The sequence below is a fragment of the Lemur catta genome, chromosome 2 (assembly GCF_020740605.2).
Source record: "Lemur catta isolate mLemCat1 chromosome 2, mLemCat1.pri, whole genome shotgun sequence".
Lineage (NCBI taxonomy): Eukaryota > Metazoa > Chordata > Mammalia > Primates > Lemuridae > Lemur > Lemur catta.
This window is the reverse complement of record NC_059129.1, coordinates 124453264-124525352: the sequence shown is the minus strand read 5'-3', so window position 1 is coordinate 124525352 and position 72089 is coordinate 124453264. Positions and strand designations below refer to the sequence as shown.

Genomic DNA, 72089 nt, shown 5'->3' with positions numbered 1-72089 from the left:
ACCCCACAGCAAGACTTCACGGGAAAGGGGTTCCTATTGGCCAGCGGCCAGCCACCTGCCGCCAGCCACCAGCCACCACCTACCAGAGGGAGCTGGGCAACTCTTCGCTCTGGACCTGTAGATACTTTGGGCAGCGCCTTTCTCAGGCGCATGCATGTAGCAAGGACGTGTGCCAAGCATGGACTCTCTAAATTGGCAGTGGTGTAATCCTACACTTCCCTCCCAATTCCTTCTCTCATGACCTCTCCCCTCTTTGACCCTTACACCTCATCTTCTCATCTCTCTGGTCACAGACTCCGTGCCTCCAACTTCTGTCTGGATCCCCATGGGTGGTCTGGGGCTGCCCCAGCAGATTCCTAGTTCTTGTCCTCCAGCGACTCCTTATTAAAGGCCATTTGTTCCTGCTTCCCCAAATGCAGACTGTCATTGTTTATGAGGTTCCTCGAACTCTAAGCTCCCTTTCTCTGCTGCTCTGTATTAGGCAGTGAGAGCTTTGGAATCAAGCTGTGTAGGAGAAGGCTCAGACAGCAGTTTATGTTCAACACCCTTGGGAGGTGAGGAAGGAGAGCAGGGTGTGCTGTGGCTGGGTCCCGTGTACAGCCTGACCCCAGTCGACCCAGCCCAGCAGGAGAACCAACGGCCTCACTGGGGCTGCGCAAGAAGGTGGTGCTGTGAACAATGGAAGGAAGATAACTTAGTTACAGTCAGGAAACAAGACCGTCAAAGGCCTCAGATCCGGTTTGTACTAACCTTTGCCCTTCTGAGTAAGTTAAGCACTGGAGCTAATGGGAACCAGTTCCTGCTCTCTGAGGGAGTGGGGAGAAAATGAATCCTGAGAACTGAGGCCCCTCGTCTGTGAAATAACCTTGAGAAGAGAGACCCATTAGAAGCTGGGCCTAGTAATGCCTGTTTTACACAGTCCTTGTGAAGATTAAATGAAGTAGTATATGGGAAATACTTAGTAGAGTTAAAAGCTTAATAAATGTTAGTTCCATTCTATTTTTCCTCTCAAATTCCAAAAACATATATGACCTTCAGATGGCCATGCTGACATCTCTTGCTAGAAGTGCTGTAGGTCCTGAGGACAAGCTTCATCCCCTCAGGAGGATTCTTTCTCTTCCCACAAGAATCACGTGAGGTTCTTGGTAAAATAAACACCCAGACCTACTGATAATGACCGCAAAGCCTCGTCTGCCCAGGACATTTCCTGTTGTCCCAGCATATCATCTGGAAGGTAAATTTTATATGCCCCTCCCTTTACTACAGACACTTGTTCTGCACACACAGAGTCTAGAAAGCTGTAATTTTAATAAGCACTTAGGTGATTTTTGTCTTATTAGCAAAGTATAGGGTTAGCACAGAATCTGCTACATCAGTATTTGACTTACCAGGACAGAGCAATGATTTGTTTCCAAGGGGACATTCATTTGCTTAAACAGGAATAGCATGAATATGATGAGACTGTGGCTTTAGTCAGGGCTTAAATTCATTGTCCACAGTAGGATTTATTCTATTACAGCAGGATTTATTATTACTCAGATTATGCAAATCTGCAGAATTTATATATAGCCTCAACACCTCATTCTCTTTCTTTCTGACAATCCCTTTTATCTCAAAACACAGATTCCCACAAAGTGAATGCAGTTGAAACTATTTGCCTCTGTCATCAACCCTGCCATAAGCATCATCCCTTAGATAATTCACTTTCTATTGTGCCTTAATGCTGAAGATGCTGCACACTTTTCAGTGGAGTCATACCCCAGTGTCATATTAGCTTTCAGAGATCTTTAGCCCAGGAAACAAATTATTCTATTGTGCATGACCAGTTCACTTTATAATTTGTGCCTGAATCATAAATAATAATGTCTTCTTAGCAGCATTTTTTAAATAAAAGAAGCATATACAGGGATTTTAAATCATTTTTATCTCTTATATGTTTGTGAGCTATTCACCCTTCATTTATAATTATTGGCCAGAGCAGATGGCAAAAAGCTAAGCATTAGGTAATAGAATCATAAAATACCCCCTCCTCCCCAAAAAGCAGAAATGTTTTAAATGGGAGACTTATTTCATTTATTGAAGGATTTTTTACTCCACTGGAATATGTTGCAAGAAATTATGACATTAGATAAAAAAAAATTTCCACATCAAGAAGTTCAAAAGATTAAGATGCTACTGAAATGTAAGTTAAAGGAATTCATAAATGTTTCAGGAAGCATTATGGTAGAATTATTACTATAATTTGAGAAAGGCAGATTCTGCAATAAAGTGAGATTCATTACAATGCCAACATTATTTTTCAAACTTCTGACATGTTTAGATAGAATTTTCATGCCAAGTCAAATAATTATGAAATTTACAAATTACTTGAAGAAATGCTTGGAATTTTATGCTAATAAGGACTTAACTTTAAAGGACTATTTTTCTCTATTAAAATGTTATGCTTTTTACCTTCCTTCTAAGCTTTCAAGGTGTGTAAGTATGATAAAATTTCTATAAGCAGCTGAGGTAAGAGGAACTTCTTGTAAGTACTTATTCAAAGTTCCATTTACTCATTCATTTGTTAACAAATATCTATTGAGCATCTATCTGTGCCAGGCACTGGGCTAATTTCTGGGTGTGCAGTACTTGGGACACAAGTTCTTTCTGCCTTCATGGAACCATCTTCTAAGGAAGGAGACAGTCAACAAGCAGTGAATAAACTGCACAGAAAAGGGTTAACTTAGCAGGCTCAAGTTGTTCAAGCCCTGTCTTCCAAAGAAAGGCCTGCCTTCAGGAGGACTGGCTTTTCTTGGCCAGCTTGCAGGGGCTAAGCTGGGAGCCCTTGGAATACCCTACCTGGTAAGAGTGTTTTTATGTGCGTGAGGCCGTGCTGTATCAGTTAGACCTCTAGGGGGCGCTGGATACTGAGTAGCTAAAGTCAGCCACGTGAGCATTGCAAGTCTATGTCACGACCTTCAATAAAAACCCTCTGCACACCACGGTTTGAGTAAGTTTCCGTGCTTGGCAATATTTGGCATATGTTGTCACACATTGCTACCAGGAGAATTAAATGCTACTCCACCAGGATGGCACCTGAAAGCATGCACCTTTCCCCTTTGCTGATTTGATCCGCATCCCTTCACTGCAGTAAACCACAACCATGAGTGTAACAGCTTGTCTCAGTCCTGTGATTCTGTCTAGCGAATCCCTGAGTCTGAGTGTGGTCTTGGGGCCCCTTGACTTACAGACTGGGTTCAATGAAAGAAACAGGATGATGTGTTAGGGTAACTGAGTTGTGGGGGGCGGTGCTGGCTAAAATGGGGAATGGATTGAAGCTTGAGGAATGAGAGGAACTTCGGGAACCTTAGCTCAGGCCAAATGACCTGGCTTGGAGGCTTCCAAAAGGAGTTTGTATTTTGCTATAACCAGTTGAGTTTTGCCTGTGTGAAGTTACACCTAGTTTTGTTTCTGTTGTTTTTTGGCTACATTCATAAACTTGAGGCTTGTGAAGTCATTTGTATGAAGGGGCCAACATTCCTATAGATGAGTGTAAATGTTACACAAAACAGTCAGCAAATAACATTGCAAGGATGGTTGGTCCCCAGGCACTGCATATAAATGCAGCGAAGGGAGAAGTTACTCCTCTGTATTTTCTGCTCTGGGTAGCAGCAGCCATAAGTTCAGTGCTGTGCAGAGTCTTAACTTTAAATTAGTGAGAAATACAAATTTAGGCCTAACACACCTATGTTTCACCTCGCTCAAAATGAGTGGAAAATCAAATCAAGGAGATACTGTATTTTTCACCTATCATACAGATAAAATTAAAACACTTATGAAACACAGCACTGATAAATATTTGTTATAACTCCCATTCAATTTTAATGGAAATGAAAATGGGTGCCACCTTTTGGAGGTCAGTTTGTCGGTAACAATCAGTCACCCTTGAGCCAAGATTTCCACTGCTGGAGATTCATCCCAAGGAAATACTTGCCAAAGTACACAGCAGATGTTTGTTGTGGCATTGCCTATGATAGCAAAAAGCCGGTAACAACTTAAATATCCCTCAGTAGGGGAGTGGTTGAGTTAACTATGGTTGTCTTACATCATGGAATTCTGGTGCATAATAAAAAGAGAATAAGGTAGGATAGTGTCTACCAATATTGAAAAAAATTATTAAGGCAGCAAAGCAGAACTTTATGTGCCATATCACAGCATTTGTGTGTTGTGTGCTTGTGTGTGCCTAAATATCTCCAGAAGGAATCATATAACATATGATTATGTTTCTTTATTGTTAAAAATTAATGCATTCATTAATGTGAGAAAATATACCTGAGTTAAAAAGTGGAAATAAAACCTGTAATTTACTACTCAGAAATAATCATTGTTAACATACTTGTATATCCTATATCTTTCTAGTCCTTTCTCAGACATAAAAAAATACGTGCTTTGCTTTTTTTAAGCTTTAAATGTTATTTTAATTAAATTAATTAATTAATTGTTAGAGACAAGGTCTTGCTCTGTTGCTCAGGCTGGAGTGCAGTGGTGTCATCATAGCTCACTACAGCCTCAAACTCCTGGGCTCAAGTGATCCTCCCACTTCATCCTCCCGAATATCTATGACAAGAGGTGTGAGCCACCACACCCAACTAATGATATATACTTTGCTTTGAATTAAAAAGAAATAAATAAAAACTTCCCCAGACAAAATTGAATGATGCAATTAAGCAATACCAGCAGAACAGATTTCCTGAAACAAGGGAAGGGGCAGGTGGGTTAATGTCGCCCCTCAGAGAGTTGAGCAGAGGAGAAGATGGGGAGGGTGTGTAGGGCACAAGCAAGTGGTGGGGGGTTGTCAAGAGGCTCTTGTAAGATGTTTCTCTTGAATGCAGTGGGGCTTCAAAGGCCATGGCTAGGGGTTCCCATTGTGCCCACAAGAGAAACTGGTGCTTGGATGTCAGTCCTCTGGGGTAGGGCTGTCAGGTATCTGTCTCAAAGCTTTGCAGACCCAGGGCACAGGAGGTCCGTGTCCTGGCCTGGCTTTAGAGGGACCTACTATGGTTGAGCCTCTTGAGGTTTTAATATCTCAGCATTTTTTTAATGACTTAAATATAATATAAAATTTGACTAGGCCTTTGTTTATGCATGTTAACCACTTATTTCTTGTCCAACACCCCTTGTTTTTATAGCAATTATTAACTGCTGATGTACTGGGTTTTTGTCAAGTGGGAAGAGATAACTCTAGGGTCACAAGGAAAATCTATGAGTTTGTTTTGCAGAAAAAATGAATACCCCTTAGAAAGCTACGACTAGCTGCTGACGCCAAGAAGTCTGGTTACTCAGGTGTTATCTGAGACTAAAAACAACACAGACTTCCCCCTTCGGTTCCCTGAAACTCGCCCTCCCTCCCTAGCCACAGGAGAGCTCCATACTTCATCCTTTTGTTAAGATGGATCTAAGAAATTTTGCTCTCCCGTCTTCTTGCTTTGGCCAAAGAGAATAAACCTTTCTCTATCTCCAAGCACTGGTGTCACAGAGTTTGGTTTTGGCTGTGCATTGGGTACATGAGCCTAAATTTGGGGGGTTTACACCACTACCCCAGTCCTCTTCTGACTGTGCCCTCCCCATAGGGTAAGAAGTCTATAGGCCAAGGGGACATGACCACCCAGGGCCCGCATCTGCCCTCTCAAGACCATGCTCTGGGAACCCATGTCCCACAGATTCCCTGCCTGATCAGCCCCAGCCTGGGTCCGTCCCCCTCTGTCCAAATGCCCTGCTGGTGTGTGCACCCCAAGTCCTGCGTGGCAGCCAAGGGGGATTTGGACAGAGCTTGGTATGTGGGTTGGGGTGTGCACACTGGTGTGCACGAGATCCTGCCGGTGCAGAAAGGAGTCAGAGGGGAACCTTGGCTCCAAAAGTGGAAGCCAACTTTCCATGTCTTCTCAGTTTGAACCTGACCTTCCACATTGTTAGGAAGGTATATGTGTCCAGACCAAAGGATAGAACATATTTTACATATGAGGTTGTTGTCTTGGCTTATAACTTTTAAATGTTTAGACGTGGTATTTGGCCTTCATTCCTATTCTCAGCCCAGGCTCTACAGATATTCAGGGAGGTCTGTTGGTTGTCATATTTATTTTTTTGCATCAACAAATATTTTTACTATATATTGTCTGTATATAAACATGTAAGATAAAGAGGTAAATGTATGCGGTTATCTAGAAAAGCCTTAGGAATTGTCTCCAACGTTTGCCCTGATTTTCTTGGTATCTCAGGGGAAAAAGTGTTTTCCAGGGTAAGATTATCTGGATAATTGATTTCGCTTTACACTCCATTTTTCATTTTTATAGCTCTCTGTTAGCTAGTTCAACTCCTGCATTTTACAGATGAGGAAAATTAATTCCAGAGAGAGTTAGTGTCATTTCCAAAGTCATATAATTAGTTGCAAAGTCCAGACCAAAACTCTAGTTTTTCCCAGTTTGATTCCCTTTCCGTAACGTTGGCTCAGAGATAAATTAAGAAGGGCGAAAACTGGAATATTGTTCTGAGACTCTGGGACAGGGCTAAATATGGTGCACAGCCTGCATTTAAGGGGCCGGTTCATCTAGACTCTCAGACGGGCACTTAAATCCATTCTACCGTCGTTTACCTGGCACCCTGAGAGAGCATTCCCTTCCCCCTTCTCTCCTCGGGCTTGTCTCTGCTGTCTAGTTTCACCCCCTTTCTTCTCCCTCTCACCCCTTGGTTTCCAGTTCTCTCCTATCCAGAAAGATGCTCTGAAGTATCAGTGTTGATTACAGCAAGCTGAGTGCTGGGCCGTTTTCTCAGAAGACGTCAAGCATGGACCCACTGTAGTCCTCATGCACCCTGGTTAGCTGTTGTTGAGGTCCCAGACCTTCCCAAATATGCAGGCTGGGAATGTTCAATGACAAGCATGCTGGAAACCCATCTGGGCCATCTCCCAGATGACACAAGTGGTCCAATGCTTTCTTTGGTCCTGGTGTTTGCAAGATACAACATAATCTTAAGCCTCAGATTTCTTCAGTGCCATTCTCTCTGACATTCTTTCCACTTGAAATTGTCCTTTTCACCCAAAGTTATTTATATTATGCTCTGATTAGTAAATTAATCTCAAAGAATGCCATCATGGCAACTAACATAGGTCATGTGCTATTTTATAAGTTTTTAGACATTCTGAAAAATTAGAATAAAAAGCACATCTCATCCTTTTTAAAGCATGATCTCAAGAGGCAGTGGTGTTCAATTTAGAGAGCACAGGCTTTGCTGGACAGACCCAGCAGAGAGTCCTGGCTACCAGTTCCTTGGACAAGGGATACCAAGCTTTGGTCCAAGGCTGCCAAGACCTTGGACAAGTTGTTTAACCTCTAAGAGCCTCAGTTTCCTCATCTGCAATGTGGGAGTTGTGGTATGTGTCTCTTACAGTTTTTGGAAGGACTGCAGAGAATATAGGGGAATCGCTTGCCATAACTCTTGACCTAATGTAGACAATAAATGGTAGCCGCCATTGTGTTATCACCACATTTCTTTTATGTGTATGTGTGTGTGTTTTCTTTTTTTTTCTTTTTGAGACAGAGTCTCACTCTGTCACCCCAGCTTGAGTGCAGTGGTGTCATCATAGTTTACAGCAAACTCAAACTCCTGGACTCAAGCAATCCTCCTGCCTCAGCCTCCCAAGTAACTGGGACTACAGGTGTATGCCACCACGCCTGGTTAATTTTTCTATTTTTTATAGAGATGGGGTCTCACTTTTGCTCAAGCTAGTCTTAAACTCGTGGGCTCAAACAATCATCCCGCCTCAGCCTCCCAGAGTGCTAGGATTACAGGCATGAGCCACCATGCCTGCACCATTCCTTATATTTTATAGTGTCCCAGGGAAATTATGAAACAAATGCTAGTATATTTGCATAAAACTCTTATTCTTTTGAAGTTGGAGGAGAGTCATTATCTGCTAGAACAAGTTGCTGGATCTTCACAGTCTAAAAAAATTCTCCGCTTACAGCTACTACAACTAGGATAGAACCTCCTACTCAAGACCATCTCTGTGTCCTCTTGCAGTTCTCTGTCCTTGCTACAGAGGTGGTGTGTTGGTGTGCTGAGGACAGTTTCTCCCTCAATACTAGGCTTAGTCAAATATGCTCCACACCAAATCTAGCCTAGGCTCCCAGACTCCAGCTTGTATCTCCTTGCCCCAGGGTGCCAGCTTTCCAAGCAGGAGGCTGGGTGACATGTGTTCCAGACTCCACCATCACATGTGCCCAGAGCCACTGTTCTACTACTACCACACCCAGCTAAAATTTTTTTCCAGAGATGGGATCTTGCTATACTGCCCAGGCTGGTCTCGAACTACTGGCCTCAAGCAGTGCTCTTGCCTCAGCCTCCCAAAACACTGGGATTACAGGCATGAGTCACCTCACCCAGTCCACTGTTCCCTTTTGACCATACAGTTCAGTGTGGGACCAGCCCATGGGAGCCATCTCCCTTTCCTTTATCTTCCCAGCATTTTAAAATTTGGGAGCTTTGTGGATCTTCCCTGTTGGTGGACTAAGATAGCAGCATCCCAGTTCACCTGGACAGGTTTTAACAACTTTAGGTCTCTGTAAATAAGGTTAGGGGTCTCTACTTCTTCCATCCAGAGGCTACTGAGTTGCTTATGCAAACTTGCCTGCCTCTTCCTAAAAACCTTCGAGCTTCACATAGCTACACTTAGTCTTAGCAACACTCCCACATTACTCCACACTTGATCATGTATTACCTCTTTAGAGGAATTGTCCCCCTCAAACTGTGGACTTATCACTGTCCCCTGAACACAAACTCACACGGTCCTGCCTGGGGCCATGCTCTTCTGTAAGCTTCGTGAGGCCACGAATCATGTCTCCTTCACTCATGATTTTAATCCCAATGTTCAGATAGCAATATATCCACATAAATTATCTATCAAATTCATAAACTATTCCTTTCTCTGGAACCAACTTTTTAGTACATTCATTGATCTTTACCCTGTCCTTGCTTTAAGATGCACTCGGGTCCTCCTTCCCTGTGAAGCGTTCCCTGCTCTATGGTGACAGGATTCTAAGAATGGCCCCTGAAATACAATCCTCCCCTCTGAGTGGGGAGGGAGCCTCTGAACAGACGAGATATCACTCCCGTGGTCCTGTTACCTTACACTGCAGAAGGGAGATACCCAGGTGCCTATTAAAAGAAGACTTTTCTCCAGCTGGCAGCAGATGAGGATGCTGGAGAGATTCAAAGGATGACAAGGACTCAGTAGGTGTTGCTGGCTTTGAACACGAAGGAGGCGAGGGGGCAGAGAGGGCCCCGCTGACAGCCAGCAAGAAAACAGGAACCTCAGACATACAGTCACAAAAGAACTCAATTTTGCCAACAACGTGGAAGCAGATTCTTACCCTGGGCCTCTGGATAAGAACCTAGTCTGGCTGACACCTGATTTCAGCCTTGTGAGACCCTAAGTAGAGAGTAGTCTGGGCCTGCCTGGACCTCAGGGCTACAGATCTGTGAGCTGATAACTGGCTGCTATTGTAAGTCACCGGGCTTGTGGTAACAGCCATAGAAAACGAATACTCCTGATGTCTTAGTCAGCCTGGGCTGCTCTAACAAAAATACCGTAGACTGGAGGGCTTAATCACAACAAGTATTTGTTTCTCACAGTTCTGGAGGCTGGGAAGTCCAAGATCAAGGTGCCAGAAGATATGATGGAGACCCTCTTCTTGGTGTATCCTCACATAGGAGGGAGAGACAGAGACAGAGAGAGAGGAAGGGAGAGAAGGAGGGAGGGGAGAGAGAGAAACTCTTTCTCATGTCTCTTCTTATAAGTGCACTAATCCCATTCATGAGGGCTCCACCTTCATGACCTAATTACCTCCCAACGCCCACACCTCCTAATACCATCACACTGGGGACTAGGCTTTAACACATTAATTTTTTTGGTGGGGGACACAAATATCCAGTTCTCAGCACCTGCCTACCACATAATTCTTTTTCTAACTCTCCTCTGAATGGCTACCCAGTGTATCTCCACTGGGCACGTAATCAGAAATATTGTGTGATGCTGTTGGCTTTTGTGTATATTCCACTATGAATTATCCCCCAAATTAGACTGTAAATGCAAAAGAAATGAGGGAAGGTCTATATCTCTTTCTAGTTGCCACAAATCCAACTGATAACTCATAGAATTTTAAGAGAAACATTGCTTTAAATCTTTCAAAATGTAAAAAACTGGTTCTCTTAGAATAACCACACTCCATTTGTGTGTTTTGCCATTTGAGATTTCAGTTTTTAAAAATGTCTCTTAGGCCACTGATACTCTCTAACTACATGCTAAGATTATATGTAGTAAATGAATGTTTCTATAAATGTAATAAATGATGTATCCATATACTCATTAAATTGCTCAAATCAGAAATTTATCACTGCATTTTTATTTCACATACTGGGTGTACATATTAGTATGTGCCTACGCATGCGTACAGGACATGAGGATGAGAAAAAGGTACAGAGCTTTTACTTCACTTAGAGAAATCTTCATCTGCGTCCAATTAATGAAAACAGTGACAGCAATACAATAACAGACAAGAAATGTCACACTCTGCTAAGTTCATCTCTAGAGAAATGAAGCTGGATATTTGTCAAAAAGACTTGAGGATATCCTTGTATTCCACTTAATATTCTGTGTGAGTTATAAGAGTCAACAACGCTCTTTCGACACTCTCTAATTGAACATTAATAAATTAATAAGCCCTCGACTGCCACTCCACTTTGCGCCTCTCTGCACAGCGATGTCAGCTGACTCCAGATTGTGATGAAGGTATGGATTTCACCAGCAAGTGCAATTTCCTGAATGAGTTTAGGAACCACTGTTGACATAATATTCGTATATTTTAGAATATTTTCCTCTTTCTCATCTCTATTCACATGGGGAACCAATTTTATTATTTGGCAGTTCTATTTCCTGAAATCAAGAGATACTGAGCCTGGCAGATGAAGTGGATACTATGGGATACATAGAAGTGCAAATCTTCACCTCCAAGTGTTTAAGGTCCATTTGGGAGATGAGACGGAGACCTGTGCAGCAGGGCAGGTGATGAGACCGAGCACTCTCTGAGAGGTCAGTATGAGCTTGGCTCAGGTGGCCTTACCTGGGGGTCACAGGTCAGCAGGAAAGGACTCACCAAGAGGTGCTGTCATGTTTTTAAAGTTCCAAATAGAACAAAATGTCAATATCAGAAACAGACTGAAATGTGTGAATTTTAAAGTCCCCCAAACATTGATGGCTCTTTTAAGTCGCTCAAGAGACAAGGGTGTGTCATTTTTAATCCAGCTCAGCTCAACCTGGGCTGGTGTTTCTTCATTCCTTTCCCTGTCTTGTGAGAATATTTATATTAAAAAAAAGTCTATTTTAAGAGCATGAATTTCACATTTAAGTCTTAGCTGAATATTTATTGGAAATTTTCCAGGCTGAAGTAATCCTGGGATATACAACCAGCATTTTTGTGATAGACCCAGGGGCACAATAATAATTTTTATGCTGTGATGAGAGAAAGAGAGAGTGGCAGAGAGAACACATGCATAAGAGCAAGCACTCTGGAATTGGTTCGGAGAGATAAGCAGAGTCTTAAAATATATACTGACAACTGGGAATGCGCTACACATTTCAAATGTGCTCCACTAAATTTAAGAATGTGCACATTAAAATAGAAAGTTTCAGGAGTTAATTGTGCAGACTGTAAATGTCTGGGCTCCAGGCCCAGTTCTGCCACTTACTAGCTGTATTATCTAAGAAAAGTCATTTAGCTTTCCTGTGCCTCAGTTTCCTCATCTGTAGCACAGAAGCAATAATTGTATAAACCTCATAGAAATGTTGTGAGGATAAGAAAAATTGATGTGAGATTAAAACAGAGACTGGCACTTAGTAAGCACTATATAAGGGTTACTTGCTATTAGTATTATTATTACTATTAGTAATTGCATAGTCATTAGGTGCCAAGGCTTTAGAAGGTTGGTCTGGGACTAATCTTGTCACAGAGTAGTCACCCCTCCTCCCATAGATATGGAAGGGTAATATTAATGGGGGGGAATATCGCCTGAAAAAAATGGCAAAAAATGTTTTATGTCTCTTTAAAACATCCTCTACTCTTTTTGGAGAACTAGGACCTGCATCCTTCCTCAGGCCAGTGGTCGGGAGGGGCAGGGGAATGTCTTTTTTCCTTTGTGCCCCTGGAGATGGCTCAGCAGAACTGAGCCATCAGTTGATGGAGGTCCTGGGCGGAGGTAATGGGATTATTTTAGGTGGAGATGGGACAGCGGAAATGGGATGGAGATGGGATGATCAGAATCATCAACTGTAGTTGAACAGCAATTGCCTGAAGCTGAGAACCCACCCTTTAAAAGCTCTGCATTTCTGCTTATTATTAGGACAATGGCATTTTTAGACAGGAGTCTCCATGCTCCTCATTTGCCAGCAAATTAATAAACTCCTTCCTTTTCCTCAAACCACTTGTCCTCATTATTCTGATGCAACCTCAAAGACAAGTGCCAAGGTTTCAGTAACAATCTTAACTCTAACACTGACCTTTCGAGTGACCTTAAACAAGTCATTTAAATTATCTGTCTCTCTGGATCCTCATCTGCAAAGTTGATACAATCATTGTACCTACCTCACCGAGCTGATCTGAGATTAAAGAAGTTAATACACATTATGTACTTAGAATAGTGCCATGTACCTGAAGCACTCAATTGATATTAGTGTTTATTATTTTTAATTAAATTTTTGGGTTACAGATGATATTATTTGAGCTCAATGTTTCATTCTCTACTTACTAGTGACTTTCAAAGCTTGGCACTGATGTTAATATTTAACCATTATCTATAGGGAGTACATGTCTATACCAACTCTTCATTAACTCTATTTACTTGTTTGTTCCAAGTGCTGTGCTTATCTAAGTCACAACTCTTAGCTCAACTAGGGGAATATGACACCAGTGTGATGGAGTGGACACAACATGAACATTATAGCAAGTGGATTGGGGGTTTAGTCGCCTTATTTACTAAGCTAATTTACTTAATCATTCAGTGTCAATTTTTTCATCCATGAAATGGGCTTAACAGCATCTAACTCATAGTTGTAAGAATTTAAGAAGAAATTGCTGAACTATTATGTGGTTGGTTAAAAACAAGAAGATATTATTTGGAAAATAGCTTAGGGAGTCCTTGGAACATAGTTGCTTTAAACAAATGTTAGTTGCTCCCACCCACTGAATAGCTGTCAACAGTGGCTTTTGGAATGCTGCCACACTGGTCCCAGGGAGGAGAGTAGGATTGGAATTTAGTTAGAATTAGGTCACAAAGAACAAATGCGCTGAAGTCAGTCCTGTCCTTGACTATTAATGGCTATGCAGACAGCTCCCGGCCACAAGTGGTGGCCTCTGTCTCTGCCCCTGTGCCCCAAAGCACAGCCCAACATTGGGACGGCAGAATGCGCCGCCAAATGCTAGGCTGAAAAACGATGTGCTACTGCCATCTACTGTTCCAAATAAATACAGGTTTTTCAATTTTGATTCTAAGATTTTTTTTTTCATTTATCTCTACTTTCATAGCATTTTAGAGCTTATTAATTTCCTTGTGATTCATTTTTTTAACCACCTCAACAAATAGATGAAAACAATGACGTTCAGAGAGGCCAAGTCTCATGGGTGGCGCTGACAAGGTCAATCACTCATTCATATATTCATCAAACAATTGTGTAACACCTGCGTTAGAATAGGTGCTGGGGATACAAAGACAGATAAGACACAGTCACTTTCTTCAAGGATCTCACAGTCTAATAGAGACATAAAAGCGATTATTATAAAACAATGCAATTAGTACGTATGCTTGCAGTGTTTGGGGGCACCAGGGAATAACACACAGTTACCTTAGACTGGGGGAGGAACATACAGAATATGCCAGGAGTCAGGAAAGCTTTCTTCGGGGACATGTGGTCTGGCACTGACCTTAAATGATCAGTAGGAAGGCAGAGGCAGGGGACCGGGAAGAAAGGTATTCCAGAAATAACATCAAGGACAAAGCAAGAATAGTACTGTGTGAGAAATAAAAACCACTGGTGAACAGGGGCCAGGCAGGGGGCATTTATCCACCACTTTTAGGGAGCTCAGACTTAACCATAGAGGGAATAGAGAACCAGTGAGCAGCGCGTGGAGTGTCGGTCAGATTCATGGTTAGCGCATCCTTGCCTTATGGAAGAAGAACCCAGAATGGGAGAGTGCTCCATTAGTGCAGCTCTGGCAGTGGAGGCAATGAACCTGGGTAGGGGTGGTGGGGGCAGAGCAGACAGAGTGTGGATGGCAGAAATATTCGGGAGGTAACGTAGGTGGCAACACTTTAAATTACTGGATATAGAGCGTGAGATAAAGAAAGAGTCAAGGATGACCTTGGGGCTTTAATGTTGGTGACCAAGATGATAGAGTTGCTTACAGAGATGCTGCAGAAAGAAGATACTGGTTTAGCAGAAGGGAGGGCAATTTGAACACTGTGTTGGTTGAGGTTAAAGTGTTTGAGGGAGAGCTCAGGTGGTGCCATCCTGCCGGAAGTTGGATATAAAATTTATTGAAGCATAAAGGAAGGGTGTGCGCTAAAGATATATATTTGCAAGTCATGAATCGTAGATTGGAGTTGAAATCACGAAAGTGATGTAACACACACACAAAATGTATAGAAATACAAGAAGAGTGGTTCAAGGAAAGAGCCTCAGAGAATACAATACTTGGCAGGGGTTGGAGGGGGCAGAGGAAGACTAGCATGTTAAGGAGAAAGGGAAAACATGGATGGAGAATCAGTGAGAAAGAAAAGAAAAACCCAATCCCTGACAGCTGGTTGTTGGCCTGGCAACCAATAACTAGGCCCTGATGACCCTACGCTGAGCATAAATAATTTCACGTAATATCAACATCAGACAGGTCACTCTATAATTGTGATGGAACAAGACAAAAACAAGACCACTCCATAATCATATCTGAACACAGAAAAAACAAAACCACCATGCAAGCACAAAGTAAGATACCCGTTTCTTGACATAACAGAATACAATATCCATCTTCTTGAACCCTCACCAAAACCACGTAACATAAATCTAAATCTTATTACTAGTCCCTCTTGTGTTAGGAGACATTGCCAGCATTCACCATGGTTTGCAGTCTCCCTTGCTACAGCAAGTTAATAAACTTCATTTTATTTGACTATAGGAATGTTCCTGGTAGTCTTTGAGCACTGGGCCCTAACACCTTTACAGAAGCCAAGAGAGGAGAGTTTCACGGAGGGAGAAGTCAAAGTATCTACTGAGACAAAGAGGAAAATGATATCTACTGAATTCCACAAAGGTGAACTCACCTGTGACCTTGGTGAGGAGTTTCAATAGCATATTGGGGATGGAAGCAGTGGTATGAGCTTATTACTACCTTGAGGATCTGATTATGCATATTTCTTCCTAACCCTGTGTTCAGTGACATCAGGTTGGTATCTCGAAATCAACCACTGGGGCAGTATTTATATCATGGAAATTGGTAAATGCTACAAATTAAGGATTTTTTTTTTTTTTACTTTGGAAAGGTGGTTGTTAAACTTTTACCATCACACCACTTGGTAGAAGAGAGATTATAGTAGGCTGAGAAAGGAGTAGGAGGTGAGAGGGTGGAAATAACTAAAAGTTTGCATGAGTAGGGGAGAAGAGAGATCAAATAAGGACAAAGGGGAAACAGAGTCAGGGAGTAGAACTCAGGCTGCCTGGTTTCCTGCTCAGTGCTGCTTCTGCACCCTGCATGCTAGGAGGGGTCCACCATGGACACCAAATAAAGTCGATTCTTCTGTGTGTGTGTGTGCACTGCACATTGGAGCACATGTGTGCACACACATGTGCACATGCACACCTGTGTGTAGGGGAGGTTGGGAGAGAGAGTGTGGAGTGGCTATAAGTAGGACCTAGTCCATATTAATGAACCACCTCTCACGGCTGTAGATGCAGGAATGAGTCTCTTGGAATAATACTACAACCACTTATTTTGACGTGGGCTGTTTAAATCCCTGACCCTTTAAATTATCAACTTGTAAGTGCACTGTTTTCTTGAAGCATGTCTTTAACTGTTTTAGAAACAAAATTAAACAAAAATGCCTGCAAGTTCTATGTTAGAGTAGTCTTGTTAGGAAAGAGTGCTATTGCTTTGTTTACTAGTGCGAGCATGGGAACTTGTATGGACTAGGAGGTGGGGGCTGGCAAGATGCATGGTCTGAGCTATTCAAAAGGGTCTTATAAAGAAGTAGCCATAAAAAACCTTTCATTGCACAAAGAATTCTATAATGTAAAATCGACCTACACCTGTTCTGCATAGAAATCAGTTAACAACCTCCTAGAATAAACAACAGGGCTCAGCCACACCCCCGCCCCAGGCAGATGCTCTTTGGTTCTAAGTATCAGCCATATGGTATCTTGGCCTTTCTCAACGACTAACTTTCATTTTTTTGCTTTTTTAAGAAAAAATCTTGTGTAAGTCATTTACTGTTTTGGAATGTCCAATTCTCTATCTCTAAAATGGAAAAAATAATACCTAGTCACAATATTGTTATGCGGTACAGATCGCATGCTGAGCATTTACAAGCTGTTAGGGTGCCTTGTGTTCAAGCGAGCGCAGATTTGGGGTCAGACAGCCTATGCTTAAATCCTGTCTTTTCTACTTGTGACAAAAGTGGTCAGCTTGTGACATTGGGAAACTTATATAACCTCTATGAGCCTCACCTTCCTTATCTGTAAGATGGAGATAATAGCAATGTCTGCGTCATAGGGTTGTAATGTGAGGTGAAATGAGATAATATTTGTCAAATCCATAGTATAGAGTTTGGTATACAGTAAGTACTCAATAAATGCTTGCTTTTATTATTGGAATCAAGTACAAGTGCTCTTGAGAAAGGCTTGTCGTAAAAACATAAAGCAGGCATAGCTGATTAGAGGAGGGGCTGGGGGCAGATAATGCCTCTTATCCCTCAGTATCTAAAGGACATTAAGCAGGTGTCAGACACCACGAAATCCCAGACTTCAGAGCAAGAATTTTGGCCACCCACTGGAAATGCAGAAATACCCAAATCCTCAAACCCAAGTGTATTAGAAACGATGTATTGAACATACATTTAGATCCCACTGGAAGATTACGCAGGCACAGGCTTCTCCACCCAGAGTGGGGAAGTCCTTCCACTGTAAAATCACTTCCTGGTGAAATAAGAACCAAATGTAAATCAGCTACAAGGCAAACATAGCTGATCCTGTCCGACAACAATGGAATGTAAATCTACTAATGTCTCATTTACAAATATGGGCCCAAGAGATGAGAGACATCTCTGCAAACCATGTCCTCAAACTCTTGTCCTCAAAAAACTATCTCGACTTAAGAAACCATAATCAAATGAAAGGAGTCAGCTTCTGTAATTTACCTAAGAAGACTAATGGCAAGGACCACATCTTCAGTAGCTAATAAAGACAGAGAAGGAATGGAATGAATAATACACAAATTCAATGCTGACACAGAAGGTCTGAGGGCTTCAGCAAAGAGAGGAATGCTGGTAACCACGTTTGCAGAGAAATGACAGTGAAGTTTGGTATTAAACAGATCCCCTGGTCTCTCCAAGATGGCAAATATTTATTTGTATTTTTTATCTTAAAGGTATACTATGTATTAGGTAGATTTTTAAAATAAGGAGTGGATATTAATATAGATGTTCAAATATCAAAGATCAACTGAAATTAGTATTGGTTACATTGACAGTTCCATTACTTACGGGAAGACTTAGAGTATTTGAAAATTTATTTTAACCTGAAACTGGTATTATCATGTTGAATCTCCTTAAGGCAGAATTTTAAGTCTTTTTATCCATAGGATTTTATCTGGTTTTAGATGAAGGCCAGAATAGCGCCACCTTTTATATACACACACAACTGACCTGAAACAGTAACTCCGGCAGCTTGTAGGAACCAACTCACTCTAAAAGAAGGAAACTGTATAATTTTAAAAGTCGTATCAATTTGTAGAAAACTGACTGTGCCATAAAAGTTTGGTGTTTTTATTTGATACTCAAATGAGATTTTTGCAGTGAAAGTTATTATTGAAGTGATATATGATAGCAACAAAAACACCATTGTATTGCATGACTGAGCACTGAATTGATTTGCCAGCGACTGATAACTTGGTGATGGTATTACCTTCCTTAGATGTGTATTTCTAAAAGTCTCCATGAGTTAGAATGCTGACGCACGGACTGGTTATGTTAGCTGATGGTCATTACCTGAAAAGAATAATAAAAAACCTTAAAAATACTTATAGCCATTCCCAATCCCATGTCTCCAACAGAGGCATTGGCTTCATCTGGAAAGCCCTCCCCTCCTTTCTGCCTTGTGCAGTGCAGCGCTAAAGCCCCACCTCCTCAGAGAAGCCTTCTCTTGCCTTCTGCGGCCCACTCTGGCTACACAGGTGTTTACCTTTTGTCCCCAAATAGAAATGTTATCCAATAGCAAGTGTTGTCCATCTAGCAATAAGCCACAGAGCTCTGTTCCTTTTCCCAATGGTGTCAGCGACTTCTATGAATCTATGGAAGACATGTCCACAAAACAAGAAGCTAAAATGAAGAGCTAATGTACTGACTAAAATCAAAGATTGATGAAGATGCTGGCAGGCCAACATAATGGTGCTTCTAATGATGACATTGAACAGGGATAAATATGATGATGCCATATGAAAAACATAAATATATCATAGGAACTGCACAAGTAAACACATCTTCGGGGTTTTAGTGAAGCACAAATTTACTGTCATGTATATCCGTGTAGATCAACAACCAAAGAATGCATACCTGGACTCTATTATTAGAAGTGTCACATCTGACCTGAGGGTGGCAAAAGCTCTCCCTCTTCCCCACTGCTGAAATCACAGCCTGAGCATAGGGTTTAATTCTGAGCACCACATTTTATAAGTGATATTAAAATCTAGAAGTTGTGTAGGGAAGAGCCAAGACATTGACAAAGAAACTGAAAATGTTAAAATAACAGCAGACGTTTAGCCAGCCAAAGAGAAGAAATGCAGGAGAAATGGAGGAAAACTTAGTCTCCATCCAATGTCAGAAGACTTATTCTACGTCTTGATGCTCTCAAGGGGGAAAATCATGGGAGATTCAGCTGAGCTAGAATAAGGATGACAATTTTAACAAAAAGACCTTCCAAGAGGAAGAGTATTCAGAGATCTTCTGAGTTATTTTAAATCTAGACCAGATTCTCATGTTTATATGATAGGTGTTTACTGAAATCCTATTATGTTCCAGGCACGGTTGCTGCAAACACAATGGTGAGAGGTAATGCACAACATTTTTGCCCGGGTTGAATTTACAATGCATTAGCGGTAAATAAAAATTACTAAAAATAAACGTGTAATTAAAATTGTGAGCAAAGTTTTAAAGGAAGGACACACAGAGCATTGAGGACATGTAATGGGAACTTTATCTAGTGGGGATCAGGAAAGGCTTCCTGCAGAGGTGACATTTTGTTGGTATCCAGGGGTCAGCAGGTATTCACCAGGTCAGAGATACAAGAGTGGGCGGGTGAGGGAGAGGAAGGGAAACCTGGGCTGATGTCTACTGTATTTCCCACAGTCACTGTTAATTTACACAGGACATACTGGATTTCTTAGATTTTAGCTATTGGTTCTAACTCAGATCCACATTATTATCATGGACTTTCGATGGTCTACAACTATCAAGCTATATCATTAATGTTAAATGTGAAAAATAAGGTCCTATGTCTTTGCCAAATGGCTGACACTAGGAATATTTGTCCCATCCAGAGAAGACTCAAACATTCCATGTTCACTGGAAGGCACTTTATCCGTGGACTCACTGGACAGCCACAAGAGAACTGTACTGAAGTCCTAAGGGTCCTACCAGATATGCCCAGAACATTAGCAGGAGGATCATTTCACTACAGCTTGGGAGAGAACTGGTAATAGGTTGGACGTTTACAAGTCCATGAAGGGAAGAAAGAAGAAAACACTTGAAGAAATATATCCCAGACTCTTATTATTGTGGTTAATAGAGCCATCTCTGGTATCAAACTGCCAAGGTTGAAGTCTGGCTTTGCCACTCAGTGCCTGTGTGGTCTTGAGTAGTTACTTAACCTGTTTGTGTCTCCATTTTCTCATTTACAAGATGATAGTACATACCTCATAAGGCAGATGTGAAACACTTACTGGCACATAGTAAACTCCCAGCAAATGTTAGTTAGCTATTGTTATTATTATTATTATTACTACTAGTACTTTCTCTAGATGGAAGATTAAAACAAGTACAAATTTTTCTTCTTAAAATTATATATTTCTGTGTTTCTGTTTCGAACATTGATTTTATAACCATAATAACCCAAAATTTAAAAACTAAAAACTTTTTGTTTATTGTGATGGTTTCATGGGTATGTACTTATCTTCAAACTCATTAAAATGTATGTGTTAAATATGTACACCTTTTGCATGTCAATCATACTTCAGTTAAAGAACAAAAGTTATTCTTCAAGGTACATTTTTGTCAAGTGCTCTGCAATCCCTATGGTATTCAGCAGGGGGAACTCTCCAACTGTCTACCATTCACTATAATCCATTTTATAACTATGGCTAGGAAGAATGACTGCATTGTCTGAGATAATTTAGTGAATCATAGTTGGTACTCATAGATAGAATTTGCCCTTGATAAACCTGAGAATTCCCTCTTTTTAATCTTACTAAAGTGGAAAACCTTTGTGAAAACCATTACCATCATCATCATTAAACCTTACGTCGTGGCTTATGATATGCGGACACTATCCTGAGCACTTTCTATAATGTGAAGGAGCTCAGGAAATTTCACCCCAAAATATGATTCCTTTGTATAAAGAATATTTTGAATTGCAGGCCCCTTGAGGGCAACAAAGCACTGGAGGGGGCTTTCCCTGTATCTGCATAAACAGGACTGACCTGATTAAAAGATCAAAGGGGGCAGGGACTTCCCTTCCTCTCCCTGCTATGGGCAACCAAACCTGGCCCGAAGCATTTATAACATAATACCTGTCTCTCCGGTTAATTTACAAGGCAATCTGTTTCCTCCATCCATTCGTCCTCCCTAGCAACCATTCATTGCCCCTAAACAGAATTACCTAAACTCCTCATTTTCTCCCTCCCCTCTAAAAGGGGTGTATAAAAATATCTGAACTTCATTGAGATATTGGGTAATCATTCTGGGATTCTACCAATGAGCATGGTAAATGAGCCTTTCTCTTCTTACTAATGTGCCTTAATCGTGAGTTGATCTTTCAGAGAACTTTCTGGGGAAAGGGCAAGTTTCCCCCCATCCCTACAAATATGTATTATCTGTTTTAACAGTTATTACAGCACTATGAGGTAACACTACTTATTTTATAGATGAGGAAACTGAGGCGCAAAGAAGTTAATTAACTTGCCAATGTCACAGAGCTAATATTAGAAAGCACCTAAACCTGAACTATCTGGTTTCATAATCTGTATCATGTGTTAGATACATTATTTTTGGAATCCAACCAGGGTTAGTGTGGTCTCTTCCAGAAATTCTGAAGAGCTACTCTCCTTGCACTCACCTCAAGCATTAATGAGCTCTTTTCCTCAAATCCATTGGCAACAGTTTCCTTGGAACAAGAATAAGATGTTATATCTAGTTCAAAATCGTTCAGAGATACCCATAAAACTCTCATTTTGTCTGAAACCACTGTGCTTATGATCAGTACTCTATTTGATTTGTAAGATGATATTTTCTTGCAAATATACATAGCTAATTACACAAATATTTTCATTACTTTCGAAAACCCTTAGGACATAAATCTCACAATTTTCTTGACACAATCTACGCAGCATGAAGTTAACTTTTGCCAGAATACCCCCTTGTGCTATTCTTTGAAAGTGAAGATATTTGCCTCTAATGAAAATACATGAACTTGGTTTTATGTAAAACTTGACTTATGTAAAGTGCAGGCTAGGGAAATGATTTCCATGTGATTCCAAACACTCACTTTCTCAGTTCTTTTAGTTTATGCATCCTCAAAAATTGCTAGAAAACTGCATAAAACAAAATGGTATTCTTTTTCTATTGAGAATACCAAACTGAAATACACAGCATTAAATTTTAAATATTGTTAAGTACTTCCCACCTCTTTTGTATCAAAGCGTAGACGATTGAGAAGAAATCTTTGGAGGTACAGGGTTAAATGTGACCCCCAGTGGATGTTTCAGTGATTTGGCCAAGGCTACTGTGGTGCCTGACACTGAGAACTTGTTTCTCCTCAGCACCACACCTGGCTGCCACCCCACCCTCTCTGCCACACCTGGCTGCCACCCCACCCTCTCTGCCACACCTGGCTGCCACCCCACCCTCCCTGCCACACCTGAGGAGTTATGACAGTAACAGAAGCTGTCCCAGGACACTGAGAGGTGGGATTTTAGATGCTGGTTGCATGCTGACATGTGAATTTTATTTGGAGAAACCTCAAAATAGTAAATGCAGAACAGATAAAGTGGGGTATAAATAGGTAGAGATTTGTGATGGGGAGCAGACTGCAGCAGAGACGACGTGACATTATCTGGGAAAGCCAGAGGCAGTGCTTCTAAGATGAAGCGAGCATTTGTTGTGTTCATTCATCAAATTCACCGAGCTCCCCTCATGACCCAGACCCAGCGCCTAGACACCAGGGACACCCAGATAAATAAAACAGGGCCTCCGCCTTCAAAATGCGCGCAACCCAGCCAGAAAGCCTGGCATGCAAACAGATAAGAGTAGGAAGGGAGCGAGCAACGTCCAAGGTGCAAAGGTGGAGGGAGCCCGGGAGGAAGTGACCTCGGCCTGCGGGGCCGGGGACGGGCTTCTGCGTTGGGTGCGCTCGTGCAAAGCAGTGCGGCGCTGATCCACAGCACACTTGGAACACCCATCTCAAGCGGCTTGAAACTCCAAAGCGGCGGTGTTGACAATCCCGCCACTCCCCGACGTCAGGGTCGGCGTTTGGCCGGTGTTCCGCAGACGGCCATGCGTGTGCGGGGAAGCGCGGAGAGGGCAAAGCCGTGCGGAGAGAGCCCGGGGCCGGAGGGCAGGGAGGCCCCGGGGAGGCGCGGGTCCCCGGGGCCGCCTCGCGCAGCCCGCCCCGGCGGGGTTAAGCTCCGCCCCGCGTGCAACCCGAGCCCGGCCGGGCAGGTCGGGGCGGGCGCGCTCTGAGTCACCGGAATCTAGGTGGGGCCGCCCCGAGCGGCGTCCGCCCGGGAGCCGCCTCCCCGCTGCCCCTTCCCTTTTGTCGCGGCGCCCGAGCTCGCGGGCCACTCTCCGCCGCCGCCCGTGCCCCGCGCGCTTTCTGCTCCGCGCCGCGACCGTCGAGATGTTGCGCTGCGGCCTGGCCTGCGAGCGCTGCCGGTGGATCCTGCCCCTGCTGCTGCTCAGCGCCATCACCTTCGACATCATCGCGCTGGCCGGCCGCGGCTGGCTGCAGTCGAGCGACCACCGCCAGACGTCCTCGCTGTGGTGGAAATGCTCCGGCGAGGGCGGCGGCAGCGGGTCCAGGGACGAAGACTGCCAGAGCCTCATGGACTTCGGTGAGTGCCCACCCGCCGCCGCCTCCAGGAAGCCCTCGGGGCCGCGCGCAAATGGCCCTAACTTTAAAAAATATCTGTTTAGAGGGAGGTCAGGCTCGTGCATCCAGCCTGAACCAGGTGAAGCAGCAGCAGCAGCTTTGGGTGGCCAACGATAGGCTTAAAACCGGGAAAAAAAAATAGCCGTGGTTCAAACTATGGCTTTTTTCATAGGCTTTGACGGTTACGTGCAAAAGATTATTTCAGCCATTGCAAAGGTTTAGTAAAAATAACGAAGTATATTTTCTTGGAGATCTCCTGATATTTCTTCCCATTCCCCTTTTTCCTCCTATGTTTCTTATGATTAAAAATATAAGTATTAAAATAACGTGCCTTCCCTAATATTGTTGGATTTGTTTAACTTGATCTAAGTGAGAAGAATTTTTTCCATTAAAAAAACCCTTTCGGGCACTTTTAGCAGTTACGACTTCAACAGATACTTCAGTTTTTTAGCAGTCAGGCTAGTTCTTGTTAGCTCTTGTTCCAGGGAGTGTTCTTTTGGCTCAGGCATGGCATTGCTGTTTAAAAAACTTAATTATTTTAATCTGATTTGAAATCTAAAAAGCATACACATCCTCTACACCAGTGAAGTGAGGCTGAGCCGACAAATTGAATATTTACATGGCAGATGGAGAACTGTATTCTACTTTTCCAGCATGCAGGAAGCCTTGGTGCTTTCCTGGTTAATACACAAGACTGGAAAGGAACAGCTCTAGTCTGAGAAGGCGTTTTCTTTCACAGTGGGATACCACCCTTGCTCAGGGGTAGTTTGAATAAGAGCTGGGGTCTATTGTGTTTAGCTTTGTGTGTGAGGGTGGAGGTGGAGGGACGTGTGAGCTTAATCAAAGCTTAAAGCCAAAAGGGGGTTTACCCACTGAGTTTAAAGAAAGCTACCCTGTCCTTTTTCTTTCCTGTCTCCTACCATGGTCTTGATTCTTTCTCTGAAGTGGTGCAGGGCTTCCACCCAAATCCCGTTTATTTGTGGTTCTGGGGTGCTGTATCAGCGCCTTGGTGCTGTATCTTAATCTGTTGTGGAATGGTTTGGAAGTTCCCACGATGAACTTTCCCCCAAAGGGAAGCCTGTCTTCTTTAGGCAGGTATTAAAATGTAAACACCGCACGGTGAATTCCAGCTTTCCTTAAAGTTTGTGTTTTTCTTCTCTGAAAACACATAACAAACACTATGCCTGCCGCGTTTGTATTATCCGAAGTCTTTTAGATTTTTAAAGGGAATTAATTTGTTTGAAATAATATATCTTCCAGTTAAAGTGCATTTGAACTAAGTCTCTAGTAGAGGACAACAGGTCTGCGTCTGTGTTTTTTAACAGACTTTGATAATTATACTTCAAAGACTAATACAGACCCAAAGAATACTTAGTAATCCTGGAGGTAGGAAGTCTAGGACGCCTTCGAGAGGAGGGTACTGGCAGAACCGTGATCAGTACTATTGCTGGGACATGATTTGGCCTGCAAGGCTCTGGCTGTGACCACAGCCCTCTTGTGAAACACGCACAATGCCGTTTTTATTTTTCTTGACTTGCAGTATGAGCTCACCTTCTCAGGGTGTGGCTGTCCCTACCTCAGACTGGTATAGTGCTTTGCATATGGTAGACAGTAAACAGGTTTTATTTCTTAGTTTGCTTGGTTTTTTAATTAGATAGAAGTCTAAAACATTAACTTTTATTATTGTAAGGGAAACACTGATCTGATCCAGTGTATAGTTTATGTTTCAATTTGATATAGAAATTGGTTTTGGAAAAAGTCAGTTTTTCAGGTGAATCATGAAAAATCTATTAGTACCTTTATGCTGCAGCATGACTGCATTTCATAAATGGGTGGTAGTTTTAGCATCTCAATTTAGTTATTCCTCTTACCTTTGCAAAGGTAACTAAGTGCCAGGAATGCATTAGACACAGCTCTTGCTCAAGACCTAGAATCAAATCATGAAGCCAGAATCTGCTGTCATGGGGTGGCGGCCATGGTGGGAAGACAAAAGCCACCAGAAAGCACCAGAAGAGGTGGCTTATAGTCAGAGATGAATTTAAATGCTTATTGTATTTCACCTGTTGTTCCCTTACGCTGTTGGCTAGTTTTGCCTCACAATTGTAGAAATTTGTGTATTCCTACACAAATTATCTGGGCATCTCTGAACTTTATAGATTTTAAGATGGCCTCATTAAGGCCTTGCTAAAAACAATACATTTACAAGAGCTTGTAAAGTGCAGTAAGCAGTTTACATATACTCCCACGTATGTACAAACACAGTATCTTGTGTAACGAGGGGTAAGGTCGACGGCTCTGATTAAAATTCTCAGTGTCAATATAGAGAATTGAGTGTGTACATCCTTTTTTAAAAAACTTCTTGATGTGTACTAGCAAATAAATATTTTGATTTACCATTATAACTATTTTAAGAAAGTAGACCTTTTTATTACAAACTGACTAATCTCTTTTATTCGTTGATACTCATAACATTAATATCTTCATTTTGGTAGTAAAGACACAGGTTATTCCTGGCAAGTATTGACAGTAATACTAGAGAATGTGGACATTTTCATAACAGTAAATAGTTCCTTAGAACTGTGTAAAAAGCAGAATATTATATTCCTCATCATTATTGACAGTTTTTAAAGAATTTCAGGTGACCAAATTACCTCATTTTTTTCTCATAAGTGAGCTAAATTATTTGCTGAATATTTTCTTTAACATGATGGTAACAGCTAAATTAACACCTAGCTTAATCGGTACTTATTTGAATTTTTTAAAAAATCATGGTTTATATTTGTCAAAATAGGAAAAGAACATCTAGGTTTATGATTGAAATGATCATTCACATCTCACCTATAAATGAAATGTGGAATTAAATTTGAATGCACGTTCACACATACCGTTTTTGCGCCGCTGGCACCCTCTTTTCCAGTATTAAGAAAGAATACATCAGGAGGATCTTTTAAGGCGCAGCTATGTAGATTTTAAATTCCAGGCAAGCTCCAGCTAGTTTAGGTGGAGAATAATGGAGATAAGTTTATGCACCAAAGTGGGGAGTCCCTGAGGGTTGACAGCATTTGCCTTGAATTCGGACTCTGAATCTTGAACCGAAGGGCAGAGCCTCATGTTTACCAGATGCTCCCTTTACATACCACAGAATGCAACAAATGTTTTTTACACAGTTGAAATCACTCTTGGACAAATCAAAGAATCAGCATTATATGAAATATTTTTTAGGTTATTTAGCTCCATGGCTCTCGAATGCATAGGAAATGAGAAAACTCTGTATGAAGCCAATAGTTTACGTTAGGCTAAATTCTACTTTAAGGACTTCATTTTGAGATTATTCTCTTGTGGCTTTTTGTGGTGGGGTGGAGTGAGGTATTAAACTGTTATTTTATGAAGGTAGGCATTTAGCAGATAGATGACTCTTTGCATAAGCATGTGTGTGTGTTCATGTCCTTACACAGCAAAATAAAAAGCTGGCCACTCTATTGATTTAAATAATTTGAAAAATATATATTGATTTGTAAAATCTAGAGGGAACCAGGGATCCAGGCCTGTTCATTCCACATTTGCCTCATTCAGCAGTAGCCACCCCAGAGAGCCTGGATCCCTTTTTAGTGACCTAACTTGTCTGCGCCTCATGAAGGGACACGACTCCTGGACGGTTAGAATTAGCAGGGAATTAAAGAGCATGGAGGTCAAGTTTTCACCAAAGCCCACGCCCGCTACCCCTGACTGAGCTTCTCTTTGTTCAGCCACTTAAATTCTGTTCCCTGGAAGATGCTATTTGTTTACAAGTGCTTCTTTTGTACCGACTGAGCTGAAATGTGCTTCCGTGTAATTCCCACTTTCTAACCTTTCATCTGACAGATTTTCAATATTTGAGGGTAGATCCCAAATTTGCTGCTAGTTATCTTGCCTTCAGGGTAAAATTTCCTGTTTTCACCTCTTCCTGCATAGGATGGTTTCCCCTCTCATTGATTAGCTAAATCCTTTCCCAGAATACCATCAAGGGTTAAAGTAACTAGTTCTATAAAAGACACCAAGGTAAGTAGCCATCTGGCTCTGTTTCAGGAGAAAATGCAGAGCACGTAAAGAATTTCACACCAACTGGGGAATGCCCCTGTGTGGCTGTTCCTGCCATCCCTCTGTTGAGCCAATGCTCCAATGCCTCCCAGAACTTCTGCAGAATAGCCTCTTTTTGGGTAGATTTTTGGGGGCCTGCATGACTTGTTCCCTAGATTTTTGGTACTGAAAGTGTGGCAGACCAGCAGCATCTGTGTGATCTGGGAGGTTATTGGACATTCAGTGTCTGGAGCCCCACCCCCTTAATCAGAATCTGCATTTTTAACAAGCTCCCCATATGATTCTAAAAGCACTTTGAAGTTTCAGAAGAACTGGCCAAATCACTGCAGATTACTTCCTCGCTGAATATATCATCCTCCCATGCTTATATTTATTTCCAAATAGGATCTTTTTTTATTTTTTGAACTCTAGTTTTGTCTAGTTTTCAGTTCTGCCTGTTTTTGACATAAAGACCTTCATAAAAATAATATGAAGAAATCTGACAAAATCTTGAATCACTAGTTAGGGCCTTTTTTTTTTTTTGAGACAGAGTGTTGCTTTGTTGCCCTGGCTAGAGTGAGTGCCGTGGCATCAGTCTAGCTCACAGCAACCTCAGACTCCTGGGCTTAAGGGATCCTCCTGCCTCAGCCGCCCGAGTAGCTGGGACTACAGGCATGCGCCACCACGCCCGGCTAAGTTTTTCTATATATATTTTTAGTTGTCCAGATAATTTCTTTCTATTTTTAGTAGAGACAGGGTCTCGCTCAGGCTGGTCTCAAACCCCTGACCTTCAGTGATCCACCCACCTCGGCCTCCCAGAGTGCTAGGGTTACAGGCCTAAGCCACCGCGTCCGGCCAAGTTAGGGCCTTTGATACTGTTAATAGACGAATCCTTTGTTCTGGAAAGGGACTTACTCTAGTTGGGTGACACATTGGTGTCTTCAGGGCTCTGAACAAGGGTTAGGTCACAGACTTCTGGTCTGGTTGGTGTTCACATGTAAAACTACTGAGGAATGCAGCAAATCCATTACAAGAAGTACTAACTTTGGGGAGGAAATTAGTGATAGTCTCCAAAATATTACCAGCAATATTAAAAACACTGGCAATGCTTTTCTTGTCTTAAAAGTTTTTTCTCTTTTCCCAAGCTTCAGTTTATCATTTCTAGCTTGACATTCAAGGTATTTACTTATTTTTACTTTTTTTGCTGTTATCGGTTGATCATACTGGTCTTTTCCTAGCTGTATTTGCCTTATAACATTATGTAATTTTACATGTTATATTTCTATATTTTATATATTATATTTATATTATAATTTATATATATAAATTCTGGAAAAAGATATAGCATACTTCCTCATAACAAAAATCTTAAAAACACTTCTTAGGAAAAGCTTCATTTTATCAGTGACTGTTGAATAGTTTCTATGTTCTTGATTTAATGTTGAATCTTTGCAAGGAATAGCAAAGTACCATTGTTCATCTAAATGGATCTTTAATTAATCTTACTTAAAAGTGGATCTATAATGCTACTGGTTTCTTTGATAACATGAACTTCTCCAAGTGGTACTCAGAAAATGAACTGAGAATGTAACAGATTAATGTATATAAATTGCCAAATTTGTCTTCCCTTAAAGAAACAATACAAACAAAAAGATTCCTATATAGAAAAATGGCATCTATTTGCCATTGCATTTTTTTTTTTTTTTTTTTTAAAGACAAGGTCTCACTCACTCTTTTGCCCAGGCTGGAGTGCAGTGGCATCATCGTAGCTCACTGCAAACTCAAACTTCTTGATTCAAGTGAGCCTCCTGCCTCAGCCTCCTGAGTAGCTGGGACTACAGGCACATGCCACCAAGCCCTGCTAATTTTTCTATTTTTTGTAGAAACAGGGTCTCACTCAGGCTGGTCTTGATCTCCTGATCTCAAGTGATCCTCCCACCTCTGTCTTTGAGAATGCTAGGATTACAGGCGTGAGCCACTATGCCAGGCCTACCACTGCATGTTTTTTAGTATCATTCAGAGAATGACAATTGACAAATGAGAATCCTCCCCACTCCCTTATGTGTATACACACACACACAGAATTAGGAAAGGCAATAAAATTTGGTGTATAAAATAGTAACGAAGGACAAACTTGTGCTCAGATTAGGTAAAGATGGACAGTCTGCCCTTGAAGAACTGAGAACCATCTGTTGAATCATAAAAGATGTAGCTTTAGGACAAGTTCTAAAAATTGATGTTTTCCATTGGGGTTGGTACTTATGGTATAATTTAGACCATGGTATAATATAAAAATATAAACAGCTCCAGTGTGTAGATATTAGGCTCATTCTGGATGACTAAAACCAAAGGCAATTAGGGTATAGACTTAACTTTCCAAAATGTATGTCGTGGAGAATGGCAGTGTTCTAAGTTTCCACAACTGACAGACTCTTCTCAGACAGACGGTTGGGCTTCAAGGACCCTGCTCAGACCTGGTGTGGTTCGTTTCATCATTTTAAAACAAAATAGTCATTGACACAAGAAGGCAGATTGCCTTACCTGAAGAGATCTGTCATTCATCAGTCAGTAAAACCATGCCAAGATCTCTGTCTTAAATGATAGTCATTAATAAATGATTTAATGTGGGTGTTTCCGTGCTACCAAGAGCAGGTTTTACACGTTCTACTTCCAAGGCAGCCTTTCTCAAGACAAAATGTTGCTTCATTTTCCATTTTGATTTTCTTTAGACTCAGCATTTTAAATAAGCAAGACATTAACTGAATTGTTTTTAACATAGTATAGCAAAAGTTCTTAAAATGGTCTTTCATTTATGTTCACCTGTTGGCATTAGGTCAGATGACGTGGCTTACCATTTCTTTTATTTAATTCCTTCCAAGTACCTGAAACTAAGAATAAATTATACTTCTGCTGTAATGTGAGAAGTAGTAATAGCAATAATCTGTTTTTGTTAATGTTCCTCAAATAAATTATTAATATTACTCTTTACAGAAATATTATACATAATTTATTTAGCTAGACTTTTTGAACCTTAATCTGTGATTGTAAAAGTTTGGTAATTGAAATAGGTTCCTTGTTAGGCATTTTTTCCTGTTTTTACTGAAAACTCACATTCAGCTAAGGTAATTTGTTTTCATTATGTTTGCATTCCTCCACATGCATATGTGGGTATGTTGCCTTTCATTGCACAGTTTCCAATTTGTGAATTCATAAAAGAAAAATTAAGTTTTGGCTTATTTGAAATTAATGATCGGATTTAATTGAACTTAATGATCGGCAGTAACCCTAACACAGTCCATAGAAATGAGACTGTGACTGACAGTGCGTCATGTACTGAAAGTTACGTGCTCCATTTCAGTAGAGTCTCATCTCTTCTATAAGGAGTTTAATCATCTATCTTAGTTGTTCTCAAATTTCAGTGGATATAAGAAACTACTAAAATGCAAGATTCGTAGGTACTATCTCTGAAACTCTGATTCAGAAGGTCTGGAGGGCGGCATAAAAATCTGTATGTTTTTAATACGCATCACTGTTTATTTTGAGTTGTGATCTATGGGCTAATACTTTGAGAAGGTCTGATTGATTAATGTTCTTTCCAAAGCATGGCCCTTCTTCTCTTAAAAGTTACCTTGCTTGAAGTACAAAGCAAAAGTGAGAAAAGAGACTTACTAAATTTTACATTTTGGCTGTATTCTTTTCTATTTTAAAATAAAACATTCCCATTTTAACCTTATCCCTAAAATCTCTCATTGATTGGACAAGAAGAGCAAGAAGGCTTGGAGGAAAGTAATAAAAACTGTAAATATAAAATATAATATAAAAATAAAATGGAAGTGAGGTTGCTCTTTCTGCTAGCCCATATCTTTGCCTTACTTTGACCAGTCAACGACCTAGAATTAAGTGAGGGTAAGTATCATCCGCCATGTGGCATTAGAGAATAGGCGTGTCAAGGCTGGAGGGGCCCTTGACTCATGACTCTCCTTTTCAGAGGCAATAAAGACTATAAGATTAAGTGTGCATGTTCCTCCTTGAAGGAACAAATGCATAAACAACCTATGGGAAATCCGTACTGTAGAATACTATTCTACCATTAAAAAGAATGAAGTAATGATTCATGCTGTAACATGATGAGCCATGTTGAACTATGCTTGGTGAAAGAAGCCAGTTAACAAAAGATCACATAATGTATGATTCCATGTATATGAAATGTCCAGACTTGGCAAAGTTATAGAGACGGAAAGTAGATTAGTAGTTGCCAGAAGCTGGAGGAAGGGGGAAATGGGGACTGATTGCTAATGGGCACAGGGTTTCTTTTTGGGGTTATGGAAATATTCTGGAATTGTTAGTGGAGATGGTTGCACAGCCCTGTGAGTACAGTAAAAACCCCTGAATTGTACACTTAAAAAGGGTGGATTTTATGGTATGTAAATTAAATCTCAAAAAAAGTCATGTTTGGGATTCAAACAGGCTGGAAATCAAACTCTGTCTAAACCACTTACTAGCTGTATGGCTATGGGCAGTTTATTTGAACTCTCAAAGCCTAAGTATATCCTCATTTCTAGACCAGAAACTATAGTAAAGTGAACTTTAAGAAGTTGTGAGGATTCAGTGAGCTAATGCATGTCCTAAACGTTAGTCATTACCTCTGGAGGAAAGCTGTGTGTGAAGAGATTTTACAAGTCAGCGCAGCCTTGCACAATAGGAATTATTGACTGGAATTGTTCGTGTGTGTACCATGACTCTCCTTGTTTGCTCAGTGCAGAGTAGAACGACCTGGAGGTGCCTATGTAGGTCTTCAAACCTAGAACTCCATTTCCATTTCATTGTAATTCTTTTCCAGGGCAATGATCAATAATTAAGAATTCTAGTACAATACATTCTGAATATTTCTGAAATTAAAATACAGGCAGAAATTTAGAAAGGTGGCTTGCTACTAAGCTTGTTACATAATCACAGCTACTTCTCCACACTTAAATTGTTTTATTTAACACCTCTGCCTAGTCATAAATATATTTTTTCAATGATTATTTTTGCATGGAACCAAACATTAATACGAAACAAAGACCCTCTAAAGGTATTTGAAACATATCCTAAAGTGTTTGTAATTGGGATCGTTGACTATCAAAAATGTTGTTTATTATAGTCATATTGTGTTAGAACTTGGGTGAATCTTATAAACATACCTGCTTATATGGCAAATTTATTCCATGAGAAACAGTTTAATGAAGTGTAACTTTCATTTCAGAGATGTAAACCTTGGCCCATAAAACGAGCAGAAAAAGCAGTCCTGAGTTGCAGCATATTAATGTCCTACATGTGAAATGTCTGTTCTTCCCTTGAAATGTGGAGAGGCTTGAGTATTGCCAAGAGAAAAACTGTCCCTACAACCAAATATAATTAGTAGGGGGGAAAGAAAACCATGCAAACCCTATGGATACTGTGATAAGTAATTTTTCAACTTGGCACATCTGTCTTGTTAATCATCACTTCTCTTTCCCTTGCAGCGTGGGGAAGAGCAGCTGCCGCCATGCTCTTCTGCGGCTTCATCATCCTGGTGATCTGCTTCATCCTCTCCTTCTTTGCCCTCTGCGGACCCCAGATGCTTGTCTTCCTGAGAGTGATTGGAGGCCTCCTGGCCCTGGCTGGTGAGTCTGTGTGTCCGCGGTTCTTCATTCGTACATTCAGCAGGCATCAACATAGTCGTGGCCAATTCCACATGGAAGATTTGTGACAATTTCAGTTTCTGATCTGTTTTCAGAAGATGTGTCACCAAGGGCAGTAACAGAGAGACGTGTTTTCAGATCTGGATCCCTTTCCTCTTGGTCCTCAGACAGTGCTCAATGCTCCCCTTCCAAGTGACCAAGGTTGTCACTCTGTGTGCCCCCATCTCTCACAGGTGGCCCCTTACCCTGGGACAGCCCTGGCAGTGCAGGGTTCTCCACGGTGGTTCCCAGCCCTGGCCTGCTGTGAACCCCGTGCTGAGGGGACCATTTCACTTCTGGAAAGACTTTTGTGGTCTTACGATGTGGCGGGTCATGAGAGGGTGTTCTGCCCTGGGATGGAAGACCCTGGGAGGGGCCAGGGCTGGAATCCTCAGCAAAGAGCCTGTGCTGGGAGACGGTGGTCCAGACACAGGTGTTGTGAAGAAATCGAGTTATGCAGGTGGGTTGGGCTCAGAGTGAACATTTACTAATGGAATATAGGAACTAGAATTTTAGAAGAATTAGTTGAAATTTTAGGCAGGTGCCTAGCACTAGGAAGTCTATCAAAGGGGCTGGAACCTAGCCACAGAGTTGGATTCAGAAGTAAAACAGGGTTTTCTGAGGAGAGGAAAAGAGGAGGTGCTGATAAGGGCAACGTGAGGCCACAAGTCAATTTTAAAGACACCAGCTTAGGCTCACGGGACCAAAGCAGAAATCTAGCTACAGGCCTGGGGTACAAATGCAAAGTGAGCAGATGGTCTTGCAAACGGGGCAGAAGCCTTGTGATCACACATGAGCTAGGAGGAAGACCGCTTTGTGCTGGGTTCCCTGAGCTTAGAGGAGTTAAGTTCGCCCAGCCTCGGGCACCACAAGAGAGGAGGGAAAGGGAGAGGAATCTCAGAGAACCAGCCGGTAGGCACAGCCCCAGCCTTCTTCACGGTACATTCTAAAATTTTTCTTGATTAAAAATAAAGTTTACTCCCTGCTCCTCACACTTCAAAATTTGATTTTTGAATAATATTTTAACATCAGAAATGACTTGGAATCACAAAAGATAGTAATAACCTGGTTGAATCCCACCTCTAATTTTATTTGGGGTTTTTTTGTAGTACAAGTTTATGAGACTGTACCAAAGAAACACATTTGATACATTTCCTTTCACATGTCAGAAAACTAAATCGATGCCTGTTCAAATCACCATTAGAAATATTAATAACATACTAGGACATTAATGTTAGTTGGAAAATCCTAGTAAATACTATATGACCCAGCAGTTCCACTCCTAGGTGTAAATCCAAAAGAATTAAAAGCAGGCACTTGAGCAGATACTTGCAAACCCTGTTCACAGCAGCATTTTTCACAACAGCCAAAAGGTGACAGCAACCGAAGTGTCCATCAGCAGATGAATGGACAAATAAACTGTGGTATATCCATACAATTGACCATTCTTCAGCCATAAACAGGAATGACGTTTGATATATGCTACAACGTGACGGACCTTGAAAACACTGTGCTAAGTGAAATAAGCGGGACACAGAAGGACAAATATTGCATGATTCCATTTGCATGAGCTACCTAGAATAGGCAAATTTACAGAGACAGGAAGTAGAACAGAAGTTCCCAGGTGGTGGGGGGAGGGGGGAAATGGGGAGTCATTTCTTAATGGTGCAGAGTTTACATGTAGATGATGAAAAAGTTTTAGGTATAGACAGTGGTGCTGCTTACACAACACTGTGAATTTATTTAATGCCACTGAATTGTATAGACTTACAAATGGTGAAAATGACAAATATGTGTATTTTATCACAGTAAAAAACATCCTACTACAACTCTTTCATTCGTTGCTCCCTCTTAGCATTAAAACAATAAGATCCATTAACAGCCACCCAAGGTGACAGGATAGCAGGAGTCGTATAGAAAATTAGTTCTAATGAGCTTCAGCAGATCTGCAGCCTAAAGGTCCTGCATAACCCAATGTTCTCATTTTGTAATTTAATACTCAGCCTCAGAGTCTGACAAGTAGAATAGGAAGTGTGTACAGAAAAACAAGTCTAGAAATCTCAGTACATTTTAGTGATAACAATGTTGAATAAGGCTTAGTTGGCTTTTAAGATATATTTCACAGAAATGGTTATTCTTAATCTTATATGTATTATAGGGTTAAAATCAGAAAAATTGAACACTGATACAATTTAAATTTTGTAGACATTGGTCCACATCATTATAAAGAACTTCATGTATGATGAACCAAAATGGATGACAATATTTAATATTTATTACTAGGAAAATTAGAGGTCAGTGTACAGAAGGATTCCTTTACTTTTGTATCCTACACAATGTGTGGCAGTAAATGACAAACTTAACAAGTAAGAGTTTGCTATTTAAAAATGTGTAAGAAGTAGAGAAATACTTAAGATCTGCACCAAAATTGTCCTTCATAAATTGCTGGAGAAGGGGAACATTTTAATTGAGCTGAGGAATAGAAGCAATAAACTAAGACATGGAAACACTACAGCCTTTCTAGCAGTAAAAAAAAAAAGAAAGAAAGAGAGAGAGAGAGAGGGAGAAAGAAAGGAAGGAAGGAAGGAAGGAAGGAGGGAGGGAGGGAGGGAGGGAGGAAGGGAAGGAAGGAAGGAAGGAAGGAAGGAAGGAAGGAAGGAAGGAAGGAAGGAAGGAAGGAAGGAAGGAAGGAAGGAAGGAAGGAAGGAAGGAAAGAAAGAAAGAAAGAAAGAAAGAAAGAAAGAAAGAAAGAAAGAAAGAGAAAGAAGAAAGAAAAAGAAAACTACTTTGGGGTACATCTGTGTAGCTGTAGACAAAAATTAAGATGACAGAAAAAATGATATTGAGGACTGTCTATTCCCTGATACATTCGTGGGGCCCCAGCCAGATGATTCCCTCCTGTGCACAGGAGTATCTTAATATAAAAGAGCTAAAATCTGCTTACATCCTTTGACATGACAATGTACATATGCAATATTAAGTAAAAAAATGTAGAACAAAACATGTACATACTCATTATAGCTTTATAAAATTATGCCTGTTCGTTGAAAAAGACAACAGTAGATTCAGATTCAGTAAAGTTCATTTTGTTTTAAAGTAGCTTAAAACGCTATTACAATGATGAGTAATATTTGTAATAATGTGACTCATACCGAAGAGTTTAGAAATCTTCCTCACATACGTTTTCCTTTCCACATCCTCCCTCACACTTCCCTGAGCACTGTGATCCTTCCCTCCTTTTATTCTTTCTGTCCCCATCCCTTCCCCCCCAATGCCCTTCCCTGCCTCCTGCCCTCCGCATCCGATGTCCCACCTCCTCTGCAGGCTTTTCTGGGGATTCTCTTCATTGACCATTCCCATCATTAGTTCATTGTTTCATTTAGTCGTTTACTTATTGAATGAATATTCCAGGGATGTATTATTGAATATCAGTATTGAGTCATGTGCACGTGCATGCCTGAGTGTGTATATGTATATACTTATACACATATATAATTTTTGCTAACACTGAATATATTAAGTATGTGTTTGGCACAGGAAACACAAAGATGAACAAACAGGCTCTTCTTTAGGCTCTTTTTTACTGTCCTGCTTTCTATGGTATGCCACAATTTTGCACTTTTTTACTGTAGTATATATAATGCTTACACATGTATAATAATACAGAGTGATTGTCTAATTGTTTTCTGTATTTCACAAAGTGCGGTATATTATGATACTGCTCAGAGCCAGGTATCTCTTACACACACGAGTCAATAATCTTTTTTGGAACTTGATTCCTCCTGCCTCTTTAGCATTTTTTAGGTGGATTTAATACTTTTTTAAAGGCAGAAACGTTGTGGAAGAGGGAGTTTCATCCAATCATTCGTGCATGTATGCTTTTTTTTTTCCAGCTGTGTTCCAGATCATCTCCCTGGTCATTTACCCGGTGAAGTACACCCAGACCTTCAACCTTCATGACGAGCCTAATGTCACTTTCATCTATAACTGGGCCTACGGCTTCGGGTGGGCGGCCACAATTATCCTGATCGGTTGTTCCTTCTTCTTTTGCTGCCTCCCCAACTACGAGGACGACCTCCTGGGCAACGCCAAGCCCAGGTACCTGTACACGTCCGCCTAACGTGGGAACGAGAGCAGAAGGAAAGCGCTGCTGCGGGGACGGATTCCAGAGGAAGAAACTTTCCCCAGGCCACTTTGTACCTGTTTTTTGGCAGTGTTCATATTATTAAACTAGTCAAAAATGCTAAAATAATTGAGGAGAAAATATGTCTAATTGTTACAGTTTCATATTCATCTTTTATATATGTTTTGTGGAGTTAAAACAAGACATTTCTTTTCACTAATTACCTGTACTATGTCAATATTTCTGTGTATCTATCCAGCACATTTATATTGCATTTGTAAGAGAATATGAACATGAAACTCACCATTTGATAAGGTAAAATTGGGAAGGCTTCCAAGATTTAATAATCTGATCAAGGTTTTGTTATTTGCATGTAGACTGGACTGGCTCTATTAGGGCTAAGGAGAAGAGGGATATAATTGGTACAAATTGTCAGTGACCAAACATCCTAAAAGAACTGCAAATTTTTTTTTTCAAGCCTTCATCTATTTAAAGAAGCAAAATAGTTTCCTAAATGCACATCATTTGCGAGACTTTCTAATTAACATCCTGAATAAGCTTTTGCTAAGCTTCATGTTGATGTGTCATCTAGGAAAGTATTGTTTCACAGCCAAACCTGTTGCAGTAGTAAGGCCTTCGTAAGTAGTGAAATGTTAAGATGAAATTTTCTCTTTTAAAGTTCTTTGTAAGGTTAAGGTGTGGGAAAATGCTATGTTAATAAATCTGTACTGTTTTGTGTCTATATGTTCAGAACCAAAGTTGACTGGATTGAAAGATGGATGGGGTCTAATTTATCACTACTGATAGATCTGATTAGTTGTGTAGTAAAGCATTAGGAGAGCGATTCCTATCACTAAAGTGCCGTTAACACAGCCTAAGGAGAAGAAATGGCTTGATTTTTTTTTTAAATATCAGGTTTACCTTGGCTCTGATCACATAGACACAGCTTCTGATAGATTGCAGCTTTAAGCAGAAACCTGGTCTTCCTTGGTAAACAGATTTAAAATGCCTAACATAAAACATGCAACAGGAAAATTCAGGGATGTGAGTTTCTCTGAATGGCATATATACGCTATATCAGATGGGGTTTTTTTTTTACCATTTATACTTACATGATGAAAACCAAGTCATTTTACATATCAAATTATTATTTTGTAAGTTGCAGAATAAGCACTGAAAGTTTTCATTATGAATTTTTCCCAATAAACCAGGTATTCCAATCTTGTTTCTAGTTTGTAATAGTTTTTTTTTGTTGTTGTTGTTTTTCAAATCTGGGGAAGGAAATTTTTAAAAAATGCTCCGAGTAAGTAGTAAGGACGTTGGATAAAATGAAAAGTTGCTTTGTCTCAGTTTTAAGGGTCTCGCTCATTTTAGGTTGCCAAAAACAATTTTGAATAAACATTAATGAATTCTTGTGGTCTCCCCAAACTTTTCCCTCAATGAACAATACCCCCTACACAGATGTCAAACAATATCTCTGCAGTGCTGGCACCAGAGGGAAATGGACTGAGAGATTTCTGGTAGGTGCAGACACCCAGGGAACATCTATGTGGTTTAGCTGAAGGTTCATTCCTCTCATCTTCCCTTGCCCAGCATTCCCATTGTGATGGGGTCCTCTTCCATTCAGGTAATGGGGGTAGCAGTCTTTTTATTTCTTTTCTCCTTGTCCACCTTCCCATTTGATAGTTTTCTTCACCATTGGTCACAGGTTAGTTCTACTATAGTATATGTAAATGTGAAGGGTTGCAGAGTGGCTGGGTGGAAGAATGGAGATATTTTTCGTAGTGCTTCTGTTGGCCAGTTGGTCCTTGGCAGTGAATTTTTCTTCCACATTTTTCAAAATACCAGGTGAATGTTTCTCATAAATTTAGAGGAATGTATTCTGGGTGATTATGCCAAAATTTTTTCAAAAAACAAAAAAACCCACACAACCATGCTGTGACTGGTAGAAAATTTTTGAACTGGTAATTAAAAATGTTAAAAATACCGTCTTTTAAAATAATAGCACAGCTAATTCCAGAAGATAATGGATATCTAGAGATTAAGAAACTTGGTCTCCCGTCATACGTGAAAATGACTTAGATTACAAGCTTCTCTAAAACATGCACTTTTGTCTTTGAATTTTTTCCCATCCAACCTTTTTTTCGTCTCCTCAGCCAATAACACACTATGTCTTAATGGTGCACGTTTAGGAAAAATACAACTTTCTGGGACCAATGAGCTGCAGCAATAGAAGTGTTTGCACCTGAAACATTTGTGACAAAGGTACACTGTGTCATTACTTTGGCTGAAATGTTCTGCGGCTTTCAGCCTTCTAGTGCAGAGATCCCTGCCTCCATTCCTTGTTGGTTCAGATTCACCAGGACAGATACCCTTATGTCTTAAACAGAAGGAAAATCCCAGAGAATTCTGGAGAGGAATGAAGAATTGACTGAGAAGTCCCTGAAAGTTGACTGCATTGCGTGAGATTTCCCACGGTGAAGCTGAGCTGGTTTTTGGCTCTGTAATTATATTAAGAGTCCCCACCCTCTGAATAGGCAGTTCTAGGTTCCTAAGCAGTTATCTCACGCTCACGCTGTAAGGAGCTACATACGCTAAGTGCCACTTACTTTGAATGTAACAAAGAAATACTATGTCCAGGTCTTTCCCCTGACACACAGGGTAGCTGTGGAGCGTAATAACTTTTAGCTTCAAAACCATATACTGCAGGACTGACAGTAAAGTTCAGTAGGCCTTTTTTTATGGAAATGAAAACAATGGAAGAATATAGTCATAATAATTAGAATGATTTTTGCTATAATTCCCACTGAAAGACATTCCTATTAATATAATAAACATAAATGAATCCACTTGTTTTGTGCTCTGTGCACCCCTGAAAGGGCTTATTTGAGTCTCATTCCAGCTTTGGCTCCTGTTAGCTGCAAAGGCTTAGGCAGGTCATCTCCTCAATGGTCTCAATATCCTCACCTGTAAAATGATCGCAAATGATCCGTTTTCCTTCCAAATTCTCAGATTTATAGGTTTCTTTTTTTAAGTAAAAACCAAAGAATATTCTTTTACTTGGAAGCACTGCTAAATAAGCGAAGATAGATCATGAGCACAAGTAACCCTACGGCTTAGAACAGTTATTTGTATTTCAGGGAGCTTCTAATTCAAGATGGTGGAGTGGACTCTCCTAAATACATCTCTTCTGACTAGTCTAGAAAAAAAAAAGTATAGAATAGTAAACAAGTACAAGAGAGAATAAATCCAGATAACAAGAGAGGGATCCATTAGCTGACCAGAGATGTTAAATTTCTGGAAGACGAAAGATGAGTGCTATTGTCAACAGCACTGACAAGCTGCTAACCTAAACAACTCGAGTTGGTCGGGGAAGTAACAGCTGTGCTTCTTAGTAAGTACCAAAGAGGTGCCAAGCTTGGAGGTGTCGGGAAGAGTTCAGAAATAGGGAAGGAGCAGGGAGAGGTCTGCCCCAGGAGGCATTTGCCAGTTGGTCTGACCTCCCCTGCTCCCCACCAGACTCCACTCCACTGGCAGAGAGCGGAACACCTAGCCTGAGGATTGCTAGGTGACACACCCAGCATAACAACAGGACTAGTAGAGGCACAGCCTCGGGAGTGTTTGGTAGAGTAGAACAAGTACAGTGAGCATCATTGCCACGAATACTCCCCAGCTTTCCCTCCTCCCATGGTGTTGGTGTGGGTCCCTCAATCTCTTCCACTTCATACTCCAGAGAAGGCTCTACCTTGCCCATGCGTTTTGAGGCATTCTATGATGGAAAAGTACAGAGAAGGTAGACGGCCAAAAGTGTAAAGGACCAGGCCTGTGCGGGGCCCAGGCGGAGCTGGGGTGAGAGAGGCAGCAGAAGGAAATGAGTGGGAAAAAGAAAAAAAAGGGATTTAAGAAATCTACTTCCAGGATCTATGTAACTCACTGCAGTGTTTGAGAAACACAGTTCATGTTGCTTTGAAATGAGTTTTTGTTATTGGACTGACTGCTCTTGGAGCACTCTTCTGTGACTGGACCATGTAGGTCATTACTTCATTAAGCATGGCAGGTGTAAGCCATTTTTCAAATTACCCAAGGGGTGTGGCTGAAATTAAAAGGTTCAGTCTTTACTGGGTACCCTGATGGAGAACATAAATAAAATCCCAGGAGCATCTCTCCAAAACACACATTTTTAGCTGTTCTTAAATGACTGCTTTTGGTATTATAGATTATCTGGTCCTAACTGAAGGACAGTTTTGTTTTTTAGACATTAGAATCAACTGTGTAGAATGTTGAGTCTTAATTATTGTTTATAGGATATGCTGAAATATGTATTACAGATAAAAAACATCGTGAACACATGGTATTCACATAGATAAAACATAGAGCACATAGACATAGATACACCATAGCTAATCCTTTTGGCTTGTGTTATACCACAGAATTTTCCTGATCAGAGCAGACACACATGGAAGAAGGGCTCCCTTTACTTTCATTGTAGCATTGTGTCTAAATCTTTTTCATCCACGTCTAAGCAAAGTGACCACATAACCCCCATATTTTATCTTAAAATTCTTATACAAATATTTAACCTGAAATATAGCCATGCTTGGTTTAATATAAACATGTTTTAAATTATAAGTTCATTATTTAACCCTCAATGTTCACCCCACAATCTTCAAATAAAGTAGAGCAGATATGAGCAAAGCTTGTCACATTTAGAGAAGACATTGTCTCCTTAGAAGCAACTGTCTGAACTCCTGACACCTGGGCTTTAGTTTAGGTGGCACATATAAGCAAACATCTCTAATAGTCCTCTAATATTTAATACTCGTCTGAAGAGAGAAATTCAATATATTACCAATAAAATCATACCAGGAATCAATTTTGAAATCTAAATTACTATGAAAAAGGGACAACTAAATAAGAACATTTCATACAAATATTCAGTAAAGTTGTAATTGGAACCACTGCCAATCCCTCAGCTAGGGGTAAAAGCAGATTGCTTAGGGAGGGTGGGAGGAATGGGTTCAGTCCCAACTTCATCTTTTAAATTCCCTCTTCTCTTCCCTACTCTTTGTGTGACAGTTATTTTTGCAGTGGAGTTTTAAAAACAGGTCTGTTGGGGTCAAAAGATTGCTTTATCTTATCTCTGTAGAGTGGCTTCAGGTTTTAAAATTCCTGTAGTCAGTCTGGGCTTGAGCTCGGTTCATTGGTTGATGGTCAGAGCCCTTTGCTTTATGAGATAATTCTTAAGTGAGCTTGGCTTGCCTTGTTACAGAGTACAGTGCATTGTTCCTGAATTTTGCAATTCTAGTATCTGGGTGTATTTTCTAGGTGTGGCAGAAATGAGTAGAATACACCTCAGGTGTGGAAAAAGACAGCCAAGAAAGGAAAACTAAGAGGTTCATATCCTGTCATGTTAATGATCTTCCACTTGTACTATCTTGTGCTTCATTGTTAACCTCAAAAACTTCCTCTCTTTAGCTGTAGAAACAAACAAAGGAAAATTCAAAAGTGTGTGTATATTTAAAGATAGTTCTCTGGTGAAGAAATGGAATCCTGTTGATTTAAATGGCATAAGATTGTCTTAGTGATAATGAGTCATCACATCATCATAACAGACAGTTGTATAATGGTTTGCCCAGCCAGTTTTTCCAGTACAGAGACTCAAGGCAATTAACCTGCTATTACCAACTGTTTTTGAATAAGTTACTTTTCAGAGGGAACACTTAGATTTGAATCAGAAACTCTGAATTTAACCATTAAAAGTAGATTGTTGAGTGAGACTTTGAAAGCAAGTTCCATGTGCAAATATTCTGTTTCCCTGTCCTACCCTTCCTATTCTAGTTACTCAGTGGATATTCTTAAATTGAAATGCTTTGGTGAAAATATGCATTTCCAACACCACTCCACCCAATTCCTAAAGTCAAGCAACACCTCAATGCTCGACCCTTCCTCAACAGAAAAAAAAAACTGAAAAAAAACTGGTTTCAGTGCAGATACAGAAGATGGATGAGAATTGAAATATGCAAAGGAAGCTGGCATTTGCCATGACTAATTTCATGTTGATAGACTTTACCATGGGAATAATATCCTCTTCTGAAGATGTCTAGGTGATCGGAAGTGGGATACCTCAAGACGTGAGACATCAATACAATAAAATGAGTCCATGGCAGAGCTCAAACAAAGACAAAGGCCTTTTGTCTCAAAACAGTACAACAACAATGCAGAAGCCCTCCTGGCCTTCACCCTGGAGTGATCTTCCTGGTGGAGCTGCTGAAACTTTGGAAAAGGTGACTGTGCTGATGCAGCCTCGCACCAGGAGCACCCTGGGCTGAGTGCCCTTGTGCAGGGTGCAGCTGCACAGCCCTGTGGGCAGTCCTGGCTGTGGGAACGGGGCATCCCGACACTAGGGTGATAGTCTCTAGTCCAGAGAGGAACCCTGGGAGGGATGAAAAGCACTGTCAGGACTGTTTTAAGAAGTCAGTCAGGCCTTCTTCCTCTTCCCGTACCCCGTATACACCCACACTCACCTCTCCCAAATTCTCCTCTATAAGGCTCAGAAACACAGGCATCTCTTATCATCAGTGTCAGGGATTGTAGTACAAGGGTGAATAGACCCCTCCCCACATTCTCCAATTTTTGTTTTTGATGGGTAAATTCAACATTAAGAAATATCACAAATGAAAGTCTAAGCTGAGTCAAATGATGTTTCTCTTTTTCTATTCATACCTGCTGCAAATACACAGCACCTCCAGTGAAACTATGCCATATTTTAAAAAAAGAAATGCCACATTGAAGTTCCTCAGTTCAGAATGCAACTTCCGTGCTTCCCGATTGCCAAAGACAAACAACAAATAAGCTTCCTATTGCAACTGGCTAAGTATTGGTTCATTGCCCTAGTGGGGCTCTCTGGGAGTCCTCTAGTTGAATTGTCTCTTTCACTCCTGCATAGAGTGGTGCTATCCTCTGCCCATGGCAAAGCAGAGTTGTCAGAGGAACAGCATTTCCAGCACAGAGCCTGCTTCTCACCCTCCATCGGAATCATCTCAATCTTGCTTGCTTGGCACTAAGAGATATATACAGAAAACATGCCTCGTTGTTCTTGTTCCTTTACCCAATAGTTTTTGGTTCTAAGAGGGGGTTAGAAAAGTTTTCAGAATATATAGCTCTGCAATCCTAGGGCTGCTTTTGGAACTAAAGGAGGAATGGGAGGCTGCTGAGCACAAATCTCAACCTTTTCTGAGCACAGCCTTTTCTATAGTCTTCTGTTAGTGAGTAGTCAATGAGAAAGGCACTATTTGGGGTCTAATGTTTATTTTGGTAACAGAGCAGCCCAACCTTTCCTTGAAATCTGAGCGTGTGAGTCACCACAGCACGAGGTAGGACTGGCAAAGGGTAGACAATGTGTAGACAACTTCTACATTCTATAATGCAGAATTTTCTCCCAAAAGACCATTTACACTGAACAAAGAAGTTTCAAAAACAGGCAAAGTGATCATCCTCAAAGAAGCTTTGTGAGACTTATATTGAATGCCAGGCAGGCATTTAAACTTAGGTTCTCATTGGCAGGAGTTAACTGATAGGAACCCTCTCTTTCTTTTGAATTCTACAAATGCCTTTAAGATTTCTATAAAAAGAAAAGCCATCATATAGAATTATGATCGAGTGTTTTCAGTACGAGAGATCAGATTTTCCCTAGAGGAATACATATCAACAGTTCTAAAAATATCCATGTTCCAGATATGAGATGTTGCTCAAAAAATGCTGTGGTCAAGTAATTGCAATAACAGCTACCATTTACTATGCACCAGACTTTATTTCATTTGATTTTAACAACAATCCCATTAGCTATGTTATTATCACCACTTCAGAGTTAGGAATATGGAGGCTTAGCTTAGAGAGGTTAGTGACTTTCCAAGTAAATAATGGAGTCACCATTCAAAGCAAGGCTGGTCTGATTCCCAACTCCATTCTCTTAACCACTACTCAAATGCATTTGGGAAATATAGAGGTAAACAAGGTCTAAAGGTTTTTATTGTTTTTTGTTTGTTCAGTTTTATTACTATACAAATTGCAGAACCATAAATGTGCAAAAAGGAATTATTAATCATCAACAGAAGGTTATGATATCAGAACACTTCCTGTTTTTCAATGCTACACGCCCTTAATTTGGATTCCTGAACAGGGACTTGGGGGCAGGTGGTTTATTTAGGAGGTGATCCCAGGAAGCACAAATGAAGGGATGAGAAGAATAGGGCAGCTTAGAAAAAAGACAACCAAATGTCTTACAGTGAGATCACTGCCGTGGGCATGTGGAGCCACATTGCTGGGGATGCAATAAGGAATTCTGTAGAATGCACCTCAAAATCGTTCTCCTGAAGGACAGGAGGCTAGATTATTTATCGAATGACTACTCTATTTCATTGTTGAGATTTGCTCAATGGGGGTTTAAGTGTCCAGCACATCTGGGCTGCCCTGTGTGCAGGATGAATAAGCTCCCATGATATTGGGTAAAACTCTCAGACTAAGACATGGAAAGACAGATGCGTGCGGTGGGACGTTGTCAGTACGCATGGGAACTCTCTGCTGTAGCTGCAGGTTAAATCAGACGTGGGCCAAGGAGACATGGATGGGACATTAACATTGTCTGCTATGGTCCATTGCTCCTGGCTGTGCTTACATCATCTCTGCCCCACACTGAGTCGGCTCTGTCACTGCTGTTTCCATGTAGTTATGGACCATAGTCTCTAAAGTGCAATTAAAAAATGGGAGGGTTAGCGAGACAAATTACAGTCCCCATAGCTGCAGCTATTGCTGAGGCTTTAATTAATCTATTGTAACAGCAATTATATCCCCTTGTGATAATCAATGTCAATTAACCTCACCAGCATGTTAACTCTGATTGTTGGCCTGTTGGTCTACCTTCATGAGGTAGACCAGTGGCGGTAGCTTTAGGTTCAGTGGAATCCTTATTATGTCCCCTGGTTGAAGCACTTCTACCACCCCTGGGGACCTAGACCTCTCACTCTGCACAGCCTAAATTTTCTATTAGAGAGACTATAACTTCCCTCAAATAAGACAGTAGGGCTGATGGTTTAAGGGGTTCATCCCCAGCTCTCAAAGTTGTTGTCTGTGAGCTGGTACCTTAGTTGAGCCTGTAAGAGGTTGTTTAAATGTTTCATCAGTCTGACAGCTTCAGGGAGATGCAGTGTATAGAAAGGCCAGTGGATCCCATGGTCATGTGCCCACTGTCACACCTTGCCTCCCTGAGTTTAAGGAAATATACAGGATCTCATGTCACTAATTCAAAGACTCCATAATTCCTCAGATGATGGGGCTTACAGATAGAAGGAAGGCAACCCTCTTAAGGTCCTTGGATGAGCCTGAGAATTAAATTGCTATAAGATAGATTAACAGGTGAAAAGCATATAAATTTAATATAAGTCCGTAATGTAAAGTAGGACTTATAAGTTTATATTAAGTTTCCATGTAAGGAAATGAAGACCTTGAAGAACTAGCAAAACTAAATGCTTTTATACTAGGTTGAACATTGATAGGCAATTGTGGAAAAGCAAATAAACTATGTGGGGAGGCTAAAGAAAGATAAGAATTATTTAACAAGGTCTGTTGTCCAGGATTCTCTGAGTTGTAGCTCCTTGTCAAAGAATGTTTTTCTCTTGGCACAGGGAGGGCATCTTTCACATGGGAGTTTTCATTCCTATTTTCCGGAAGAAAAGAGAAAAATTAGAATGCCCTTCTTGTGTCTGCTATTTTATGAGTGCCTGTAGCTCAAAATAATCCTTATGCCCAAGTGGCATATTTTGGAGTGGCATATTCTGCCACACTGCACAGAGACCCTGCAGGTAGGGAAGGAAAACAGAAACAAACATCAACCTTGGTAGGATGAAGGGATGGAAGGGACTGATGTAATCAACTTGCCTCTCGTTGGGTGGTTTATTTTTTTGAAGGGTGGTTCCTTCCACCAACCTGTCCCCCAGTCCAATATCCTCAAGACTTCCATATATGTTCCCTCAGTGTCTAGGGGACATATTCGCCAGCTCTTTTGATGGATAAGCAATTTCTTCCTGTAGCATGGACTTTACCTCCTCATTCAGGATATTCTGAGGATTCATCCTAGTTATTGATCCACCAACAATAAAGGAAGGAGCAATGAGGAAGACACATATCACCTTGTAAAGCATCTGCTTCGGATCAGGCCTGGGCTTGGTTCCAGGCAATGGGAATTTGCTCTCCTTTACCAAGGGGGAGGAGGCCAGGTAGCCAGCCAGGGGTTTTCCATCCAAATGTCCTGAACCCAGGTCTTAGAGTCCAACTCCTTCCCTATCAGGGTCTGGTTTCTGACATGGAAGATCTTTCCTGGGACTGTGCATCCAGCCTCCTTTGTAGGTCTGTCCTCCCTATATAAAACCCTGTGCCTGATTTTCCACAGTTTGCCCTACAGCTGCAGGAGGTAAAGCTCTGTAGATGCTTCCACGGAGGACCTCTGGCTTTCTCGCTGTGCCACAGTGAGTTGATGATTGGCTGACCTGAGCCTTTCAGTATTCACTTTCTTCAGTTAACAGTTCCACACTCCTTACCATCACCATTGCCGCCGTGTCTTTCCAGTGCTGTAGAGATCATGTAGGCCAGTGCTTGCTCTGCCACTGCCTTCCATCCCAGGTGAGCATTTTTGTAACTGCGATGCCACAGCCTTCAGGAGTTTTCACAGCTGCACTTCCCACCAACAGTGCAGCTGTTATTGTCATCACCCAGAGTGGGACAATGCAGGATCCATCCTGAGACCATTTCTGGAACTACTCGTCTTAGTTTGATTTTCCCCAGAAATAGAACCTGAGGACAGGATAGTATGAGGATGCAGGTATAAGTTGGGAGGTGATCCCAGGAATCTCAGGGGAGGAGATGAGGAAAGTGATCCGGGGAAGGGAGAAAAGCCAGCAGAGTGTGTGTTAATGAGGTGATCACCCCTGAGCAACCGTGCAGAACTGTCCCACCAGAGGGATGCAGAAGCTGGAGCCCTCATCCACTGACCTCTGTCCCTTAATGGTTGAGGGTTCTCTTGGGGCATTCAATTCTCAGCACTTCAGAGGGGTGCTGTGCATGGGCTGAGCAAGATGCCCAAATCCCACAGGCAAAGAGGCAGAGACACAGCTTCTTGGGGTGGGGGACTCAGAAGTGGGTCAAGGGACTCTCAAGGGGGACAGCAGCAGGATCTGACACACATTTCTATCATCACTTAGCAGAACTCCGGCTGAGAAACGCTTCCTCAGGTTATTCATCCCATTCACCTTCATAACCTGTAGGATAAAACAGCAACTCAATAGTATGGCTCCCGAACCCTCTCGGACCTGGCCCTGTTTGCCCTCTCTAGACCCGTAACTTGAAACTCTCACTCCTCTCCCAACCACAGTTTCTCCCTCTACACACACACATACACACACACACACACACACACACACACACACACACACACTCACTGCATTCTACATTCTGGCCACAGCCACCCTCTTGCAGTTGCAAGGTGTTTCATTTGTCCATGTTTAGTCTTTTCTTCTGCTAGGAGTGACCTTCTGCATACTGTTTTTACCTATCAAAAACATTTCAGGATTACGGTGATGGTTGCATAATACTGTGCATGTACTTAATGCCACTGGATTATATGCTTAAAAATGGTTAAAATGGTAACTTTTATGCTATGTATATTTTACCACAATAAAAATATGTTTAAAAAAAAAAATGCCCTGGAGTCTCCTCCCCAACCCCAACCCAAATATTTCCATCTGGCATTATTTAGATAACACATCATACTTCCTAACAACCTGGGAAACCACCCCCCTAACTGCATCTTACATGTGAGCCAGATACCATCTGGGGGTTCCCCATCTGTGGTGGTTAATTTTACATGCCCACTTGACTGGGCCATAAGGTGACCAGATATGTGGTTAAACATTATTCTGAGTCTGTCTGCAGGGGTGTTTCTGAATGAGAGTAACATTTGAATCAAGACACTGAGTAAAGCAGATTGCCCTCTCAACGTGGGTGAGCCCCATCCAAACCAGAAGGCCTGAATAGAACAAAAAAGGTGTAGTAATGAAGAATTCAGTCTCTCTGATGTCTTTGCATTGGGACATAGGTCTTCTCCTGCCCTAGGACTCAGACTTGAATTCACACCATCAGTTCTCCTGGGTCTCCAGCTTGCCGACTGCAGACCTTGGACCGTCTCAGCCTCCATAAACACATGAGCCAATTCCTTATGATAGATCTCTTTATATAAAGATCCTATTTATTTATAAGATTTAAAATTTATTGTAATAAATTAAAAATATAGAAAATTATAAATAATATATAATTTTATATAATATATAAATATATGAGTCATAATTTATTATAAATCTCTTTATAATAAAGAAATTATGAGTAATATATTTATCCATACTATTGGTTCTGTTTCTCTGGAGAACTCAGACTAATACAGCACCCCTTGCATTCTAGGTGAAATTTTCTTGAAGGAGACAAATTCAAAGGCTGGGGATGTTTATAGTCATGTTCCCCCAGATTTTGTCAAACACCCTTGGACTTACTGTTTTCACTTTCCTCTACCTCTACAGCAATCTGACTCCTGTTTTCTTCCCATATCCACCTGAGTGCAGGACTCGACAGCTTTTAATATTTCTACGAGATTTTGAAGAACACCGAGAATTTCACAACGTGTGTGCCTTTTGCTGATGATTTAGGGCAGCGCTGGGGAAGTGGTTGTGGTGAACAGCAGTCATCACATCATCCACTTATCCTTCCTCATCCTCTCCCTTTTGGATTCTCTCAAAATACCCAAATTCTTTCCTTTATAGCCTCCAAAATTGTTTCCTCTCTCCCTGAAGCCCTGACACTAGCTAACAGCCAAGCCCAGCCCAACCAGGCTCAAAAAGTCATTCTTCCAGCCTATCTATCATTGCATATGCATGAAACAAAGTAGCGCAATGATTGGGAGTAGACAACTCTGGGGTCAGACATCTTAACCCATTGCCAGCTGTGTGACATTCAGAAAATATTTAAGCTCTTTAAGATTCAGTTGATTTTAGCTATAAAATGGGGATAATTATAGTTGTGAGAATTAATTGAAAGAAAAAGCTCAGCACAATACCTGACACATACCAAGTGTTCAAGAAATTTGAACTATTGTTATTTGTATATTAGGGGCATAGTTTTTGAAACATTTTTGAATATCATTTTTCCCCCATAAACCTTAGGGCACTGTGACTCTCCCTGGGTGGAGAAGAGGAATTAAGGCGAGGCGGAAATCAGAGACCTAGAGAAGGAAGCTAATAACATGCAGGTGTGTGTGCAGCATTCGCCCCTTCAGAGAAAGGATATAAAACACAAAAAATAAAAATATAATTGATCAGCTTTGAATTTCAAAACTGACCTTGAGTCTCCTGAGTTTTGAAGTCAGCCTAACTGGAAGAGAAAAAGGAATTTATATATTCTAAATGTTTTTGAGTTACCTATCAAGGGCAAAGCATGGGGGTCTGATTACAAAGTTTTACCCTAAGCCATAGCTGGAGGACTCGGGATAGGTTTTGTTCTAAGTTCCCACTAAACAGAAGGAAGAAGAAAGCTTTCTGCTAGGAAAGAAGAGTTGTGGGTAGATGTAGAGAGTAGACAGAGGTGAGAGGTCAGGCTTAAAAATCCCACTTCCCCTCTTGGCGTAAAAATCTGGGTTGAGAAGAGGAATTATTAATAGAACAGATATCACAGAGGAATAGAGAGATATGCTAATTACGGTAGGGGTATGTGTGGTATTTTGTGCGCTGCTTCCCAGAGAACTTTAGAAAGAAGACATCTCCCTCAGGTGGCGTGGAAGGGATTCAGATCCTCCCCCAACACAGCCACCCCCCTATTCCAGGCAATGGTTAGGGGAGATGAAGGGGCTGTCTGATCATCCAGTGGGTTCAGAGGCCAGAAAAATGGCTCACATTTATGGAGCACATGTTATATTGCATATACTGTTCTATGTCTCTTTATATGCATTATGCCATTTAATTTTCTTGGTCACCAACATGATAGATACTTTTAAAAAATTATCCCATTTCACAGATGAGGAGACCAAGGCATAGAGAAGTGAAGTAACTTGTCTAAAATCACAGAGCTAGTAAGTGGCAGGGCTGAGGCTCAACCTCAGGCCATCTGGCAAAACAGCCCATCCTTTAGCTTCTCTGACGTCTCACCACACAAGGGCTATAGGTACCTACAGCACCAGTTAAGGCCAAGGAGGGGCCATATCAGCAGCAGTTGATGGCCAGGTTCCCTGAGGATCTGACTCTTGCTAGAACCAAGAAAACAGACCATTCTTCACTCCAGGGATGGGCCTTTGGCAACAGAGACAGAGGCAAGTGGGAATCAGTTACGAAGAGTAGGACTCATCATTTGTGAAGACCACCCTCCCCACAGGCAGGTGAATCCTCCCTGCACACAGATGGCTCCCTAGGAAGGGGAAAATGGATGGGAGATACTTGAAGAAAGGACAAAACAAAGAAGTTTGAACATTGGGTAATGAAATATTTACCTCTAAAGGAATTAAAATCACCTAAAAGATACTGTTAAACTAGAACAGGCTAAGTTACCCTTCACTGGCAAGTTTAAGTCTAGCTCCAACTTCCCCTCTCCCTTTCATCAGCAAAGGGCAAGCTGGGATCAGTTGTGGAAAATACAAGGGCTACGTTTTGCTTCTCAGGTATGCTTGCATCACTTACAGAATGTAAATGTTGGCCCCTCAACATCTACGTTTCTGTTTTACCATGCTAATCTGCCAACTCCCTAAGGCTGGTGGGCATGTCCTTGTGTTTTATCACCTGCAGCAGCATAATGTCTTGTGCACAGAGGTACTCCTCAGTGCCTGCTGAATAAATGCACAAATAACTCCCTTACAGTATTTGCCTCTGTAAAATCACTTCAATCAACTGTGGACTCATCCACCATCACATTGGATTGTCTTCATTCACTAAAGAATTATTTTCTTGTTACCCAGCAACAGCCATAGCAGGGAATTTCCTTGAGAGGGCCTGGTTGTTAATTCCACAGCCGCCTGCATTACCAGAGTTGCCTTAAATTGGGGGATTAGATTTTTATAGTATTTTTGCCACTAGCAATAAATGCTGTAATAAACATTTGCATTTATCCATTAGATTTCTTTCTTTGGGAATTGATTCTTAGAAGTAGAACTGGTAGGTTACAAAGGACCAATATTTTAAGGAGAGCTAGCCTAATGCTATGAAAAAGAACTGATTTTGTCACCAAACAGAATTGTGCTTCTTTCACTAGTTAACATCATAGCCCAAGCAGTGGGTTGGACCTCACTGGACTTTGGCTGACTTCCAGGCAAAATGGAAAAATATACCAATCTCATAGGTTTGCTAAAATGATTAAATAAGATATTCCAGTACTTAGCATGTAATACAAGCTTCCCTTCATCCTACAGTCTTTCAAATATACCGCAATATTGCTTTTTAAGGCCTTGACTGTACTACCAGTTCTGAGTGCAATTAAAATTTCCTTGTCATGCATATGTGTGTGTGTGTGTGTGTGTGTGTGTGTGTGTGTCTAGATAGATAGATAGCCATATATTAAAGATATTGTGGGAGTTTATTTTGTATCACAATAAGGCAAATATTGCAATAAAGTGAGTCCCATAAATTTTTTGGCTTCCCAGTGCATATAAAAGTTATATTTACTCTATACTACAGTCTATTAAATGTTCAAGAGCATTATGTCTAAAAAGCAATGTACATACCTTAATTTAAAAATACTTTATTATTAAAAAATGCTAAAGATCATCTGAGCCTTCAGTGAGTCGTAATCTTTTTGCTGGTGAAAGTCCTTGCCTCAATGTTGATTCCTGCTGACTAATCAGGGTAGTGGCTGCTGAAAATTCGGGTGGCTATGACAATTTAAAAAAATAAGACAACCATGGAGTTTGCTGCCTTGATTGACTTTTCCTTTTATGAAAGAGTTCTTTGTAGAATGCAAGGTTGTTTGATAGCATTTTACCCACAGGAGAATTTCTTTCAAAATTAGTCAAACCTCTCAAACTCTGCCACTGCCTTATCTACTAAGTTGATGTAATATTCAAAACCTTTTGTTGTCATCCTAACAATGTTCATGGCATCTTCACCAGAAGTTGTTTCCATTTCAAGAAATCACTTTCTTTGCTTATCCATAAGAAGCAACTTCTCATCCATTCAGCTTTTATCATGAGATTGCAGCAATTCAGTTACACCTTGAGGTTCCACTTCTAATTCTAGTTCTCTTGCTGTTTCTGCCACATCTTCAATGACCTCCCCCACTGAAGTATTGAACCCCTCAAAGTCATCCATGAGGGCTGAAATCAACTTCTTCCAAACTCCTATTAATTTTGATATTTTGACTTCCTCCCATGTATCATGAATGTTCTTAATGACATCTAGAATGGTGAATTCTTTCCAGAAGGTTTTCAATCTACTTTTCCCAGAGGATTCATAATCTATGACACCTATGGCCTTATGAAATGTATTTATGCATTAATAAGACTTGGATATCAAAATTATTTCTTGATCCCAAGGCTGCAGAATGGATGTGTATTAGCAGGCATGAAAACAACATTACTCTCCTTGTACATCTCCATCAGAGATCTTGGGTGACCAGGTGCATTGTCAATGAGCACTAGTATTTTGAAAGGAATCTTTTTTTTTTTCTGAGTAGTAGGTCTCAATGGTAGGCTTAAAATATTCAGTAAACCATCCTGTAAACAGATGTGCTGTCATCCAGGCTTTGTTATTTCATTTATACAGCATAGGCAGAGTAGATTTAGCATAGTTATTAAGAGCCCTAGGTACAGGCATAAAGGCAGATATATGGGTCAATGGAATAGAATAGATAGCACAGAAATAAAGCTTCAGGTATAAGGTCAAATGATCTTCAATAAGGGTGCCAAGATTACTTGAAAGGACAGTCTCTTCAACAAATGGTGCTGAGAAAACTGGATATATGCATGCAAAAGAATGAAGTTGGATTCTTACCTTACACCATATACAAAAATTAATTCAAAATAAACCAAAAACTGTAAGACCTAAAACTATAAAACTCCTAGAAGAAAGCACTGGGGAAAAGCTTCATGATATTGGATTTGGTAATGATTTCTTGGATATGACACCAAAAGCACAGGCAATAGATACAAAAACAGATAAATGAAAGTGCATCAAACTTAAAAACTTCTGTGAATCAAAGGACACAGTCAACAGTGTCAAAAGGCAATCTAGGCCAGGCGTGGTGGCTCACACCTGTAATCCTAGCACTCTGGGAGGCCGAGGCAGGTGGATCGCTCAAGGTCAGGAGTTCGAGACCAGCCTGAGCAAGAGTGAGACTCCGTCTCTACTAAAAATAGAAAGAAATGATCTGGCCAACTAAAAATATATATAGAAAAAATTAGCTGGGCATGGTGGCGCATGCCTGTAGTCCCAGCTACTCGGGAGGCTGAGGCAGTAGGATCGCTTGAGCCCAGGAGTTTGAGGTTGCTGTGAGCTAGGCTGACGCCACGGCACTCACTCCAACCCGGGCAACAGAGCGAGACTCTGTCTCAAAAAAAAAAAGGCAATCTACACAATGGGAGAAAATATCTGCAAATTATATATCTTATAAGGGGCCAATATTCAGAATATATAAAGAACTTCCTTCAATGGTAGGATTTCATGAGAAAAAAAAAAGAACTTCTAAAACTCAACAACCAAAAACCAAACAACCTGTTTAAAAAATGGGCAAAGGACTTGACATTTCCCAAAGGTGGTATATAAATGGCCAACAAGCATATGAAAAGATGGTTAACATCACCAATTGCTAGAGAAATGCAGATCAAAACCCTAATGAAATGTTACCTCACACTCATTAGGATGGCTATTATTAACAAAAAACACACACACCATAAAATAACAAGTGTTGTTAAGGATGTGGAGAAATCTGAACCCTTGTGTACTATTGCTGGGAATGTAAAATGGTGCACCCACTGTGGAAAATAGTACAGCAGTTCTTAAAAAAATTAAAAATAGAATTACCATATGATCCAACAATCTCATTTCTGGGTACATATACAAAAGATTGAAAGTAGGATCTCAAAGAGATATTTGCATATTCATGTACACAGCAGCATTATTTATAATAGCCAAGAGGAGAAGCAACCCAGTATCCATGAATGTATAAACAGATAAATAAAATGTGGTATATACATACAATGGAATATTTTCTAGCCTTAAAAAGGAAGGAAAGTCCTTTACATGCTACAATATGGATGAACCTTGAGGACATTATGCTAAGTAAAATAAGCCAGTCACAAAAAGACACATATTGTATAATTTTACTTATATGAGGTAGCCAGAGTAGTCAAATTCATAGAAATAGAAAGTAGAATGGTGGTTGCCAGGGGCTGGGGGAGGGGGAAATGGGAAGTTATTTATTGAGTATAGAGTTTTAGTCTTGCAAGATGAAAAAGTTCTGGAGATCTGTGGCACGACAATGTGAATATAATTAACACTACTAAACTGTATACTTTAAAATGGTTATGATGGTAAATTTTATGTTATGTGGGTTTTTTTAACCACAACTGAAAAAATAAACAAAAAGAATGCCATAATTCCTCAAAATTTGAAAACAATTTTTTTTTTTTTTTTAGTTTTTCTGGTGCCTCTGCAGTATGACAATTAACTACTGGTCTAAACCAACAGGGAGGTGGAACCTCCTTCCTCAGTTCGCAAAACATTGCTTCTTAGTTTTCACTTCATGTCTGGAGACCCCCTTCTCTGCCTAAGGATTCACACCAAATGAACTTTTTTACGAGTGACACTAAGTATGACACCAGCTGCAAAGGTAATGACTAGTACTACACTCAGAAAGAGGGCCCAACGTGCTTTTGGCAAAATGCCTTCATTAAACGACACTGAGGGACACTGCACAATGGAAATGGCTTTCAGCTTGCAAGAGCAATTAGTATTGGCTAGGGGCGGGCAGATGTTTTACTTTACAGTTGAGCGGAATAGTAATAGGCTCTGCGCAAAGTAGTTCTAGTTAATGTGTGATTTATGCGAGATGGGGATGTACATAATGGAGTTTTGATCCATGGATGACTGTGAATCTGTGTTGCTTTTATGTAGTTTCTATTATTTTGTGGGCTCTGCCTCAGTGTCTACAGAGCCCAGGGACCTACTCAGCAGGAGAGGTGCTGCTACAGCAACAGAAAGAAGGGACAGCTCCGAGTGCCAACGCCAGCTACAGGGGGTGGTTCTCATGATGCCTCTTGACCATGTTCAGTGATGAAAGAAACGTTACAAGGTTTGACCCAAATCAGTCACATCAACTGAATGGAGAGTCACATTTTATCAGGGGGTTAGGGTCTAAACTCAGCATGGAAGGAAAAACATCGGATAACCAAATTACCCTTGAAAATTCCTTATATTATCCTAACACTGAACCGAAAGCAAACTTTTTTGGTTTTCTCTTTTGTTTTACCTGTGGCCTCCATTTCCCTATGGTAGTGCAGGCCAAGGTGAAGCTTAAATGGAGAGAGCTATAGAGTTGATGAAAGAATAGTTTTTCCTCTCTGCTTTCTCTTGTGTTCTGTTTTCACAGTTCGGATAGCTTAATTCATGTTCGGTGTATATTCCTTCACACGTCGTTCTTCCTTTTCACTCAGTTTTCTTGTTTGTCGAATTTGGTGTTCATCGATCGGATACGTGGGTCTTGGAGTCAGGCTTCCTGAGTTCAAATCCAGGTTCTGCAATTTATTAACTAGATATCTTTGGGCAAATTACTTAATTTGTTTAAGCCTCAGTTTCCTTTTTTGTCAAAAGGGGGCAATAAGTGTGTCAACATCATAACTAAATGAGTCAATACATGGGATCCCTAACGACACTGTCTGCCAAGAGGATGTGCTCAAAGATCCAAGTCGTTAGCATTTGGTAGTGCTTGTCGGGGACTGGGTGGCAAGACAGTGTTCAATCTCAAGAGACCCACAGTGGAACTGTGAGAATCCTAAGTGCTTAATTAATATATGTTTGTTTCAGGCTGCAGAGTGCAAATATTCCTTACATGACTCCATTTATTATTGCTGGAATATTAGCCCACTGCAGCCTAAATGACCATGACATCAACCTCTAGTTAAAGGAAAACTCAGAGTGAGAAATTGTTTATTCTTTCTTTGAGCTCAGTTGATTGTGAAGAGGTGATGCGGCCAGAGTCACAGAGCCTCATTCAGGGCTTTTTAAGACTGCCTTGTCATGACTCCTCCTGAATGATATGTGGGCAGACGTGTTTTCATTAGAGAGAGTAAGTGGCATTTATTATAATTGTTTCCAGGAAAATAATGTTTTCTGCATAACATATATTGCTTGAGCTTCCGAAGGGAAGGTGACATGGTCTAGACAGTACACAAATACTCATTTGTGTGAACTGTATGCAGAAATCAGCCCATCAGAAATCAGATAAACTGGCTCTTTAAATAGAGGCTACCTTGTATTTTGGTTAGAACATAGAGTAAGTGACTAATAGCCCCAGCCATAAATGGGTGGCTCATTCAATCGTAAGATCAGAGTTTTGTCTCTTCGAGTCCCTGCTCTTATAATTTTTGTGGAAATTTTATGACTTGAGAACAACCTACATAAGCTTCAAATTAGCAAGTGAGGTCAACTTTGGAAGGCCTCTCTTTGATGTCGGGAAATCAGTTGGCCAGGTAAGTTGGGCCAGGTAAAGGGACAGGAGGCGTCAAAGCAGAGCCCCGTGGGAGTTTCTATGTTGAGCTGGAAATCCTGAAGCTCTCCTAGCTCTCATGTCACGTCTAAAGTCCCCTCTGCTGGCAGCACAGTGCAGAGCTCTCACGCCAGCCTCTGGTCTAGCAGAGTCAGTGTGAGAACTGAACAAACATGCACACACGGAAGCTGAAATGGCCCATCCCCACCCTACCCCACTCTACCCCACCCAGGTTTTGACTGCGATCCCCACCCTTCTCCTGAGGCCCTCCGCAGGGCCACACCTGCACACTGACTCAGGGAGACTGGCCCGGGCACTCTCCGGAGGCTGGGAGCATGGCGGCCCCTCTGCCCAGGACAGTGTCCTCTGCCCAAACAAGCAAGGCAGCAAAACCCAATTCACTGGCTTGCTCTCTGTAGATGATTTCTCACAAGGTGTGATGGTGATTATTCAGATGGCAGTTTCCACTCTTAGCAGTACATTTTATAGACACACACACACACACACACTCACACACATATATGTTACATATATACAGTTCCCAAGGGCTTACAACCTCATGATTTCCCTGTCTCTGGGTCAGTGTCTACACATATTGTTTCTGATCCTTTTCAAACAAACCTGGATGCCAAAGCCAAATTCACTGCTGCTTTCTAACAATAACCTACTGACAACCTTGATTTTACCAGGCAGCTTGGCTTTCCCAGGGGAAAGGTCTCATCACAGAGTGTGTGGCCTTCTGCACCTTGATGGCTCCACTCTCTCTCTCCTTGCCCATGCTTCTCCCTCCTTTAGTCTCCCCACTTGCTCTGAGCATCACCCACATCCCTCTCCTTGCCTGCTGTAATTCTGCTCTTTTCTGCAAGGCTTCAGTGCCAGCTGATATTTCTCACAGGAACTCACTAAATCCAAGTAACCTTAAGAAAATAATTCCCAGAAAAAATGTTTTTTTCCCCTAAGAGAAATTTCATGCCTGCTACTAATGAAGAGAATATTCTCTGTCTTGTCACATATATTAAACATAAATGTCATTACGGAGACAGGTATCCTCATAGAGATGTATCCAGGATGCTCTTGGTTCACCAAGGATGAAGGCTCCACTCTGCTTGGGGAATTCAGGAAGACTTTTTTGGAGGATGGAGGTGTGGTTTTGCTGACCTCAACATGGGTCTAGCTTTGTTTCTCAGCAGCGTCCGTCCGTAGCCGAGGTGTCAGCTCTGAGGAGGTGGTTGCCCCAGACGGAGGAGAAGAGAGAATCTGGAGTTGGGGCACACCCACCCCCGCGGGGCAGGGCAGATGCCCTGGGGCAAACGCAGTTGCAAGCAGCGGGAAGCGTGGGCAGGTGGAGCATGGCATGTGACAAGAATGGCAACGGATGCCGGGTGGCAGCCCAGGAAGGCCTTGGCACCAGGGCGTCTGGCCAGGCAGGCCAGAGTGCTGGCAGGGCCACAGTGTGTGGCAATGTGACAGGACAATCTGAGGAGACCTGGGCAGGCAGAGGGTCTGACGGAAGAAACAGGACAGAGCTGAAAAGGGGGTTTCAAGGGCAAAACTGTCACCCTGGGAGGGAGCGGAGGGAAGGCAGAGTTAAGGAGGTGATTGCCTGAGAGGAACTGGGTGCAAGCTGGGGTTACTGGGAGCCCGGTCAGGAGAAGCTTAACCTTAAAGTTAACATCAAAGTGAAGCCAAGTTGCCAGCAGCAGGTCACCTCTGCTGTTCTCGCTGATGAAATTCAGAGGCACGACTGGGCCAGCGGGTGGGTGCTGAGCGGCAGGAGACTCTGGCTGATGGTAAAGGATGAAGGTTTGGGAAGCTGAGTACAAAGCCAGGCACATCACTTCCGTCTCCTCCAAACCCACTCGGCCGCCACCTCCCAGCCTCAAAGACTCTTCCAGAATTCTTTCCTTTTCTAGACTAGCATCTTTATCATAATTTTAGGGCTTCATTCTAGGCCAGGAAGTTCTCTCTTATTTTCTGCCTTTGGGGATATTTCCCACTGGGGCCAAGCGAGGCACAGTGGGGTGAGACCACACATAGGATGTCTTCCCTGGGGAAAGTGGAGCCGGCAAACGTTAAGAGCCCAGGCTCTGGGGCTGGGCTGCTTGGCCTTGAATCCTGGCTCTAGCACTTCCTAGTTGTGTGACCTTGGACAAGTTAACTTTTCTTTGCCTCAATTTTGCTAATCTGCAAAATGGGGATAATAATGGAGTCCACTTCATAAAGTGGTTGGAGGATTAATTCAGTTAATTTATATAATATAGACATTTAGAACATTTCCTGGCATTTCATAAACAATAATGTCAGTTGTTATTAGCGATTATTTCTCCAATGAGGAGGAGGCCTGAGGATTCTGGGTGGATCTGAGGTTGTTATTCTCTCAATGAATATTTCAAGTGCCTACTGCACACTAGGTATTGTTCTAGGACCCTGGGATGTATCAGTCAACAGAACAGACAAAATGCCCTGCGCTATGGTGTCATCTTTCTCTCTTGGCTCTGAGACAGAAAGTGGAATTTTTCAGAACTTTTCTCTAACGGAATTGCTAGAATTTTTTTTCATGTTTTTTTCTGTATAATCATTTGTAAGAATTAAATTAGCAAATACCAAGCCAAATTCAAAGGCCTCAACCAGGACAGACCTGACCATATTACAACTACTTCCTTCCTGTTGGGACGCACTGATACCCCTAAGAAACCTCCTTGGAGCCAACTTTTTATGCACTGTAGCCTTGGTGACACACTCCACAGCTGGGTTTCTCAAACTTGGTATTATTAACACTTTGTGCTGGATAATTCTTTACTGAGGGGGCTGTCCTGTGTGTTGTAGGATGTTTAGCAGCATCTACCCACTAAGTAGCATCTCCCCAGTTGTGACAACCCAACATGTCTCTAGACATTGCCAACTGGCCCTGCCAACTGGCCCCTGGGGGGCGAATTGTCCCCCATTGAGAACCACTGTGCTAGTGGCCGAGCAGTGTCACAGTGGGCAAGGCTGCTTAACAGAGGCCCAGTGACCACTCTGTTCTGATCTCTGACGTTGGTGGAGCTTCTGTGGAATCCACCATCTGAGAGCCTTTCCCAGCCCATGATATTCTGATCCTGGCTGGGGTAAACTCGTCATACAAGTGGGTGACTCCAGGGACTCTCTGACCCCAGCTCACTCATGACGTGAGGGTGAGTTTGTAGAGGAGGGATGGAATGAGGGAGAGACAGCTGTTCATCGCTTTGTGTTCTGATGGGGCTCAAACCATGCCTATGGGGGGCAGGCTACAGCAAGGGTTTCATCCAGCGCTTTCCCACATGGATAACTGAGCTCACCACACTTGGGTAGAGTCAGGTATAATCTGTGGGGCCTCTTTTTTGTTTTGTTTGTCCCCACCCTCCATGCTACAACACTGACTATGCTGGGTTTGACTCACCAAGTGTGTTTCAAGGTTGTTTGCTCTAGCTCAGGAGTCCTAACAGCCAGCCTTGAAGTTCCTACAATCAACTGCACAGAGGGATCATCCCAGAGCTCTCTCTCAGGGCAGGACTGATCAGTGGTGGCTGCTGGGTCCAAGCTGAATTGGTGAATTGCATTCACCAGCGTCTCTCCAAGGATATGCACCAGCCCTTACATTTAAGTGCCTAGTTCAATAGGCATTTCTGGAATGGTGGCCATCCTTCTAAAGTGAAGGCCACATGACTGAATTATTTTAGAGTTAGAACTGAATCTGGTATCTGTGTGGGGACATTGATTTTGAGGACACGCCTATATTTTTAAAAATCAAACCTTGTTTCTTTGTAAATTGTCCTTTGAAAGATGGGGGGGCATGCAGAGCTTGAGAAAGTCATTTATTGCAAGTTTGTAGAATTCAGTTGAGTGTTGCTTTGTGCTATCCTTAGCATACACACTTCTTGGCCCTGTTCCTGATGCTTCTGGTTCTTTTTAGTAGCTCAGCTCCTTTATTTTTATTTATTTATTTATTTTTTTGAGACAGAGTCTTACTCTGTTGCCCGGGCTAGAGTGGGGTGGCGTCAGCCTAGCTCACAGCAACCTCAAACTCCTGGGCTCAAGCAATCCTCCTGCCTCAGCCTCCTGAGTAGCTGGGACTACAGGCATGTGCCACCATGTCCGGCTAATTTTTTCTATATATATTTTTAGTTGTCCAGCTACCTTCTTTCTATTTTTGGTAGAGATGGGATCTCGCTCTTGCTCAGGCTGGTCTCAAACTACTGAGCTCAAACGATCCACCTACTCACCTGCCTTGGCCTCCCAGAGTGCTAGGATGAAAGAGCCCCATCGCAATATCACAGGAGAGGGGAGGAGTGTGTGTGTGTGTGTGTGTGTGCATGTGTGATACACAGTGGAGAGTTTGGAAATGGTGCACGGCTGAGAGCCAGTGCTCGCTGGGAGGCCAGCGTGGTGCATGGTGGCAGCATTCTTACCTGACTTGGTCATAGCTGTGGGTGCCTTGAAGGGATAGTTTCATACTGAAACTGGAAAACTTCATCCAGTTCTCTCACATTTTAGTTTACTCTGAATCATAGAGCGCGGTTAGTTGAAATGGGAAGAAACTCTGTGGATGTGATTTGCTCAGGTTACTCAGGTCGGTGTCTCAGAATAAATGGAAAGCTTTCTCTCCTGGAAATCGTCATTCTTCAGGTCACCTGAGTGTGGCCTGAAGTCCTGTCACCACTTTGCAAAGCCTCTTCTCCAGCTCTTGGTAAAGCTCACAGAGAACCAAGCAGAACTTTTTTTGCACCCTCATTTATGCCAAAACGTGCTGGTTCAACTTATGTTCTCCGGTATTGGTCCAGCCCAAAGACAAGAGCTCAGGGAATGGAAATTTTAGACAGTGTTCAGAGGCTCTTTTTTCCCCCTTTCCCCAAACAGCACTGCTCTTAGCTATGCTTTCTTAGTAGCACTTTCCTTCTCCTGGGAACTTGCTGTTCCTCCTGGTGAACAGAGTGTATGAACCTGCCCAGTCTTGCTTCACAGTATCTGTCTACATCACTCAGGAATTTAAAAATAGTGCACCCTAAGCAGGACTAATATTCTAATTCGTTTGCATCATCGGACCAAACAGAGAGCTGGGTTCTGGGAGATACTCTCCAGCTTGATGTTTCCTCCCTCTACCTCAATTTACAAGAAGGGCTATTTTCAAAACCCATCTGTCAGACTTCCCGGCTGGGCCCCAGGGAGCGAGGGTATCGCAGGGCAGCCTGGTCTAAAAGTTCCAAATAATTCAGAATGAAATGAACAGTTGAGCTCAGAAAAGCACTGTTTCATGATATTGCAGAAAGTGTAGAAAAATGATCTCAGAGTTGTCCTCTAGAATAAGGACACTACTGCCTAATGATGGCAAGGAACAAAAATGTACGTTTCCACAAAACTCTGCACGAGGGCCACATTAGGCCGTGGTTCAGCTGACAATGTCATGCGGTGGCCACTCCACCCTTTGCAGCTCAGCCTCGCGCCTCCTTGCCCCGGCCCCTCCCTGAAATGGCTTCTGTTGGTCACATGTCACCTCCCATCATCTCACTCGGCTGGCCTCAGCGTTTCAAACACCCAGCCCAATCCCTAACTTTGCTCTTCATTGCTTTTTTCTTTTATTCATACTTTGAAATTATTTTCCTATGGAGGTAGTTACTGAAGATCCTTTATATTATAGAAAAATAATACATAAAATTCTATACACCACAGGGAATTTTGATGGGGGAGCTGAGGTCCTTCTTTCTCCACTGCCTCCCTTACCTATTTCCAGCCAGATGTAAATGCGAGGCTTCATTCTGTAACTCAAGGAGGAGAAAAGAGATTCTTTGGGATAGAGTTTGGTTGGAATGCACAGGTCTGTCTTTTCTCTAATTCTGAGTTGAAGCAAAAACGAGAGTACTATTTCCTTGGTGAGACTTAAGAGTCTAGCAAGGGGCCATGGTCAGCCAAAGAGACTTTGTGGGAACCAGGCACCAGCATGGCAGCTTTGGGGGCCGAGTAAACCACGTGGCACAGAGGGAGGGATTCAGTGTGTGGCAGGGGCTCCTGAACCAGGTGGAGAATTGGCCTGGATGATTTTACGTTCCCTTCTAACTCTAATATCCTCCCTTGATATTGAGTTTTCTTAGTAATTTCATAGTTCATGGCATTAAAAACACATTACCATAAGGTAATACTTCTATTACATTTGGTTTTTTTTCTTGCAACACTGTCATAGAGATTTTAAATAACATATCTAAAATATGGATTAAGAGAGAATCTTAAAAAAATCAATTTTACTTGGACTAGCAACAGAAATTTCTCTTATTTAGAATAACTTCTAGCAAGTATATAGGCAAGTTAGCAAAATAACACCTAAGAAACTGGTCTGAAACAACCAACACTGACCATAAACATCCCATGCAGGTGGCGTGGTTTACACGGCACAGCTTCATCTGGGTTCCATGCGGCTGCAGTCTCCATTCTAAGCAAAATGACAGCTTCTCGTTGCTCACCGCCAGACGGCTGGAGCAGGTCTCTGGTAAAGACCACGGAGAACTAGTGCAGAATATCCTGGCGCCCACCATGTGGTTCCTAACCCTGCACAGGGAGCTCTGTGCAAGTGCTCCGTTGACTTAGGCTACAGAGGTGGGGTCCTCAAGGCCAGCCATGGACTCCTGCTCATCTGGCCCAACCAATTCACATTCAAAATAATGTCAATTGGTTGTGGAATAAATTAATGGAATAAATTAACTTATCAAAATAATTTAATTTATTCCAATTGTGTTCTTCCCATCTTTAGATGTTTCTTAAATTGTCCTTTTATTTAAGAAACAATGTGAGAATAAATGGCAGGCTCTTTTGTTTGTAATGCCTATATTGACAAAAGAAAACTCTGTCATTCCCTAAAGTTGTTGTACGATTTTTTTTTTTTTTATTTCACTAACCTGGGAATGACGTTATAGAGTCAGGTGCCAACCAGGCTTTTGGGGAGCAAGTCTTAAGGCTCAAACCATCCTGCTGGCCCCAAGCACTGTTGGTCACTGACAACCTTGGCAAGCCCTCCTGGGGCCTTTGGTGCTTTGTTAAAAAAAAAAGTGAGAAAATAATAACTGAGTGATGATCACATCTGTCCTTCACCTCTAAGCATTATTTCTGCTTGACTGTATTTTTCAGTGTTTTTCATTCTGGCAAAAAGGCAGGGGGCTCCTTTTGGGTTTATGTAGGGAGATAAGCGGATGAGAAAAATTGAGAACAAGGCACAGTTGAGGCAGTGCTACAGTCGGAACTGCACTCCCATGGTACATGGGAAATAAATCATGGGCCATGGAAGTGCGTGGCATTCACTCCAGATGAAACAAGGAGTGGCCCCTTGGGAGTGAGACCTGCAGTGTCATTTGATGGGCAGGACCTGTTAGGTGGGTTGGCTCACTGGCCCCAGTGCTGGGAAGCAACTCTTGCATGCTACAGGCTTTACCTGTCTGGTGGCTCAGGGAGCCTCAGGCAATTCCTAAGAACCCGTGTCTAACCATCAGCATCTAGTCTATTAAGAGGAAATAAACCTGAAATCAGATCAAGCACAGCCAGAGCAGGAAGAATCAGAATTCTGGCTGGCTAGCCTTGGTGGAGGAGACTAGGAGAATCTTTAGACGGTCTTTAGGGGGAGAATCTCTGGACGCTTTCTCTGCAACTGGAAAGGACTTGCCCACTAAGTGTTTTTGGCTTGACTCTGCCTTGCCTTGAGGGCTTTGGCGGGTGGAGAATATCAGAGTCTGTTAAGTACCATTGTGTTCTGGTGTAATTGCCATAATTATCTGGGATCATGGACAAAGACAAACCATTGAGGCTGGGTAGTGGCAGTCGGGAGGTGATGTGGGACTTCCTCTTAAGTGAGTGGCATTCTCAGTATCCATTGTTTGAGGAGGCGGCAAATGGAGAAGAATTTATTCACTGAGCTCATTTTCCCACTGGTTACATATTGGTCCCATGGGATATTCATTCTCCTGAATTTCTGGTTTACAGGAGCCCTGAAGAAGTTCTCTTGGTGATTTATGCCTCAGAATCCGCAGGAAAGCCAGGGCAGGTAGCAAAAAGTATGCGGCACTGGCAGGAGACAGGTGCTATTGGGCATGGCCCCATGACATTGTTCAGAACGTATGTAGGGATGTGGAAAAAGTGGCCAAAGACCTCAGAGACACGTGAGGCCAAAGGGATCTGACGTGGTGCCTAGGAAGTGTTTGAGACCGTGCACCCCACACAACTCAGACCTGGCTGTGCCCTCTAGTATGTTCAGCACCCATACCTAAAATATGGAGCCTCCATTTTTGTGAAAACCAGATATTCTTACTTATTGCTCAAGAGAAAAAGTGTAAGTTCAATGTCATAGAGTTTATTTCAAGGTGTAGCCAGCCACATCTCTGAAATTTTTTTACATTTGTGTATTGACACTTAAAAATGATTCATATATTCATATTCTTTATAATGATTCATATTCATCTATTACTTATGAACTTAAAATAATGGGAACTAGCAGGGGAATTCTCTCCATTCACTTGAGAGAGTAGAGGGCAGTGATGACTAGCACTTCTTTTGTGGTCACTCCCATCGGCCCTGGCTCCACTGTTGTCAGGTCACCCTGACACAACACTCTGATGTCAGCTGACCTAGCAATGGAACACTGATTCTTGTGTTCTAGCCTCACATGACACAGTCCCCAGGATCTTGAGCAGAGTGGCTGGAAGCCAGCTTGGTGTCACTCCAAGATTCTCAACAGAGAAAAATAGGCAAGGTGTAGAGTACACCCAGCAAATATTCTAGTTTATCTTGTAAAATCTCTGGGTGCAGGTCTTGAAACCTCAGTAATCCCAGCAGAATTGACTCTTGCTAGTGAATAATGCCAAGTCTCAGCCATTCTCCTTTCACCATCTCTTTTGGAACAGCTTTACCTGTTGGCATCACCTTTTCAGCCTGACTAGTTGCATAAGAATAGAGGTGTATGATTGCAATAATTTGGATAAACCTCTAACCCAAATTTTCTAAAATTCTACTGTAGACTCACTCTCAGAAATGATAGTATCAAGAAATCTGCCTGGTAAGTGGCTGGTTCAAAGCCATGGCTGTTATGGCAGAGTTTTGATAATATAAAGCATTCTGAACCATTCTGGGGACTATAGCCCAACCAATTTTTTTCACAGGATTAATTTTATAAAACTATATTAATTTTCCACTAATGATGCTTTGTCATTTTTAATGAAAACAGTATCAGGTCCTTAGATAAGGTTTTCTAGCTAATTCTTTTTTATGGACAATGTCTAAGTGTATTATTGTTAAATGAATCTGTGCTGCATACAGTAGAGTCAAAACAAGGTAGTGATTACCTTCTCTAATGATTCAATTTTCCTATAAAAGGCATCTTTTATGGATAGATAATTCGTATTAATGGCTTGTGAATGACTTGGATTCCTTAGGCAGTTTCTGTAATTATCACGTAAGCACTTAGACACTAGTCAGTCTGGGACCATATAGTACAAATAATGTTATTCAAAACTTTTAGTGGAGGTGGACAATAAATTCTGGGTTATAAGGTAGCTGATGGCTCAGTACATCAGCGTCCAACATTATTCTTCCTGATAGTAGCTTACTCTGTACTTAGCCAACTGGGTCAATGAAAAGGTTTGTAAATCCATGGCGTGCTGTTTGCCATTGCATCAGCCGGTGCCCATGGTGGTCACTGCCAGTCAGTCTTAGTACTCGTTCCAATCCAGCCCAGATATGCCATCAGAACCTTTCCCCAAAGATGCTCTAATTCAGCCACTGATGATCAGAGCCAGCCCATGAGATTCATTTTGTAATAGGTTTATCCTACTGTGGGATACCAAATTATCCTATTATGTTACGGGGTGAATTGTGTCTTCCATAAAAATTCATTTGTTGAAATCCTAATCACCAGGACTTCAGAATGTAACTGTATTTGGGGATAGGGTCTTTAAAGAGTAATTAAATTAAAACGAAGTCTTTAGGGTGGGCCCTGATCCAATAGGATTGGTATCCTTACAAGAAATCTGGACACAAACATAAGGAGGAAAGATGTTGTGAAGACACAGGGAGAGGACAGACATCTACCAGCCGAGGAGGAGGGCCTAGAACAGACCTTTCCTTCCCAGGAGCCCTCTCAAAGAACCATCTGTACTGACACCTTGATCTCAGACTTCCAGCCTCCAGAATTATGAGAAAATAAATTTCTATTGTTTAAGCCACCAGTCTGTGGCATTTTGTTGTTACAGCCAAGCAAACTAACACAAATCTCACAAACAGGACAAAAGTAGAAGTTAAACTGGAAGTGATTCAGAAACCTCTTGATTCCAATGATAATAGGAAAGAATCCTTTGCAATTTACTTATATGCATACTCTTAAGTTAATGTTATTCCTCTATATTGAACTATAAGCTAATGATGTCCCACTGTTATCTGGCTTGTTGTAGGTAGTTCCAATCCACAGAAGCCTCTGTAAAAAGGAACAAAATTTCATGCACATTATAAAATACTAGAACAGACCTGGAAGTCAGAAATTGAATTTGTGTAATGATGAGTCTAACAGTATGAACTGATTCTGTGGTAGGCAGAATAACAGCCTCTGAAGATGTCCATGTCCTAATCCCCAGAGCCTGTGTATATATCACGCTACACAGCAAAGAGCATGTAGTTGGAATTAAGGCTGCTAATCAGCAAACCTTAAAATAGGGAAATTAACCTGGTACCTGTGTGGGTCCAATGTAATTACAGGGGTCATTTAATTACAGAGGAAAGCAGAGTAATGAAATATGAAAAAACTCAACTCACCATTGCTGACTTCAAAAATGGAGGAAGGGCCCAAGGGCCAAGGAATTCAGGTGGTCTCTAGAAGCTGGAAAAGGCAAGGAAATGGATTATCTTTTAGACCCCCCCGAGTCAGGCTGCAGCCCTGCGCACACCTTGATCTTAGCCCAGTGAGAGCTGTGTCAGCCACTGACCTACAGAACTGTAAGATAATAAAGTTATGTTGTTGGTAGCCACTAAATTTGAGGTACCTTGTGCATGGCAACCATAGGAAAAGCTCCCATATTTGATTTAGTAATACAGTTGCAATGCTAATTTTAGAAAAATATGGCAGAATCTGATTTGCTTCTGGAATAGTGGCAGCTATCATTTGTTTTTGAAATAGGCACATTGTGGATGGTCTGCTCCTTATTTTTATCTACACTTTTGTTCTCCAATCTCTCCCCTTGTCCTGCACTTTTCATTCCTCCACCCCCAGAACACCGCAGAAACCCTTGATTTCGTCATTTGTTTTGACAGCATTATCTTTATCCAGTCGCCTAGATTCAAAATTCTGAAGACAACCTTGACTCCTCCCTCTCTCCCCAATCCTCCATCCTCCCAGTTTTCACGGCCTGTGTACCTGTTTCTACCTGCTCACTCCTTCCTTTTCCTTGCCCCACCACAATTCTGCTTTCGACCCTTGCTTGCTCTTGCCTATCCAATTGCATGAGAAATCACATGGTCTTCAGTGTCTATACATACCCCACTTCTTTTTTCCACATTTTGCCAGAATAATCTTAATATTATTCTGGCAAAAATAGGGAGATGTAATGATCTCCTTCCTCTCAAGGCTGTTTTTCAAGGCTTTCTAAAGTGAGGCCCTAATCTCTCTGCAACATCCACCTGTATGTGCCTTAAGCCCCAGAATGGTGCTTCTTTCAAAAAACACTGATACACTGGCCCGATCAATCAGAACCTCTGAGTGTGGGGCCCAGGAAATAGATATTTTAAAAATTCCCCAGGTGATAATGTCCAGCCAGGATTGAGACCATTGCTGTAGTCAGGTGGCTCTTACACTGCAGGGAGCCTCAGAATCCCCTGGAGAGGGTGTTCAAGTGTAGGTTTCTGGGTCCCCCCCAAGTCCCCAGATTTCTGATTTCTTAGGACTCAAGTGAAACATGAGAATTTTTCTTTTTCTATTTAATTGAGATATAATTCACATACCATAATTATAACCTGTTTAAGGGGTACAAGTTAGTAGTTTTTAGTATATTCACAAAGTTCTGCAACTATTACCACTGTCTAATTATAGAACATTCAGCCAAAGCTGAACAATATGATCAACACAATAAATAACAAAGTATTGGATTATAACTTAAAGTATAAAATCCATGAGACCACACTGACAAAATAAATGATTGAAAAAAAGAATTAACTAGGGAAGAAGAAACAAATAAATCAACCAACTAAAGGTTTCACTACCGTTCCCATAGCACTTCCTGATCCTCTCCTGGCCTAACTCAGCGTCATTCCCTTTCTACTTATGGCTCTCAGCCAATACTGTCCCAGACACCCTGGGCATGCCACCAGTCTCCTGCCACATCACGCCAATTACCCTACCTCCGAGCCTCAGAGGAAACACGTTCCTTCCTTTCAGGATACGATGCTTCTTTGTGGCCCTCCGTGGTGTGGACGGTGCACTCTCCTTTACCTCTTACCACTAAGCCACACGGGCAAGTCAGACTTTTTCTTGTATTTTATTGCTGCCTCATGCAAAACCGTGTTCTCTTTGTCATTTTCATGTACCAAATATATGCCCCGATAACTGTGCCCCGTACAGTTATCGATGATATATTTTTTATAATATTTCTTTCTAGCCTATCTCACCATCATTTTAGAAAAATTAAAAGTCTATATTTTTTAAGAATAAAGGTATATACACATGTAATGGGTGCAGTGGGCCCCATCTGGGGGATGGACACGCTTGAAGTTCTGACTCGGGTGGGGCAAGGGTAATATACGTAACCTAAACCTTTGCGCCCCTGTAATATGCTGAAATAAAAAAAAAATTTTTTAAAGAATAAAGGTATAAACAAATAAATATAAAAGTATTTATCTCATTTTATATCCTAGATCTTCAATCCCTTGTGCTTTTAAAGTCTAATGATATCTACCTCTACTCCACTTTGGTGATGATGGACCTGGTTATTTTTCTGAATTGATCCCCATATAAAAATCTCCAACTACAATTTCCTATTCTTTGACCATGACTTTATTAGCCTCACATTATTTCAGTTTTTTCACTCTCTGAATCCCAAATACTGACTCCTTAACATCATTTCCAATGCCACTTCTATAACCCTTCCATTTTCTTTCCATCTCTCATTGTCTACAGGCTTCATTTCCTCCCCTTTTGAGCCTAGATCCCTCTTAACTATATTTTTGTCAAGATTCTCAACTCTTTTGCCCCTTTGTCCTTCCATGATATTCGCACTGTAAAATACCAGCCCTAAATCAGCCCAGCCCTCTTCCTCCTCTGTTCCCTTGCTCCAACTCCATCACACAGTTAGAAAAAACCACTCAATCCCTAGAATTTGCAAATTTGTGGTGTCTATTTTCTTCTTAAGAAACAAGAAATCGTGCTGGGCACGGTGGCTTATGCCTGTAATCCTAGCACTCTCGGAGGCTGAGGGGGAGGATCACTTGAGGTCAGGAGTTCCAGACCAGACTCAGCAAGAGTGAGGCCCCGTCTCTACTAAAAATAGAAAGAAATTAGCTGGGCAACTAAAAATAGAAAAAATTACCCGGGTGTGGTAGCTCATGCCTGTAGTCCCAGCTACCTGGGAGGCTGAGGCAGGAGGATCGCTTGAGCCCGGGAGTTTGAGGTTGCTGTGAGCTAGGTTGACGCCATGGCACTCTAGCCTGGGCAACAGAGCAAGATTCTGTCTCAAAATAAATAAATAAAAACAAAAAC

At 41.6% G+C, this 72089-nt stretch overlaps 1 protein-coding gene across 1 annotated transcript; it reads left to right on the top strand.

The window, feature by feature from the left end:
• Window positions 1-23298: 23298 nt before the first annotated feature.
• Window positions 23299-38813, top strand: LOC123633310 (p53 apoptosis effector related to PMP22). The gene is made up of 3 exons (XM_045544449.1): window positions 23299-23669; window positions 33268-33408; window positions 37359-38813. Exons 1-3 carry the CDS (start codon window positions 23456-23458, stop codon window positions 37583-37585), a joined length of 582 nt encoding a protein of 193 aa, XP_045400405.1. The 5' UTR covers window positions 23299-23455; the 3' UTR covers window positions 37586-38813.
• Window positions 38814-72089: the final 33276 nt, after the last annotated feature.

What these genes read in the sequence shown, in the direction of transcription:
- LOC123633310 (XM_045544449.1), top strand. Translation starts at nt 23,456, where the DNA reads ATGTTGCGCTGCGGCCTGGCCTGCGAGCGCTGCCGGTGGATCCTGCCC. An exon ending in CCAGAGCCTCATGGACTTCG is followed by an intron (nt 23,670 to 33,267) that starts GTGAGTGCCCAC and finishes TTTCCCTTGCAG; the next exon opens with CGTGGGGAAGAGCAGCTGCC. An exon ending in AGGCCTCCTGGCCCTGGCTG is followed by an intron (nt 33,409 to 37,358) that starts GTGAGTCTGTGT and finishes TTTTTTTTCCAG; the next exon opens with CTGTGTTCCAGATCATCTCC.